Below are 72,089 nucleotides of genomic sequence, written 5' to 3' on the forward strand. Positions count from 1 at the left end.
GGAAGGATCATTCTGTTAACTAATGTCTCAATCTCTTACATATATCTCCTAGTACTCACACCAGTACTTCTGCATTAAGCCCAAAGATCTGAATTAAGCCAAAGCAGTTCAGTCCTCATGAGACAAGCCTGTGCACCACAGGCAGGGAAGAAAGGCCACTATCCAAAGCCCTCCATTAGTAGGGAATTGATGAGACATGCTTGAATGATCTCTACAGTTAATGCTTGTCTGAGAGCCTGATATAAAGTCCCATTTCATAAAGACCTAAAAATCTTTTCCTGCTTCTCTTCCCAGACATGCTTGACTTTACAAGTAGCACTCTCAAGCAGAAGTGCTTTTCCCAAAATACAGACTTGCATTTATGCAGCACCTCTCATGCATAAAGTGTAACATTCCTACTGCTTTTCCAGAGGAAAAAAAAATCTTTGACAGAAAATTATCTTTATGAACAGGTGAGCTTTATACTTCTCTTAAAGGATGACATTTTAAGGAATGGGCTAGTCAAATGTCAAGAAATGGATCCCTGGATCATGATTTCAGCAAGCTATTACAATTAACACTGTAAAACAATTTGCTTGTGTTGCCTCCAGAAATTTTACAGTATATATTACTTCTATTTTGGCAGATATTCAGTTAGGAAGAATATGTGAAGATGCTTTACTTACTGCATTGTCCCCCAAAGCTGTTTTGATGCTAATCCGTACTTTGAAAGCATTCTGTGCATCTGACACAAAGAGAAAAAAGCAAACATATATTGATAGTCAGCAAAAATAGGATTTTAAATAATTTACTTCCCTAATTATTTCATGAATGGCAGCTTCTAAATGTGTCTTAACAGATCATCTGTATAAGAGAACAGAAGTTACTAGCACGAAAAAAGCCCTACAGAGATTTACCATGACCTCTTTAAGTGAGATCAACTTCCATACTTAATTTGCAAACTCCTAAAAGAAGTGAATGCTCAGCATTTCAATCCTCAAATTGAAGACTACAGTTAAAACAAAAATCTGAGAAGCTGGCAGCTTTGTAGTCATAAAGTGATACCTACTTTACTTGGGGAACGACGGGAATCAGCTCCAAATCTTACCTGGTTTGCAGAGCTCAGCATGAGCAATAGCAACTACAGAGAGTATAAGCAGCAAAGCCCGTAACATTCCGTCAGCATGGAAAGGTTGAGGCAAAAAGAAGTCGAGTCTCCCCTGTAAAGCACTCTTAAACTTTCTGTGACCCAGGATTAAAGCATCAGGAGCACAAGTGAGCAACCAAGTAAAAGGTTTAATAATTAACCCCGTTATCTTAGCTAAAAACAGGCACTAGAAACAACTGTCTTCTCCTAGCTATTTACTATGTTTCTCTGTAACAACAACAAAAAAAAGACATAAGTTTTTAAATTTCCTTCTTTCTTTCTAGAAAAATACATAATGTCACAGGGTGCTCCAGGCCAACCTTTTTTTTCCCACAGCTGCAATGTCAGACAGACACACAAGATGTCTGTGGGATGTCACACCAGAGGAGCCAGCAACTGTGACCCACAGCAGCTGAATCGGAAAGTTGCCTGCCACCAGATCCCAAAGGAAGTTGCCACCTGTCTTTCATGGGAAACTGTCTGGCCCTACAGAGGGTCCTCGAGGATAAAGGAAGACTGGGCATCCTTTTCACTCCTCCAAAAGAAAGGCGTGATGAATGCAGAACCCCCAGACCCAAAAAACAGGGCTCTGGATTTGCCCCTCACTTGCCTTTGAACTCACAGCACTTCTGAAGGGTCACTCTGGTGGGCACAGTGCTGTGTCTCCCCATTCCCACCCTGGTCCCACTCCTGCATCATGGCTCAGGAGCTGGTCTGAGCCAAGCAAAGCAAACACCTTGTTCTACTCAAAACCACCCCGCATCTGAGGCATAGCTTTGCATGAAAATAACTGTTATACATATGGAGAAATACGTCACAGGCTTGTTACAGTAGGAACGAGAATAAGAAAAGGTGCAATAAAAGGACATGAGAAACATGTTGAATAGGGACATGTTCTTGTTTTGTAGACACAATATGCTGTGTATACATATAAACACACGCATGGAAATATTTTAATTATGCACTCCACACTATTAATCAAATGTTTACCAAGACAAATAAACAAATGTGGAGGAGAAACAATGCAGAAACTGAAATGCATTGCAGGTACTTGAACAGTCTTTGCAATCTAGGCAGCCAGACAGGATTATTTTATTCCACTCTGCTGCTGTACTCCCCCTGTAGCCATTTGATTAATGATTAGTTCCTAAATCAAAGATTGCTTCAGAATTACTTTCAGTTGGTCCTTTAGCACTTAGAAGTGTGTCTGGAGACTGCAAGCCCAAAGACCTCCACACGAATGACAAACAGTGAGAAAATTTGACTTTACTGTTGGACTGAATTTATGGAAAACAATAACCAGTATTTACTACGTTAGAATAGCTGGATTTTCAGGTAACAGAGAACGTAACTGTTTCAGTAATTTAATCTTATTTTTAGAAGCCACTGTTAAAGGACTTGATATCCCATCTTTAAAAGTCATTACACCAAGCTGATTCCCAGGTACCTCTTCGGTCTCACTAGGCAACCAGTTCTGAGTACAAAACTATTGGATATATTATCTACTTAGATGTTCAGTCTATGCCTATGAAAACAAAAAAGTGATGCATTAATTTCTAATGACACCTTAAATTAACATGTTGTATGTACACACATCAAAAGGAGAGCACTGAAAAATGTACAGATGTATGAAAGACTATCCTGTAACATTTGTAACTTAAAAAAACTTAAAAGAATGTGAATGCAATCAGTTTCATGGTAAATTCATTTGCATTGCTTCAATAACGAACATGAAAACTTTTTTCTACCTTTGGGGAAAACACTGAAGAACTTGGGAAGAGAGGAGAAATGGCAAATACTCTTTCCCTGCTGCTAGAAGGCAAATGGAACAGAGTGTCAATACAGAACATCACCTCTTTTCCCCCCTGTAAAACACCATAAATCAGTTCTTTCCCTCAGAATCACATGGAGCCGGTGTCAAAGTACATCGAAGGCACACAACGCCCAGCAGGAACAACTCAGAGGACATGACTGGATTCCCTGATCAGGGCTGCTGACTTCCAGCCCGGATGGCTGATTTTCCCCAATTTATCTTGCTGGCAAGAAGCAAGACAAATGATTTTTTCCAGCAGAGAGGGGAGGAGGCCAGGGGAAGCAGCAGTGTGATAAACACCCTAGCTCAGAGCTCACAGGGTGCACATCGTGCAGATGATATATATGTGCACAGCAACTTGGATGTGTGCCAAATGCATCCAGCTGAAGGGCCCTGTGCTTATCCAGCTGTATATGCACAGAGCACTGCACATAAGCAACTGATTGCTGCACATCTGTAAATTGTTTTTGAAAGCCAGCATGTTTTTTAAACAAGACAGGTGGACATGCAAGGTGTCAGTAAGAAAATAACTTTTCTTCAAGTGGAAATGGTATTTTTAAGTACTGTCTTAAAAAGCACTGTAACTTTTCAGGCTACAAATGGAGTATATCTGCATAATCTAAAAAGACAGACAGTTTGTATCTCTGTAATAAATGTACCTGCATGGATAACCTTCTGCCCAGCCTCTCTGCTCCCATTTTGGCCAGATATGGAGCACTGTTAAAGCATGTTTGCATTTGTTTGCCACTGATTAATCAATCAGGCATCAGTTTGCTTGAACAAATAATCTACATGCACATATGCAATGTATGCTTTCAACTCTCTACTTTGTGAGGTACTAGATTTTTAAGTAGTTCCTCTTTTATAGTACCTTTGTTTCTCCTAACTACTGTTGAGCTACAGGTCATAGCCATGAAGAATTTCATACACAATTTGCATTCCAGAAACATCACTGAACTAGTGCATTTCCCTTGTTGTGCTAAATGTATTTGTCTGCCTGGTTGAAAATAAGAGTATCTCTATAATTTTTTTCAGCACTTGTGGCCTCCAGAAGTTCATCTATTATCTGTACATATATATTTAGTAGCATATATATCTAACTACGAAACAAATCAGGAGAGGACTGAAATTTCAAGAAACATGTGACTCAGTAAAGCAAACAAACAGACCCCTTCCATCTTCTCCATGTGATTAGCAAAGTACTTTTTCTGCTCCTTTCAATGTCTTTGAAATGGAAAATCCCAGGCAAGTAAAATATTGATAGCTATCCTATAAGTTAATTAACAGCTATGGTCAAACTTAACCTCAGTTTTCAAATTTGACAAATTAACAGTTTTAAACTCTGAGGAAGTTAATCTTTAGTCTTAAATAGTTGTGTTCAACTCTTATGAGGCAGGAGTCAATGTGTGTCACTCATGGAAATGTACCTGGAGAACTGCAGACCCAGTTGTGCAGAGCACTGTGCAGTTCCCCAGGGGCAATGGAAATGACAAACACTGCATGTCTTCTGCAGGCTGCAGAAACTGATGAGATTGGGATCTAAGCAAATCTCAGTATCATCTGATAGACCAGGCTGGTTGATAAAGGTCCAGCCTGTCTCATAAAATGTGAGTTTTTCCAGAAGGTTTTAGGGGAACAGGGTGTTGAAGGACTGCCACCACTGTAATCACTGTAACAGTGCAAAAGTGACTTAAGTTGTCACAGAGTTTTTATCAGTGCTCACAGAAGCAGACAACATGTGAGAAATTGTTAACCCCTTGAGACAGTCATGCTGGCATTAGCAGCGGGGGGGGGGAAGGACGTGCTCTCCAGCATTCACATGTATCACCTTGGAAAGGGCACTTGGCAGTGGAAAGCACTGAGAACAGCCTACAGTGGGGCTGGCATTGAGAGCGAGCAAACAGAGGGGGTGGGGAAGGGTGGTGCTGCCACTTCACTATTGTGTTTATAGTACAACCTACAGCTCTGAAGTGTCAATGAAAACTGTCGCATCCCAAACCCACACTTCCTGGATGTTCCCTAGTTAACATGTATTTTCTGAGTCAGACAAATCCATACTAATGATTGACTGCCATATCCCACATGTTCTCTTATGTTCATTTTCTTCAGCTAGAAAAAAAAAAGAGATGTACAATTCCATGAGGAAAGTACCACTCTTCTCCTGAAGCATACAGCAAATATTATGTAAGGCGAGGACAACTTTTACATAATCTATATGCTTATAAAATGTATCTTTCCTTTTTCCACACAGGGCTTGGGCAAACAAGAGTGAACACTTCTTATCTGCTTATGTCAGTCCACAATGATGGAAATACACGAAATGGAAACCAGAAGAAGTACATGGAAAGGAAGTGCAAATGTGTGCCAGATGGAGTCTCTGCACTCTCGCTCAGATCTGCTCTACTACACATGTAGAGTTCGGTGCACACATCTTGAAAGACATACAGAGATTTATAATGCAATGTGGTAAGTAACTTCAAGTTGTAAGATAAAAGTTTCTCTCCTCTGGGCTATTCCATGAAGTATAATCTGTACATCCAGTACCGACCTTGTCATGATGAGGTTCACATGACACTGTACCATGCAAGCGTATTTTTGTTTAGGAAATACAGAAGAATAAGTTCCACAAACTTCTTGAAGATGTCCACCAAAATAAACAATGCTTGTAAAGGACTGTGGTCTGTAATTCCAGTGCAAGGACTAACAGCTACAGACAGGAATGCTTCATTACTTTGGATATGTGAATGGCTCTTGCCGGGAATGGTCATATGTTTTTCTTTCTTACACTGTATCAATTAAATTGTATGAAAGTCTGTGCCTGGACTTGAATATAAAGCTGCTGTATGTGTATAAATTAATAATAAACAAAATGGAAACAAATGTAATTATACTGTATTCCTATTTTGAAGAGGATGATAGCTTTTTTCAGAATCATTATGGATATTTGTAATAGTTGTTTTGTGTTTTCTTAAAAAGAGATCCTATTTTTCACTATTGAAATATATAAGCTCAGATGGTGCCTTGCCCAAGTACATTGGGAAAATGCCATGATGAAATGTAGCACACCAATCAAAGGAATGACTGAATTTCTCAATTTTGATTCATACATAGTTTAAGGGAAGGTTAATATTATGGCACTTACTCTGTTGAAAGGAGGATGAAAAGTTATAGTTGCAATTTCCTAATGAAATAAGATTATGGAAAACATCTGGCTGCTTTTGTCAAAATTTTCATGGGTGTCAATGGTTCAACAATTGTAAAATGCACAATACTGCCATCTTCTGTATCCAAGAAGCAGCAAATTGTATGTTATTTTACATGTATGTTCTGCATAAGAAACAGTAAAAGTAATAGTGGTAACTCCTTAACATTTTAAGACAGTCTGGGATCTGACACGTGGTTAAGTAATAGCAGAGAGGTCACAGGCTGAATATTCATTGGTCAGGTAGCAAATGTAACTGCTGACTATAGCAGTCACATGCTTGCTTTGAATAACTTCACCAAGCTTCAGAATAAGTAAGAGGATACTCATTATGCTGTTAATGAACAGCACAGTCAATTAGTCAGATTTTGACAAAGCCTGCTGTGGTGTGCTTCACCACCAGCAGCTCAGACTGTTTATACTACCCCCAGGATATAGGAAAGAAGATCCTACATTGTGGTTTAGGACAATAATTTAGACATTAATCAACAATGTACATTATTAATAGCTATGCAAAACATGCCCAAATAAAACCTACAAATACTCTGTCTCTGAAGGCTGCAATCTATCACTGTGTCACCGAGGAATTGATTACTGACAACTGGCATATTTCCACCCATTGTATCCACGACGGTCTGTGAGGAGTAACTCTTGTTTCCTGCCATGAAATATATTTATAATCAAGTCAGGTGTATGCCTCAGAGACAATGATGGGAGTGTATCAGCAGTGTGAGTTCAGTTGATCCATGTACCAGTCCAGTTTGCTGCCGCTGCTGCATTGGAGCTGTGACTTCCCTCACCTCTGACAGGCTGTGGGCCAGGGCAGCCATTTATCCCCCACGTTCATGGCAGCCAAGAGACACACTGGAAACTCACCTCGTGACAGGCAGTGTCACTGAACAACGTACCGGTCCAGTGTGCTAATGCTGCTGCACTGGAGCCATGACTTCCCTCAACTCTGGAATGTGTGGGAACACCCCACATTCCCCCAACTCCCAAGATGGCTCACAGAGCACAAGTTGTTGGCAGCCAGGACAATCACCCAGCACAGGCACTGCCACGTGCAGCAACACCTCGGGCGAGCTCAGGCACTGCACCACTGGCACCCAGTTACTCCACACAGCTGAGAAAATGACACATCACCAGAAAAGGCTGAATCAGGAAGCCTGTTCAACCTTGAGAAGGGACAACTGAGAGGGGATCTCATCAGTGTCTATAAATATCTGAAGGTGGGGTGCCAGGAAGATGGAGCCAGGCTCTTCTCAGTGGTGTCAACCACAATGACACGAGGCAACAGGTAGCAACTGATGCACAGGAAATTCCACCTGAATATAGGGAATAACTTCTTTACTGCGTGGGTGACCGTGCACTGAACAGATTGCCCAGAGCGGCTGTGGAATCTCCTTCATCGGAGCTACTCAAGAACCATCTGGATGCAATCCCGTGGCACGTACTCTGGGATGACCCTGACCAGGTGACCCCCAGGTGACTCCCTTCCAGCCTGACGCGTTCTGTGGTTCTGTGATCTCTGGGGCACCGAAACACTCGGTGCACTCCACCGCTTCTGGTCTTTAGGAGAGTTTGGTAAACTGGAATTTAAAGTGGTACTTTCCCACGCACTCCCTGTCTCGTGAATGCTCCCGACAGGAGGGCTAACAGGAATTCCGTCCCCTCTCCCATCCCTTGGCCCCGGCCGAGGCCCCCCGGCCCCGCCCCCCCCGCTGCTCGCGCCGCTGCCGGAAGGGATTTCTCGCCCTTCCGCCGCGGGGTCACGTGACGCCCCCTCGGCCCCGCAAGATGGCGGCGCCCATGTTGGTGGCCGAGCCCCCCCTGGGGAAGCCGAGGTGAGGCCGCGGCCAGGCCGGGCCGGGACCCCCCGGGGACAGGGGAAGAGCCCGCGGGTCCCCGCAGAGGGTCGCGGCCCCGCCCCGGCCGAGCCCGCCCGGGCGCACGGGGGGCGCGGCTGAGGCCGCCCCGCGGCCGGGGCCGGCAGTGGCGCAGCTCGGCGCGGCCGTGGCCCCGCGGGGCGGGGGGAACCGGGGCCGGGAGGCGCGGGGCGGGAGCGCGGCCGTGCAGGGGCAGCGAGCGGGGCCGTGGGGGCAGCCGGCAGGCGGGGCGGGGGGCGCTGCCGGGGCCGCTCCCTGCCGGTCCCGGGGCAGCGGGGCCGCCGTGCCCGCCCGAGCCGCGCGGGGCGGGGAGTGCCCGATGGAGCGGTGGCCGTGGCGATGAGAGGCGCGGGGAGGCTGCGGGATGTGCGTGCCCGGGCTGAGCCCCATCCGGCCCCGCCGCAGGGATGGGAGCCCCCGGCCCGGGTGTCCAGCTCTTTGCCAAGGCCGTGCTCCGATGCCATTCGGCTCGAGGGGGAGACGAAGCCCAGCCCTGGAGCTATTGGGGCGGTGCTGCTCCGTGCGCCTCAGCGGTGTGCTGTGCTGGCCCGGGAGTGAGGGGAGTTGTTCTCCCCCTTCCTGCCTTGGGCTTCAGGAGTGCCTAAGGAAGCGTGGGAACTGGGAAGGAGGTTCTTGCTTTCATCTCCAGGCACCTGCTGAGGGATGCAGTCCATTTCAGGCAGAGACACGGAGTGTCCAGGCTGACCAGGTCAGAGGGCCCATGTAGGGACAGTGCTTTTGAGAGCAGTGCTGCTCCCGGGACAGCCACCCTGGTCTCACCATGGCACCCCTGCAGGTGGTGACCATGTGAGCAGCCCTGAACAGAAGGATTGGGGATGCTGGTGAAGTTCTGAGTTATGCTTGTGGAATCTTTTAAAATTACACACTCCAAAATGGGAAGGTTTTAATGTCCCGGCAGTGTTTGGTGTGGCACAATGACAGAAGTTGGAGATCGTCCCTCCCTCCTATTTTTCCATCATGAACTGGCATGGAAGAGGGACCTTGAATGAAAATTGCCAGAAAAGCAGTTGATGTGAAAAGGTTTTAGATACTTAGAGGGGTTTTAACCACAGTGCAAACATGGTGCTGGTTATAGGCAGCCATGCAGAGCTGTCAGACAAGCAAGGGAGAGTCTGGCCAAGCTTCTGCACCAGAAGAGCAGAGCTGAGCATTGTGGGGGGTGTGGTGTGTGTTTTGTTATCTGTGCATTGAGATTGTTGCCAGTGGAGAGTATCAAGGGAGATGAGAGAAAACTTGGAATTTCATAAAAAGACTAGAATGTGCTGAAAGGTGTGCCAAAATTGGAGGGTAGAAGATCCCCAAGTTTTGCTCCCTGATCTGATCTAGTGACCAAGTTTCAGGAGCTGAGAGAGATTTCATGAAGTTGGTGATAATGTCAAACACTGCAGAGCTCCAGAAGGATGAGACCCTGTGTGGTATCTTGTTGCTGCTGTCCATGTGTACCTCTAAGAGCACAGCCACAGATCTACAGATTTCATTGTCATGTCAGATGCCGCTGCAGAGTTACTGTTTCATACGAGTGGCTGTTAATTTTGCATTTTGTGGGATTTTTTTCTGCTGAAGGAAATTAATTGCATGTATGACAGTAAAAATTAGTTGTTTGGCTGTTTTCTCATCTTCATGTTCCTCATCTTCAGCCATCAAAAGTACAGAGCTATTCTGAAGAAAGAGAAGAGGAAAAAAAAGCGGCAGGCGCTTGCCAAACTAAGGGACTCAGGTAACTGTGAAGTGCTTGATGCTGTCAGTGGAACTAGAAGTGATTGGGGTTTTTCTTTTTTTTTTTTTTTTTTTTAAGGATATAATTCTGTGTATCCTTTGCTGGCTGTAGCATCCAGTTATGTAGATGCATTGTTTTGTGTTTTTTTCTCAGAAGCTACAGAAAAAGATGAATCTGTGTCTGAGGAAGAAGAGGAGGAAGTGGAGAAAGAGGAGGAAGAAGAAGAAGAAAAAAAACTTGAGGCAGAAAGGTGAAAAATCTTGGAAATGGCATATATTCAGTAGACACTTAGGTAGTCAATTCCATTTTTATACTTTGAAAAGTTTGAATATATTCTGTAAAACAGAATATTTTTTAATATTTCAGGTTACACCATTCTTTTCTCTAATGCCTGAATAATTCCATTTGAATTTTCTCTTTTAAGGAAGATTAGATAAGCTGCAGTTATTGCTGGAGCAATAAATTTGAATTGTGTACATGACAATTGTGTCAGTTCTGGATACTCATTAAATGGAGGGTCTGAGTAGTGTCTGGTTTCCTTGGTAGACAAAAACTACATGAGCAGTGGTTGCTGAGAGAAGAAAAGGCTCAAGAAGAGTTCAAGCTAAAGAAAGAAAAAGAAGAGGCTGCAAGAAAACGGCAAGAAGAAGAAGAGGTGATGTATAAACTGACTGTTACTGTTGTGCCTGGAAATAAGGTAGACTTAGGGTAATATTCTTACTGTTTTATCATGGACCTGTTTTTCTTGATCCTTGTATGTTTGAAAGCACAAGCTCTTCTCTCTTTCATTTAGAAGAGCAAAACTGAAAAGGAAAACAGCAACTCTTTAAAAGTTTTTGTCCAGAGATTTAGTTGCTTGTGATTGGATGGAAACTTAATGATCAAGGAGTTGTTTGGGTCAAACAAGATAGTTTTGACTTGGATTATAAAGCACTATCTCCTTAAATAATTAATTTTTTTATCATAAAGAGGAAGATCAAAGAAGAATGGGAAGAGCAGCAAAGAAAAGAGAGAGAAGTGGCCCAGCAGAAGCAACAGGAGAAGAAAGAGAGAGAGGTGATTCCTGGTGGTGGGAGGATAAACATGTTACATATCCTGTTACATGATGAAATGCAACAGTTATGCATGTTGAAGAGGGATTGTGTTGTAATTAGCAAATATATAAATGTGTTGGTTACTCCATTCTGTTTGATTTCCTAAAACTGTTAATCACTGTTAAAGAGCATCTAATGGATCCATATAAAGGGTAACTTGTTTTAACACATCTGGTTGTCCAGAGTATGTAATTGCTTACATCAATTAAATATGAAGGCACACTGCCAATGCAGGTTCTGATATGTGCACTTTCTGCATCATGTGTTAAAGATGGTCCTTCCTTAATGTCTCAGTTGAACACAGTCAGTGCTGAAGAAAATGCCCAAAGAGGATATGGAATATGGAAGTACATTGCTGCTGTTCCTTAACACAGTTCTTAATCAAAAGATGTGTTACAGCTCTTCTTTACCTGACTCATCCAACAGGACGTATCTTTTTTCAGAGCTCCTTGGGTGGAATAAAAAATTATATGGAAGATACAAGTCATTGATGACGTTTCTGTTAATGATACATTCTTCTTAAGTTTTAGAAGTTCAATGACCTGGATGTAAGATGTCCTGTACAAAAATCCAGTGTGAGGACTGGCCTGTTATTCCCGGTGAAGGGTGACTGCAGCTTTCTAGGATTTGGTCATTTTTGATTCTCCACAATCACAAAAGTTTCCAGTCATTTCACTGGGAGATGGTACTGTGTCTGGTAACCACAGCAGGAGAGGAGCCATGAGCAGATAGTTCTGTCTCCCGCAGTTAATAGCTGGTTGTGCCACTGATGATGTAACACTTGCACAAGGAATGCCAAAGAACAGCAGTTGTTGTATTTCCTGTCTTACTTCCTCTAGTGTTGAGTCCATTTCTCTCCTTGCAGAATAGGGAGAGAAACGATGCTCGTGTCCTTGATTTAAGGTTGAGATATAGTTCAGAGAGAGTTGAACCATGGTAACAGCAGGATTTTGTTCCTCCTCTCTCTCCTAGTGCCTGGGTTTGCCCAAGCCCTCAGTGGGATAATTTGGTTCTCTGAACTAGATGGAAGCTGCTTTCTTTTTTGCTTCCTTGTTGGCTTGTTTGCTTTGAGTTTTTCTGAGTTACCATTTTAGTGTGTTAGTGAGTTAAATTGGCTCATAGGGGGCATTGACAGGCAGCCAGAGGGAAACTGATTACCCAGCTAGGAGTGGAGCCACCCATTCCAGCAACAGAAAGTTGTTTAATTGATTTTGCCTGTGTCTTGAAACAGCAGTTTATTCAAATTCTAGCAGTGATTTAAAAAAGAAACTGATTTTCCTCCCTAAGATGAAAAAATAGATTTTTCTGATTTCGTGACTGGTGGTAGTTTGGGGCTTTATTTGTGTTTTTTGTTTTGGTTTGTTTTTCTGTTTATGTGGTTTGGTTTTTTGTTTGTTTGTTCTGTTTTGGTTTTCTTTAATAGGATGGATAAAATCTGACATTCTTCATGATTAGTACCAGATGCTCTCTGCGTTCTCATCTTGGATTGCATTTTTTAATTTTTATTTGCTCTTTTTTAATTTAATTAATTCTCTTCCAAATTAGAACAGTGCTAGCATATTTTCTTGTTTTGATTATGTTTAAATGTCTTTTTTTTCTTTGAACTTCTTAGAATAATTTGTTAGAACCAATTTCCAGCCAGATTTGGAGAGTGATATAGTTTTGCTCAGCCTAGTTAGAAGAAGTAAGGGAAAGAATATCCTCATTGTCTTCCTGTATTTGGAAGGCTAAATACAGTTAACTTATGTTTAGGTTTCTTAAGAGTTACATCTTTTGCTTTAACTGAGACTCACTGAGCATTGTGTTTTTCTGTGTGTTACATAGAATGCTTGAGTTAAAAAGTTTAGTGCAACTAAACAATTATGGACTTACCTGTAACCAGGCTGTGTGCTAGAGCAGGAGATACATTTAAATATTCAGTAGTTCAATGACAGTTTTAAAAAAGAAAATTAAACTTCTAAGATGTCCATTGTTTACTTTAGAAAATCATCTACATAAGGGTCTTTCTGATGTATCCTTTAACAACTCTGTAGTACATGAATTGCTACAGAGCCAAAGTAAATCTCCTGTTTTTAAAGCAAACCCCATCAAACTTTCATTATGCATAATCATTGAGTATTGTAAATTAGGTTCTTAACTAAAGACAACAGATGTTTTGCGTGTCCTCAGGGTTTTCACTAGTCCTGTGTTTGCACCATTTATAGGCAGCTGTGCAGAGGATGCTGGATCAAGCTGAAAGCCAGGTATGCTCAGAGACTTTTTGAAAAAGAACTGAAAAGTAATTTAATTTCCATCCGGTGTTTGTCTTCTAGCATGCTGTCCATCTGCTCTTGAGAACCTAATGGCCTGAATAAATTTAATATATAGTGGCTTGCATGAGCTGTAAACAATTATTTACTGGATGGAACATAATTAAGCATATTTCTGGCTGGTTGGTGGCAGTGCAGCTGTGCATGCTGATGACTGTTCAGGAGATCTGAGTCAAAATGAACCTGGAAATACTGCTGTGTGCTGTTAAAAAACACTGTGCATGACGGTTTATTTATGAATTGTAATTCTAAATAAATCTGTCAGTCCTGGGTGGCAAGACAAACTTGTCTTTTTAAGCAGATGGCAGGCTCTAAATAAGAGGATTCAGTGGTAGAGAAGGGCACAGATTCTTAAGGAAAAGAAAAGGGTAGGGGAGGAAGAAGCTGACTGTTCAGATGCCTGGAAGAGCATGGATCACAAGCTGGCAGCGTGTAGCAAAGAAAACTGCAGTTTTCATTTGATTCTTAGAAATTGCCTTAAAGAATAATTTGGCTTTTTATCTCTGTCATAAAATTAAACTCGTGAGGATTCTAGCTCTGTTTAAATCACTGCATGAATCTGAAAAATAAGTTTTAACCTAGTTAATCCATTGTGTGTTGATCACCATAGTTACATTTGGTTCCAAATCATGTTTAAACAGTTCTTTAGGTAGGGATCTAACTCTATTTTGTAATATGGGTAGAAGAATGCTCTGAACTGCTACCTGTCCAGAGCTCAAGATGTATTAGCAGCCATGTCTGCAAAGGAATAGGGAGAAATGTGGTATGTTAAGAGATTGCATTATAGCATCAGTTCAGGGTTCAGTTACTGCTGAAGTAACAGTGCTGTTCTAGTGAGAGAAAATTGTGGCTGCAAGTCATGAACAGAACTGGTCTCAGGGTCAAATGCTGCTTGTAAATAAACAGTTTTCAGTTGATTTAAAAGAACTGTAAAGCCACTCAGCTTTACAGACTACTTGGTTAGAATGAAAATTCCCTTTTTAAAATGTGTGTCTTGGTTGTAGTCAGTCAAGGCTTGCAACTTGGTAAGCCCATTTGGAATTATAGAAATCTTAATGGACCAAAATGACTGGTATGGGCACTTTTACTTCCAGTGCTAACTATGAATTTAATTTTTTTAAATTCCGGCCTTTGGCATGTTGTTTTAATTTTAGCCTTTTCTAGATGCACAGAACAGCAATAATGCTAAGCTTGCTGAGCTTTGAGCTATTGCTCAAACAAGTAAATAGCCCTAGCTTTCTCTCTCCCAGTTGTGCTGGTTTTGGCTGGTTAATGTTCTTCATGGTGGCCAGTGCGTGGCTCTGGTTTGGATTTGCACTGAAAATAGGGTTGATAACATAGAGATGTTTTTGTTATTGCTGAGCAGGGCTTACACAGAGCCAAGGCCTTTTGTGCTTTCCATGCTGCCACACTGGCAAGGAAGTTAGCGATACATGGGAGGCTGGGAGGAGACACAGCCGGGACAGGTGACCCAAACTCACCAAAGGGATATTCCAGACCATATGACACCATGATCAGTATATAAACCTGGGGGAAGAGAAGGGAGGAAGGGCATGGGCTTTTGGAGTGATGGTGTTTGTCTTCCCAAGTCACTGTTACACGTGATGGTGCCCTGCTCTCCTACAGATGGCTGAACACCTGCCTGCCTTTGGGAAGCAGTGAATTAATTCCTTGTTTTGCTTTGCTTGTGTACCTGGCTTTTGCTTTCCCTATTAAACTGTCTTTATCTCAACCCATGGGTTTTCCAGCTTTTACCTTCCTTACTTTCTCCCTGATCTCACTGGTGGGGCAGTGAATGAATGGCTGTGTGGGGCTTGGTGTCTGGCTGGGGCTAAAGCATGGCACAGGTGTATAAAGCTGCCCAAGGCACTGGGCAGCTTTGAAAACAACGCTTTAAATAGATTCAGCTTGCCTTGTAGCAGCCCAGTGCTCACAATTGCACGTGAATTCAGTTGTCAGTTTTATTTTTGACATTCCCTTTCTTTATTCATTTCTAACTTCTTTGTATTTTAATGTTTTTTCCACAGCTGGAGAATGGTGTGAGTTGGCATAACCCAGAGCCCCCAGAGAATCTGGGAACAGAGAAGGATAGAGCGAATTGCCCCTTCTATATTAAAACAGGTTCCTGCCGATTTGGAGACAGGTAATCAATTGAATATTTACCAGCATAGAAGTGTTTTGGGGAGATGAAAGGGAGGCAATTTCATTAGGTCATAAGCAAACTGAAGAAAAATTGCTGTATAAAATACTTTCATATATTTGGACGTGGATTGAGAGCAGAAGCATTGCCTGGCTGGAATTGAGCTATTTTTTATGGTATATTATTGATGGTGCATTCTGGTTACATTGGTCAGACGTAGTTTTCCTTAGCTCTGACACATGCACAGATATATTCAGACAGACTATATTTGGTTTGTTATTAGTACAGGCCTGAAATGTCAGATTTCGTTTTTTTATGTTGTCTACTTTGCATACGTTGCATTGTCTAAGAGATAAAATCAAATCTCAAATGGACTAAAGCAAGTTAAGGTAAATCTGCACTGTTGTGAAAGCTTCCAGAATTCTCACTATTTAAGTGTGTGATACATTAGTTCTTGAGTCTTGTACACTGATAGGGGAGGGAAGTATAGTAAAAGGCAAGACCAGAGAAGGACAACAAGATGATGAGAGATGAGCAACAGCTCTGTAGGAGAAGTCACTGAGTCTAGACTCTTTTGAAAGAAGGGATGGAAGAGGGCTGTGGTAGATGAACAGGAAATTCATGGTAGGATGGAAAGGATTATTTGCAGTTTCATCAGATGTTTCTGAGTGTTTACCGGCTTCAAAAAAGAAAAGACTTCTCATATGAAACAAATGGCAAAACCTGTTGCCTGAGGACATAGAGAAAGCCAAAAGTGTAAACAGATTCATGGAGTACGAGTTCATGTTCATCAGTGACCAGGAACAATGATGACCCAAATGCAGCATCTGACTAGAAAATACCTGATTTTTTTTGTTGTTGTTGTGTTTAGGAGGAATAACATCTTAGCAGGGAAGGACACTGATATTTATTACATGAATCTTCAGCATAAACTAATAAGGCTATTTTACTAACTTGTATCACTGAAAGGTGTGTGGTCCAGCTATCATAGTTTTCTTTATCCTAGGAGTAATTTGTTTCAGTGTGATGTATATTGTGGATAATTATGTGATAATTCAACTGTATGGAAGCTTCAAGTCCACATCTTTTTCCTTCTATTTTGAAATATGTGTTTAATTCCATAATAAAGATTTGGCCAGCTATTTCACTGCAGACACCATTTTTGCTTTTCAAATGTCTAGGTCTTTGCAGTATTTTTGTTTCAGTGGTTTTAATAGAGGTAACCTCCATGGATTATTTATGGATTGCACAGAATTCAGCTTTGCTTTGAACTGTGAATAATGCTTGGAAAACAAATACTGAGAAACATCATATTCTGCCCTTCTTCTTTCATCCATAGTTGTTGATCTCAGATACCTCTCCATCTTCCTTCTTTCTCCTCCCATACCTGCTTCCTTCATATTCTGGTCATTTTAACCACTGGTGCTGTCTGTAAGTTGAAGGACAGGTACAGCCAGAGTAAGGACTGGAAGGATGGGTTGGAAGCAGTTGGGAAAAACTAAGAGCCAGTGTTACCAATAAATAATTGCTGAATCTTGTCAAAGCTCACTGTATCTTGAAGAAGCTAAAACTGGCTGAGTTCACTATTATCCATTTCCTCTATTTCAAACCCTAATATTTTGCAGCAATACTGGATTTTTGGGTCATTAATTTCCTTTTGTTCTGTCACGTGCTGTAGTCATTTTGTGTACAGGCAGTATTGGTTGGATTTAATATTTTGAGTTCTATTATTCAAACTGAACAGGAAAAGGAGGCAGCTTCTCAAATGTAAAAAAATAATAATCATCAAATTAATTGTCTCCTGGTTTAGTTTTGGGTTTGGAGATAGGGTGCTTTTTTTTTAAAGTCTAAAGTGTCAGCCAGAAGGTGACTGACTGACTGGGTGCAGAAAGACACTTTGTAGCCGAAGTCGAGGTTGGAATTGCCCATTTTGAGACCTGACCTCCCTGCAGTTTGTCTGTGCTGTGCCAGTGCCAGACAAAGAGGGCAGACTAGTCTGGATATTTTTCTGAGCATGTCTTGAAAAGGAGAAATGTGTTGGAGAGTGCATGACCCAGTTGCTTGGGGAAGTATGAAATGGAGATCATAGAGCACAGTGAAATAAACATGGAGGCCAACATGTGTGTTCTTAGTGGATCTAAAGGTGTCTGGGGGAGAACTGTATTTCAGCATGTGAGGGAGGTAGCTCGAATATGATGGATGGTGAGGGATACCTAATAGTTTTATGGCTGCCAAGAGGATGCAGACTAAGATAAGACTGACTTTAAAGAGGTTTTTTATTTTATGTTTTTTTTAGAAGTGGAAAAATAGCAGTCTTCTACTTACCCAACCACAGGTCTAAACATGCTGTCCTTCCCTCACTCCCTCTCTCCACCCCTATATGATGAGAACAATTTCAGGAAAAGTTGTTTAGTTTGTGGAAAGAAGAGCAGGGATTTGCTTTAAGATGAATTTGTAGAAAGAATACTGGCAATCTTTTAAGCCCTTCAGAAATTGGGAACACATTTAACCCTAGTAGCCTAAAAGAAATGACTTTAGCTCTCATTGTGACACTGATATCTATAGCTTTTGTAGATACGCTTTCTTAAGCAACGATGTATTTGTGCATGGCAGGAAGCATCAAGATTATGTGCAAACTCACTCCAAAAGATTTGTTTTACTAATTGAAATACGCTGATCTCCCACTAATGGATTTTCTTTTATAATAACTGTAACTGAAAATGGCAAGTGTTTGAAGCTTCAACAAATGCATTTTCTGCAGTACGTGCCAATCTTTCCACTTTTCTTTCTTCTCTACTGCTCTCCAGGTGTTCTCGCAAGCATAACTACCCAACATCCAGCAAGACACTCCTCGTCCGAGGGATGTTCATCACCTTTGGCATGGAGCAGTGCCGGAGGGATGACTATGACACAGATGCAAGTCTTGAGTACAGTGATGAGGAGACCTACCAGCAGTTCCTGGAATTCTATGAGGACGTGCTCCCTGAATTTCAGAATGTGGGGAAGGTTGTTCAGTTCAAGGTATGCATCTAAGTGTGGTTTACAAGCCTTAAGAAAAATTCTGTCCGGCATGCCCCAGCTAAATCCTGTGTGCATTAGGAAACTACAGTGCCCTTACAGCAAGCTGTACATCTCTCATGTCACCTGTAAACTTGCCATTGCTGTTACAGAGCGCTGTCTTCCTCTGGGTGAATCTTCTCTCCCATTCCCCTGAACTGTTAATAAAAGCTTGTGCTTTTATATTGCAAGTTCTTCACACTGCTCAACAGCCCACTTACCTCACAGTCCTTTCTTTATCCTGTGCTAAGCCCCAGAGGGTCCACTGAGATGGTTAGACAGTATAAATACATCTGAGCTACTGTATTTGTGCCTAAGGAATGAAATAGTGGGGGTATGAAATGTATTTGGAGTGTACACCCAAACAATGTCATTTTAGGACTGGCTGGATAAAATAAAATCAGATTACAAAGAACTGAAAAGCTAGTAGGTATTCCAGTAGGAAGAATTATAAAAAGGTAAGTTATGTAAATGGTGTTTAGATTTGTCATCCATCCTTAGTTTGTGCATTTGGTTTGCTGAATGTTTTGTACTGAATTTTTCCCACTTATATTGTGATTTCTTATGGGGAAAAACAGGGATCTGTAAATGGAGACCACTGAGATCAACGATGTGTGTTAACAGTCCCATGTTGCCCCAAATTATGCAGCTTGGATGGTGAAATCTCATCCTATCAGAATCTATTGCAGCATCCCTTTCTGCTTGCCATTCCTGAGAGTTTTCTTGCAGTCACCAGGAGGCACATGGTGCCTTTTCTCCTTTTGTTTCCATCTACTGACAGCTGCCTCGGGACTGAGGTGGTATTAGCATTTCAAGCAAGAGGAAAGTAGAGTGAATTTTCAATAGTTGTGTAATGAGCTTTATAAGTAAGAAACCTTCACTTGTTTGGAGGAGTATCCCCTCCATATTTTGACTCATGGGCTATCAGCAAGCTGTAGTCTGTGCTAGAAGATGGGATGTAGATTCCCTATGGAGGTGGGTTAAAATGTCTTACCAGCAAAGTCAGGTCCTTGACTTTGTATCGTCGTTCTGTGTGGCTGTGCTAAGCTGCACCTACTTGGGTCCCTATGACTGTTTGTGTGGCATTCCATGGCTTCCAAGGCAATTGTGCAATCTACAAGGTGATTCTTATGGACATTTTCATTACATTAGATATGCTTCAGAATGACATGTTGGCTGCAGGGATCTTAACTGTGAGTGAGCTGAGTCTCTGCAACTGTTTAGAATCAGATTATACACACCCCTCTTTCAGCTGATTTCTTTTTCCAGTGTAGCCCAAGGTTTTATTCTTGTTGTTCTTTCTGGGAAGCTGCTCCAGAGTCTGGGAGATCCTAATAAAACACTCCTCCTACCCAAAAATGTCTACACCAAAATCATTCTCTCTTGTTCTTGTGTTGACATTGTTTATCTCAAATAGTTTGACTCCTTCCTGTAATATTTAATTATACAACTGCTTGTTGTTGTGACTGAAGCCCTTTCCTGATCCAGTGCACAAAGAAATATTTCCTGAGGATCAGTCAGGGTTCAGGGATGAAAGGAGCTGCTAGCCTCATTTGTGCAGATATTGGAAGAGGCCTGGGGGCAACAGGGGTTGGGATCGCAGTTCTGCCCTGGGGAACTGTGTTCCACCTGCCTGGGCCTGCCCATCAGAATCTTTTGTAATTAGCAGCAAGCTTTCTGGAAGGTAATTTGTGTATTTTTTGAGAGCTTTAGTTACACTCTGAATGCTAAATCATTACAAAAAAAGGGGTTTTAGAACCTGTACAGTGAAAGCTGGTGACTTCAGCTTTTCTAACCCATCTCACGGGGATGCTGTGAAGGTAAATAGCTCTAAAGAGTCTCTTACTGTAATGAATCCCACATTTCCACATGAGGATACTACTAATTGTTTTCAGAGCAGATTTGTCTGTTGCACAGAAGGGTTGGCCCAGACAAGTGCAAGACAATGGAGTATAAACTGTCTTGTGGGCTAAGTGAAGCTGATGTCCCAAAGTTAATCAAAGCATAATGCTGGAAGCAGTCAAACATAAGCTAGAAGGGTTTTTTTCTTTTTTTTTTGGTTAAAACTAAGTGTTCAGAAGAAAATCATATCTAAGTTGATATGGATGAGCTCTCGTAAATGGATGGCCCATCTCAGAATGCAGGAGCTGCTGTACAGCATAAACCTTCCACTGCACTGACTTTGTGTTTCCATCCCCTCAGGTCAGCTGCAACTATGAGCCTCACCTGCGAGGAAATGTCTACGTCCAGTACCAGTCGTAAGTACTCACAGTCGTACTCAGTGCTAGAACTAAACTCCAGCACTAAGTAATGAATAAGAAGTGTTTATATAATCCATGTGATTCATTCTCATACTGTAATGGGAGGCCAGAATTGGTAAGTGATGTCTGAACTGATTGTGTGATGGTAATGCTGTGTGTCGTTTCACTTTTTAAAGAGAGAAGGACTGTCAGGCAGCCCTGGCCCTGTTCAGTGGACGATGGTATGCAGGCAGACAGCTTCATTGTGAATTCTGTCCTGTGACGAGGTGGAAAACTGCTATTTGTGGTGAGTCATGTAAACACTTGGAAAAGAGAACTAGTGTTACTCAAAGAGTACTAATGGAAGTGAAAAAGAAGGATTAGTCTGCAGCTTTCAGATCTGCCTAATGTTGTAGTTCATGTCCGTTTGGAAGACACATGTGCTAACTTGCTTGTGTAGATCTAGGAAAGAAAAGGAATATTATACCATGGCATGTAAGTGCCTGAATTGTTTTAGTGGATTTACCTTGGACTGGAAAAGTTTGGATTCTAGCTTTGGAAATAATAATCTTAAGATGAAACTATACGAAGTACTACTTTATCTCTCGAAAAGCAGCAGCAGTTTCTGAACTATCAACAGTTCTTAGCAGTAGCTATCACATTTAACTTATCTAGATTTACACCCTTAGATTAAGATAAATGAAATTTAATTAAATGAAAAATGAAATTTGTTCTAAGGTAAAACCAAACCTTCATAGCTGTTAAAAAGTTAATTCCAAGAAAAGTACACAGGGAAAATTAATCTTGTGTGAATTAAATTGATAGGTGGTCAGAGGCATGTTTTTCTGTTTGGAGAAGTGAAATTCAGTTTATTAAGTTTCCCCTCAGTAGGTACATAATGAAGAAAGAGATTTAATAGATGATCTGGTTCATAAAAAATCAAACCCTAATCTGTTGCAGGCTTATTTGAAAGGCAGAAGTGTCCAAGAGGGAAACACTGCAACTTTCTTCACGTATTCAAAAACCCAAACAATGAGTTTTGGGAGGCCAACAGAGACATACGTATTTCTCCTGAACGGACTAATCAGTTGTCTAAAAACTCTGAAAGGAGAAACAGATCAAGCCATCGTGATGACTATTACAGCCGGTCCAGGAGAAGGGGCAGCCCGAGCCCGGATCATTCTTACCGGAGAAATGGAGAGTCCGAGAGAAAAAAGAACCGCCGCAAAAACAAGAGGCGGCGCCGATCGGGGCGGTCGAGGAGCCGGGAGAGGAGGAGGTCTCACAGCAGGGGGAGAAAGAGGAGAGGCCGCAGTCGCAGCAGAAGTCACAGTCGAACTCGCAGCCGGAGCAGAAGCCGGAGTTCCTCTCGATCCAGGAGCAGGGGTAAAAAGAGATCAAGCAGCAGAGGAAAAAATAGTGAAACTCCCAAAACAAAGTGAGAGTTACTTTTAGAAATCGGTAATTGATCAGAAATAGATCTGACAGAGAAATCTTTACAACAGGGCACCAGATATATTTTGAGTTTCAAATAAAGTGTTCTTGCACATTAAAATGTTTCTTCCTAATAAAGGAACCTAGTTTATTGTGTGCTAAGCTTCAGAAAATGAAAAGTTTTAAGTCCTATAGAAGGTGTGAACGTCAAGTCAAGTACTTTAGCTACTCTGTCCCTCCGAACTGCTGCAACACCTGGATACACACTGAGTACAAATAGAGAAGTAAAGCCTCTTTGGTATATGCTTATTTCTGTTTTGTGTGTGTTAAGTGTTTTCTGTCCCTGTAGGGAGTTAGTACAGAACAGCCAGTGTGCAGTAAATTCACACCCCTGCACGCTGCAGACCGAGGTCTGTGTAGACAACTGCCGTTTGTATTTTTCATCTGTTTATGGGAAATCTTTCTAGACAAAGTAAATATAATCGTATTATGAGTTTGAGTAAAGGGATCTCAAAGACATCACTGTTTGATTGTACAGTACTTGCCCAGTAGGAGCTTTGTGGTCATGAGTGTTGGATTTTTCTCTCTCCCCTGACTTGAGCTGCTGGACTAATTGCCTGTAGGGATTGCAGTAGACTAAAACCGAGTGGGAAGTACACAGAGAAACAATCATTTTATTCAGTACCTTAATCCCCAAGTAAGAGTGGAAACCATGCAACTGTAATCCTTGAGTGAGGATAGAAAATACTTCACATACTTCTTGGCTGCACACCATTTGTAGGTGAAAACAACTTGCCTAACCTGTGCTGGAGGGGTGGAAGTGTCCCATCTGGGAACCAAAGATGCAAATGTGATTGTGAAGGCTCGATCAAGACAGTTGCACAGTGGCTGAAGAAACTGAAGGTTTTATACCTGAAAGAATACTTTGTTTTTGGTAGAGGAGGACTTGACTTTTTATGGTTTTTAGGTTTATTTTACAAACAGTTTTAGGCACCCTACTGCCTTGCTTTCCTACAGCCAAGGTGGAGAGTAGGGTACATAAAAATGAAGTTACAGGGACAAAACCTTTTTGAAATGACAGCTGTATTAGTAAAGTACCTGCAGTTAGATAAATCCTTATAAATATTTTTTCACTTTTAAATGAAAGATTTGTGTCATACAGCTTAACTTCAGGTATTTAACGTGGGCACCTCAGATGCTTGGAGAGAGGAGTTTGTGGGGCTGAAGGTGCAGGTCTGCAGAGATACCTCCCTCTCTTTAGTTTCTCCAAAGAACTTGTGCTCCTGCCCTTAGAATACAGATCAGACCCCAGGAGTTAGAAGCCTGAAGTAGGCGTGAAGTGCTCCCAAATAGGAATTCATTAAGATTCCAATGATGTAACATGCACTACTATAGAAAATCTGGATTATCCAAACTTTACCAATAGCATTCCTCACAGCAAGAATTTTTTTTTCCCCCAGGATAGTTAAGAGTGAGTGAACATTGCTTCTGGATATAATATATATATTTTTGCTTTTCTAAATGCATACTGCACCTAGCATGCCGATTATACATTTTTCCTTCTTTCTTCATGTGTAACTGTTGTCCAATATGGAGTAATACAACAAAAGTGCTATATATTGATGTTCAGTTCAAACCCAACTTTCACTATATATTGTCATAACTGTAGGCAGAGCTGTAGCTTAGTTAATTTGATTAAATGTTTTAGTTATGAACAGATGTAGGAGCTGTAATAGCATAACTTTTAAAATAATAACTTTGAAAGGTGTATTTCAAAGGATAGACAGCACTAATTTTAAATTCCATTTGAGAAATTTGTGACCACCAGTTTCTCATAACATACCTTTTTCTGACTAGACCTTACAGACAGATTTTTCCTGAGGTTTCTGTTTTTCTGTAGATGCTCAATTGTCTCAGTGGTCACTTGTGCAGCATGTGGCAAACTCTGGTTCAGTTCCCTGGAGCAGAACTGAACCGGCATTTCCCGCGTGCAGAGATGTCACCAGCAGGCTGGTATCTTTCTTTCCCTGGGGATGCCTTGCTTCCCACAGCTCGTGCTGCTGACCCAGCCTGCTGGCCAAGGCTCTCCAGTGGGAGAGCTGCCTTGGGACATCTGCAGATGCTGTGCATCCTGTGTCACGCGGCTGGGCTGTGGTGGAGCATTATCCCAGCAAAATCAATTATGGAGCTCAAGGAGTAGTGGAGTGAGTGGTGGGAACCTGTGACCTGTTGGGTGAAATAAGCAAACCAGGTCTCTGTGGGATTAGAAGCTAAGTACAAACTCTCACCCATGTGAGAATTCCACAGGTAATTAGGCTCCTTGTCCCTACAGTTTTATAACGGCATCTGGGAACCTGAGTGGCTGTATGTTTCTTTTTAAAAAAAAGGTTCTTGTAATTAAAAAAAGAAAAAAGGCTTGCTCAGAGATGCATGTAAAATTTAAATATACTTTGTTTCTGCTACTACCATGGCTGAAGCTTCAGCTTGTTTTTCTTGAGGTCTGGACCCAACCATGCTGGCTGTACCTGTGCAGTGTAGGACTGGTACCTGTGATTACCCTTCACTTTCACCCGCAGTCTGTTTATTACACAGAATTTGAGTGCTGTAGATCTGACATTTAGCTTGCATTTCTCAGCATGAAACCTGGGATCCAACCAGTTTTCTAACTTCAGAGTTCTTATTTTTCAGTATTGTTTCTCTGCTTCATAGCCTTAAGTAGTGTTATATGCATGGTTTTGTGTTTCTTTATTATTAGCTGAGTAAGCTATTTATTCTGGAGAGACAAAGAGACTACAAGTTTTTTAATGTTAAGCTTAATTCTTTTCTCTCCCAAAGGGGTGAAGCCCCAGAAAAACACAGAAAGGATTTAAATTTGCAATGAATAGCCTGTTCCCACTGCGTGTTATTCTGCATATTCCACAGAAAAGGACCTTATAAAGTGAACTAATATTGGCCAAGTTTTGGTTTCTTTTTTAATGACTGCTTAAAAGCAGCAGCTTTCAAAATAGTTTTTTTCACTTGTGAATTCTGCAGGGATCACAGAGGTGCTTTGGCGTGATTCTGAGAGCGGGTGTTTATGCAGAGGTTGGGGGTGGCAGTGCCAGAGCCTGCCAGACACCCTGTTTCACTCAGGATGGGTAGCAAGCTCTGCTCCTGCCCATCTGTGGGAATAGGAACAGCCCACCTGGCAGCAAGGCTGCCTTGTTTCAGCAGCACAAGGGGAATAGTGGCAGCATGGTGGGAATTCCCATAGGCACAGGCACTGTTGCTGCCCAGCAGAATTAAGGCATCAGGTAACTGGGCTTGCCCCCTCGCAGCACTGCCTTTCCTCCAGCTGCAGCTGGCCCCCTCTGTGGGATTTCATTCCCTGCCTGCCTGTCCAGAGTAGCAAACACCCATCACGGGGTGAGGAGGGGTAGCACGTGTCTGTGTTGAATGCATGGCATTTCTTATGGAAGGGGAACAAGTGTACCCAGAAAGGCCTTCCCTCTCTGGCCCCTTCCTTTGTGTATAGGGCACATTGTCCAAAATGCATCCCAAGGGACTCCTCTCCCAGCTTTATGCCCTGTGGTGGCAGCATGGCTCTCTTGGATCCAGTTTTGTGTTAGCACGTTCACTGTATCAGAAACTGCTCTCAAGTGTACCAGTGACATTCCTGTGTGCTGAATAACTTGAGGTTTTTTCTAAAGACATGCAAGAGCCTGCTCAAAGACGCTATTGCTTCCTGTCCTGGATCAGCACTTCTTTCAAAACATGAAAGATGAAAGTCTATGCTAGTTAGTAACCTAACGACCTAACTTATTTTCTTACATCATCTGAAGAGTGCAGCTCCTTTTGCTTTCACTGTAAGCTTGTTGTAATTAAAATAAACCCCAATATATCAGCTGAATTCAGTATCTATGGTTAAAACCCAAAAACGATGAAACATTGACAGTCTTTGTCAAGCCATGAGACAGACTGCAAAGCAAGCTGTACAAGCATAATCCATGGCACAAGGTAAAGACTTAAGTCAGTGAAGTTGAAGACACTCAAGCCAACAATCAACTTGCCTAAACAATCCAGAAATTCCAGTTGATTCTTTAGCTCCCCCCACCCCTTCCCCACAAGACAGAAAATTCAAGAAACAAAATTTTATTTCAAATAATTTCAGAAATGCCCAAAGATGATAAGTTTTCCCCATGCTTTGCTGACATCATCAACCAGTTCAGTTCTTTTAGAAAGGTGGAGAACAGATTCGTCTGAGAAATTTTTGGTTGAGACCACAACTGTGAACGTTGCATTGACTTCTCAGAATTCCATGAAAGGAACTGAATATTCAGTCTGTATTATCTAGAATTCTCTCTGAACATGTGGTTTCTTTTAATTTTCAAATGAAGTGGTACTACCCCATCAATTTAACATCCACTTTAATAAATTTCATGTTCAATGTGGTAAGCCTTCCAAAAACTTGCTAATTTATTGCTTTCTGTACAATTTAAATGGATGTAAATAACTAATCTTGGACACAGTATACTCAACATTTTTTAATGAAGTGCTCAAGAACAGGTTAAGCACTGTAATAAAATTTCCCTTTTTTTTAAGCCAGCACTGAGTAGCCTCTTCTTTTCTCTGCAAACACCAGCACTAATTACATATAAACACAGAGCAATGGTGTAAAAATGGACATTTATTACAACTAAACCAATGTGACAGACAGAGGTCAAACAGTTTATCACAATCACAAGAAAGCTTAATTCAGCCAAGCACATACAAGTGACAGTGTAAACTTTAAAAACATGTTTAATACATATAAAATTGCTTCTGGTTTGAAGTAAAATTACCTTAATTTAAGTCAATCTCACACACAGGGTCATTCCACTGCGATTTCACCCTCATCTATTCCTGCCCACTGTGCACTGGGGAGATGCCCTGGGACAAAAAAAGTCTCATGCAATGTGGAATCTCTAAGTGTAAATCCTAGAACGGGCGTAAGTAGACAACTTCTAATGCCCCAAGTTCACAGGCACCACCCCGGTACTGCCACAGGAGTAGCACACACAGCCCTGCCCTGGCTGGCCTTTCTGTTGCCACAAGCATTTATGCTGGGATCTGGATCAGGGGCCTTGAAAGTGGCAACACTGCACTTTTCCTGCTGGGTGCCACTTCACTGTGATCCCATCGAGCCCACAGCCCAGCTCTCCAGCTGGCCACGGAAGTGCTGCTGCCATCAGCACTGCCAGAGCCAAGCTTTGTGAAAATGTGGCACTATGCAGTGAACGAGCCACAGCTCCTAGAGTGAGATTCCTGGGGAGGGAGGGGATGATCCCACCTCCACGGGGAGCATGAAGACACACAGCAGAACTTAGCAGCTCCCAAGTGCAGCCCTACCTCCTCAAAACCACACGTCAGTGGAATTTCCTCAATCAAAGCAGGTTTAGTTTATAATTACTGAAAGTCTGCTCAAAGTGTCAAAATATTACTGGATATCAGTTTACATTTGCAATGAATATACTATACAAATCTAATACCTAAGAGCTCTCACTGCAAATTAGTTGGTTCAACTGTACATCACGCAGGAGTTTCCTAAGGGATGTGCCATGTTTAAGGTGTAAATCAAGAAAAGCAGTTAAATGACATTGACACTTAGTGTGGCCTTTTCTTTTTCCTACAGGTACCTATACACCCATTGAAGCTTAACTATAAAACACTAAAAATACAAGTAATTGGTAAACTTGGAAAGAAAATAATAAAAAGTCCCTTTTGTAAAACTCCATCTTCCCCATCTTTGAAAGTATTCGATTTTCATCATGCAAATCCCTCTATTCAGTCAGAAAGCTGACCTCCTTTCCTGTGTTCATGGTCAGAGAAAGCTAATATCAGACCTAAAACCAGTTTCCTTATTTGAGTTTTTTTCCTTCTTTCCTCCATGCATTCCCTTTTGAGTATAGTAACTTGTACAGTTTTGCTAAAGGTAGCTACACTAAAATACACCCTCACGTCTAGTGAGCGAATCACTTTGCAGTTTTCTTGCAAAAAGCAGTTATCACCTTAACAGTGTTTACCAGTTTGATATGTAGATCCTGGCAGGATTCTTTGGTATAATGACAAATTCAGTAGTTAACAGATATTTCCATTCTTTATGCAACAACTGAAATAAGCAGAATTATCATAAGTGGTGACTAAAATGTAGATGAACAAATTCTTTGGTTGCATAAACACAATTTCCACACCATGACATTTCATATTTGGAGTTGTCTGTGTAGTTTCTTTTCATTTAGATATGCTATGCTATGTCATAATAATACATTTATTTCCTGAAGTCAAGTTTCCTTATAAAAAACAGTAAACTTATCGAAGTCAAATGCAATTTTCCTATAAATGCAGTGAAGGGAGACACTGAGTCAATTTAAATCTAATTCCCTTTCATTATAAATTTAGAACTTCGGTTTCTTGTTCCCTTTTTAAAAAGAAGTATTTTTTCTTGTAGGCCTGAAAGAAGCAGCTTAGCAAAACAGTAATACTGACAAACAGCATCTTACACCATTAGCTAAACATTACAATGATGGCAGTGAACATTTACAGTATGAAACACTGAGATGGCATCAGCTGAAGATTTATGTCAATCCGATTTCTTCAAGTACACTACGAGGGGTCTCTGCTTCCTACGGAGGGAAAATTTGAGACAGTAGTAAATGAACCCTGTGTTTCTATTGAGGAGCACTGAACATGGGTTAGTATGGAAGATGCTGAATTAAAACAGAAAAGCTGAAAGACACGAAAACATACAAGGACTGCTATTTGCAAACATGGTATTAGCTGCACTTTTCACAGAGCTGTTAATTAGATTGTCATGGTTCACAGGAATAGCTGGTAGATTTTATTGCCCTTAAGCGCAATAAAAATAAAACAATTCAGATGTATCAGCAGGGAACAAATCACAACCAAGTAAAAGAGAAAGGAATTGGGGAGGGATGGGGAAGCATCTTGCAATGGAGTCAGTGATTTTTGTAGTGAATTGTTTCACAGGTCTCAAAAATCTGTTAGGGAACAATGAATAAATGTATGAATGAAACTACTGATGCAACTAAGATACAGTATCCCTTAAGCTCTTTATAAAGAGTCTGGGTTTTTTACAGTGATCCCATGCTTAATTCATAAAACCAGGTCAAGGTACCTTGGTATGCCTGGTGTCAAATAAATTCAGCCCTTTTAGAAGCAGAGGAATTTCTAAGACAGGAATTTTATTATTCCACACCAGGCATAATGTTTTAGGTTAATTCTAATATTAAAAAGCTTTTTTTAGATTCAGAGTAAGTTGTTTAATACCAAATTCCAAAGGGTTATCATCAGTTTTATATTCATTATTTCCATAGTATCTCAACAGAAATTGTTGACACTAGGAACATTAGGCTGACCTTTTCCATAATTATTAACAATGTCATAGTAAATACAAGGGGATACTGTGTCCGTATGGAAACAAACAGTTTCAAGAACAAGAGTATGAATAACTTACTTTAGCATCCTAAAACAAGACATGTCATGCAGCAGAAAAAAAGGCAGATAACAGTTAAGGCAGCCAACAAATTATTTTTCAACTCTTTGTAAATATTTATTAGAAAAAAGTTGTCAGTAAAATACATAATGAAACACTTCAAATCTTGCAAATAACATCCAAACATTGTCTCTCTCTCAACCTTGACTATGTAGCACAAAATGATCAAGTTTAGTATCCTTATTCATGTATAAGGTGATTCAGCAGAGAAGGAACAAGCTCTGATACTTTAAAGGCAACTTCATTTAACAGTCAGTCAGAGCTTGGAACAGGCCTCCTCTGAACACTTTTAGATGGCTTCCAAAATCCAGCAGCAAGTAAGAAATTGCAAGAAAAAGGCAAGTTAAATCTGGAAACAAGATACTTGGTGTATTAAAGATGTAGTGATGGCTTGGTTTTTTTTCCCCTCACTGATGCAATACTTAAATATTCTTAGAACTGCAGTGACCTTGATAAAGCCAGACAGGATAGCAGGATTAAAGATTTACATGTGTATTTTAACACAAATCCCCCAAAAGGAGACACTGACTGAAGAAATGGCTATGTAGCATTTTTAATATAACTTGTTCTATTATATTCCCAGATTACTTTGTTGCATTCGTTTTAGAAGACACACATCTCCTCTATCCACCAACCTAAGGGTTTTACTCAAGAAATCCTACATTGCTAACTAACTATGGCAACAGAACTTAGGGTATTCTAACAGAACATACCTTCTCAAGCATTTTAGGGTCTTGAAAATATTTGTAATAGATCCACTTTTCAGTTTTAAATTGATTAGACAGCAGTGGACACTTGAGTTACTGAGGGGTGAAACGGTATTTACAAAATTGCCTCAAAACAAACTTCTCAATAGCTATGAAGAAATACAGAGCATTGCTGCTGCTGTCTTTAGAGCAGTTTAGTATTGTTGTCTCCACTGCCAATTCAAAGTCATAGGTGATTTTCAGCAGGTATATACTTAAATGACTAAATTTCTTCAAGTAAATCAAGGTCATTGGCTAACAACTGAAAGCAACCTATTTCAAGGACATTGGCTACTTGTCCGCAGATATCTCACCCATAAAATACAGTAATATTTTAATTTTTTTAATACTACAGCAGTAACCTTGAAGCAGTCATGCCTTCTTATAGGCTCATCAACAATATAATCCCAAGGAACACCTAAAGGGTAATGTGTTTTGCTAGAGGAATAATTTCATCAATTATGACTTTTAAGAAACAAACAGAATGAATTATATTATGTTTTGTTCACATTATTTGTTTTAGTAAGTGTCAAACATCTCATCCAATTCTTATGGAAAATGTTCTGCAGTATTATACACTACCTGCAGCTCAAAATCACCCAAGGCAAACAATGCAAATTTGAAATATCAGAACACAGATGAGGAAAAAAGTCATTCACATGAGACAAAAGTGCATGCAATACTTTATTTCAAACATGCCAGAAAAGCCAATTCATTACCTAGTCATTTAGAAGCAAGCAGCTGTATACAGATAACAAGAAAAACAGCATCTCATTACAGCTCAATGCACAGCATTTTAAGCCAACAGGCATGAAATAATGCAGGCTAAAGCAGCATTAACCAGACATCCAAACACATTGTTAATGGCTTACAGAAAAAAAGGCAAACTTGGAAATGGAAAACCACTCCTATGATCTTGTTTTCTAAGATTCCAGAATGCTGCAAATCCAATTCAAATCTTTTGTCTAATACCCTAAATCTCCCATTTTTATGTCAGTTTAACATTTGGAAGGTAGTGCATTACCACATATAGAACTACTGTTTGTGGTTAATATCAGTAACCACTTCCTTGTTAATTACACTAAAACAATTTTCAAAACCAGCATTGGTTTTAGGTTACAAACAGAGGATGCAATACATGCCCTCTCACTCTGCCCACTTTTCAACTGAATGCACTTACGTGCAGTGGCAGTTCTCGGATACACAAGGCAGCCTGCACTTAAATCTGGAAATGCCAATTTAAAAAGATATATTTCAAGTATACTGTTAATGGACTTAGATCTTTCCAACCCTAACCATTAATGGTTGGACTCAGTGATCTTAGAGGTCTTTTCCAACTTTGATGATTCTATGATTCTATTATTCATTTGTAAAGCAATGATCTTACTCTCACCTTCAGTGGCAGCAACCGTTCAACTACTCACAAGAGTGTTTTGAACATTTAAATACAAATGTTCTAGCTCCAAATTTATCTAAGTCATTCTCTTTGACCTAATCAATTCTGCCTTTCTCCTCTTTGTAAAGTCAGTCACACTATTGTGCCAGTCTTCAGAAAAGAGTATTGGTATTTGCATCTTTGTGATAACGGTCTGTGTAGAACTGTGTATAACACCATGTAATACTTGTGTGTATACACATTTCACATGATACTACTCCTTCACTGGTTTCTCTGTTAAGTATGAACCTCACGAACAGGTTTTAAGTGTATGTTTAAATACCACCACAACCTATTTGAAAGATAAACACAGGTTGAGTAATGTTACAGTAAGGTGTTACAGTATATAGATGTTTAGCTCAGAAAATGCTACAGAACTTTTAAGCATAAGACTTCAAGCTTACACACAATAAAAAAGTTAAACCATATGCCAACAAGCACAAGTTTTGTTGAAATGAGACATGAAGAGACAACACTGTAAAACAGAGGGGGAAGAGGAAAGTACAACAATAGAGAATGGTTGTGGCATTCTATTAGATTCAAGATGACTGGATTCAGCAAGCTGATGATAATGTTCTGTCATGAGTAAGTCACAGGTCTATCTCCTCTGAAACTCTGCATGCATGATGAATGAAGCCATTTAGTACACTGGCACATTAAAGTATTCATGTCGTGGCTACAAAAGAAACGTACATATTCTTATACATAATAAAACGGTGAACAGATATGCAAGAAAACAAAAGTATTATCTCATTATTGTATCTCTGACATTAAAAGGACATTTGATACAGAAATACAATATTGCATTTTTGGCTACTCTGAATTTCCTGGGGGGAGAACCATCATTTTACCCCCCTCTAATTTGCATGCTGGGTCCAACAACACACAGAACAATTTCACATCATAGTTACTGTATAACATAAGCTCAGAGTTTCTTCTCAGCCAAAAAATGTTTGAAGCAGAAAGACTGCTCAAGAGATGGCTCACTCTCTCTATTATTTGTACAATTCTTGTCTCTATGGAGACATCAGCTGTTGGCCTCTGTCAGAGACAGGCACTGGGCTAAGTGACATCTGACATCACCCACCACAGCTGCTCCAATAAACACACCTTTAGAGGCACCAGGCCTCTCAAACATGGCTGTGAGCAGCACCACGCCAGGGCAGTACAGCTGTGGCACTACTGGTGACAAAAATTACATTTTATAGAAACAGTGTCTGTTTTAAAAACAGGAGGTGTCTGATACACCTCTCACAGCAGGCAAAGTTTTCTTTGCTTTTGAATTATGCTGCTGAATTCAATACACTCTTGTATGATTAGCATACAATGTTAGTACACAATTTGGTGAAAGATGAGCTAGAAATAAGCAACACTCAGTTTTCTGTATTAAAAATCAGTGCCCTGAAGACAGATGAGGACATTTTTAATGCAGTAATAGCAATTTAGGAGTATCAGCCCCACATATGCCTATTACACATCTTCTGAGAAGAAAACAAAACACACAAAACTCAACTCTCTCATATTAGTTACCATCTTTCATGTGCCCATTATAATCTTCAATCTATTTCAGTATTCCACTCCTCAGAATTACAGAAGTCTTACAACAGAACTGAGAAAGATCCCATGACTTCTAAACCTGTCTCCTCTGTTTATTCACATGTCAGTTTATTCACATGTTCAAGCTTGTGTATTTTTAAATTCTAATCTCAAATTACAAAAAAGAGCACAACAAAAATATCCTAGGAGTTTTACAGTATTTATACTGCTTTTCAGTATCAGTAATCCAAAGATTATCCCACAGTAGTTAGAATTATTCTGACCAAACTAACTACAAATCCAGTAGTTCAAAAAATAACAGCACCTATATAACTCATATAACTCAGTGACAGTTGCAAATAAGTTCTAGTCTGCTGTGATTTTCGGCAGAATTCAAAAGAATCTGGTATATAATACAGAATTACAAACGTGAATTTTAACTCTTAAAACCTCTCATACTGCACAAGTCAGAATTGTCAGCCCACATTAAAAACAAAATGCTGAGGCATATTCCTAACTGGAAAAGGAATTGCATGACAGTAGTGTACTCCCCAAGGAGTAGAAGTTTTGACTAAAACCAAGAAAGTACTAACTTTAGAACTCCTGGAGCCTCCACAGACAACAGACTCCCAGAGAGATTCTTACAGAAAACTTTGCTTTACAGAAAACACTGCTTTACTTACATTGCTGGCATGATATAGATCCATGAAGACAACTGAAAAACAGGCATATTGTAACACTCTAAAATGCCCAATTTTTACCTGGAAATATATGTACACATGTGATTCCCCTCCTCCTTGTAAATAACACTTATGTCTTCCAGTGTTTCGCCCTTGGAAACCTGGAGCCATCAGTGTCTTCACTGAAATGCCTATCAAATCTCAGAACATATTTAATTTTACATTAGTTCTCTGGACAGAAAGGAGAGCAGTTCATTTTCTAGCAGTCTTATGAGGCTGATTATAATCCGCTGCTGTTGTGTTCAAAGATTATCCCAGGCTGCACACATTCTTTAGCACACTCTTTGGCCCAGAAACAGTGATCATGTCCCCTTTGACATAACTGGTATCAACTAATAAGGACATGGAAGTGTTCATTTCATGTTTATCTACTTGTTACCTTTTCAGTACTTTCCAAAATTCTACTCTCCCACACAGTCCTGGGGTATTCCCCCCACCCTGTTTGTATTTTCAGTGGTTTATAACTTGAGGAATTCACTGTCTTTGCCATGAAAAACATGGTACAGAAAATTATATGATTGACTCAAGTCACTATGAAATTAGTGCCTCATCTTGACAGAAACTTCTTATCTACTGATAAAGCAAGATAGATTGTCAGAAAACAACAGGACAAAAGTAGTTATTTGGCTCCTGGCAGCTTTTTAGTTTACAGGACATGTAAACACCACCCGCAACTAGACTAGATAAACAAACTTTGTAGAGGTGAAGCTAAAGGATTAAAGTAACAGAGACATGAAGGATAACACAGCAATAATGAAAAGGAAAACACTGCAGTTTCAGGAAGACCTCTGTACCCCACCAAGGACGTTTTGGACCATTCCACACAGAGGGCCTGGCACTATGGGCAGCCTGACAAACAACTGAAAGGAAAATTAAGTTTAGACAAATTGTTTGCTATCAGAGAACTAGTTTCAAGTTTCAACTGACTTTTTCCCTTTTTTTGGTGTTCCCTGCTACACTGTCTCCGGAGCGGTTAGCCTGCTGGTCTGAAGACCAGAACAGACAAAGTGGGTAAGGGACAAATGTCAAATTCCACAACCAGTACCTATGCTACCTTGCCTTCCTTTGGTGGGACTGTGCAGACCTCAGGGATATGCTTCACAGGCTCAGATGTCTAAGATAACAATCTAGATCTAATGAGTTTATAAATTAGTTGAAGAGGCAATGGTGTCCTTACAGCACAATACACAATGGCAAACTAACATGAAATATTACCTCTGAAAAATCATTACTTATTTAAAAATGTGAATGTAAACTGTTTATCTGACTTTAACGCATAGGTCTTAAATCCCAGTTCTGCCAAAGCAGTAACAGCTCTACAATACAGGCTGCACATTGCAATTCCTCAATGTTTTAAAGTTACTAGAATTCATCTTTTTCAAACTGACATCTGTGTTTACAACTCATTTTAAAAAGCTAATAATACTCTCTGAAATTGCCAGCCTGAGTCATTAGAGATTTTTAAATTAGAAAAATGGTAGAGTTGATTTGAGTAAACAGAACTATTCAGTCAGTCCAACTCAACTGGTATTTTCTCAGCCAACTTTGTCATGACCCAATCTAATTAAAAATCATAACCAAAATCAAATTAGAAGGGGCTTCATTTAATCCAGTCCTCCAAACAGCATACTTATAACTTTCCTGAGAAATATTCAATCTGTTAAAAGCATGCAGTGATGCCTTTTTACTGTGCCCCAGGCAATCTACTTAAATGCTATATTATCATCACTACTGCAAAATTTGCCTAACATCTATTTTGAAATTATTTTCTTGCTGCAATTTAAGGTATTTTAAGTCTGTAGTGGACAAGAAAACACTTATTTCCTCAGGCAAGAGAGAGATAAATTATTTATGCCTACACCAAACTGTCTTAATTTTATAGTGTTTTGCAGTGCTGCCATTTTACTGACAACATCTCATGGCAGTGAGACTTCATGAATACTTGGTATAACTTCTTTTTCAGGAAATATTTAGGTTATTGTTCTAACTTATTTCCCATTAAACCCAGGACAAAGCCTATGAAGGCAAGCCATGTTAAACTGCAGGAAAAAATTGTAACTGCTACCTTTCGATAAAGACCTGCCTTCCCCCCTCACCCAAGCATTTAAAAAAACCCTAGCAAGAACAAGAAGATGCAGGACCATGGAGCATACGGAAGTTTTCAAAGAATTCTACAGGAACAGGCTCTGGGAAAGTGGGGGGATGAGGGCTTCTATTTAGAAACATGAAGTTCTTACAGCAGGAAAAGATTAACATTTAACAAGCCCTTCTTTAGCAATGCTTCAGAAGCACTTACTTTTACACTCTACTTCTGAATCTTTTTTAGGAAATATTTCTAATGAAAGGCTGCTTTAGGAAATTGATGCTGTTTACTTGCCCTTTCAAGAATTTCAAAACAGTGGAGTATCTGTTTCCCAATCTGTGGTTAGCCAGCTATTTAATAACTCCAATTAGATAGAAGGGTTTGGGTTGGAAGGGATCTTTTAGATCTAGTTCCAAACCTCTTGCCATGGGCAGGGACACCTTCCACTATACCAGGTTGTTTAGTACCTCATCCAGCCTGACCTTGAATACGTCCAGGGATGGAACATTGGGAAAATTCTATTTTACTTTTAAAGGAGAACAAAGTTTTTTCTCAGAGAACCTAGAAACACCCATAAGGTTTTGAATATCTTCAAAGACAAGTATTAACTATGGTGCTCTTCAAAAACAAAAAACAATCCTATATCAATAACAAGTCCAAAATAAGATCTTGTCTGCAGCTTCCTATACAGACAAAAAAAATAAAAACATCTTCAAAACTGGTGTAAATTTGTCAATACAATTCTCAACTAGAGTCTTAAACAGCAACAGTTATCATGCAAGTGTTATTCAGCAGAACATCCTAGCATATGCACACCCTTTGGCTCTAAAACATCACCTCAACACACCAGAGCAGATACGACATAAGATCAGCAGTGGCCTTCCTGCCTCCCTGCCAAAAGCAGAAGTAAAAATATCAGTGGAAACTTCATGTACTGTAACTGGATAATAGTGGGTTGGTTCTTCCTGTTTCTGAGCTGCTATTCTGATCTGCTGGATCAGGGGTGATAATCGCTCTGGGAGGCTGTGCTCCGTACGTGCCAATCAGCTGCTACGCAGTGAGCTATGAAGAATCAACAGCCTAACCCTTCAGGACAAGGATGGTTCCCAGAATCCACCAGAGGTTCCTCTCTGCCACCATAAAAACACAAATGCTTTAAGCACATACTGTGGCTGAATACTTTGTATTGTGAAATTAGAGCCACAATCATTAAAGATCACAGAGTTCTCTAGCAGATAATCCCACAGTGTCTGTATGTTTGGCAAACTGCCAAACCACGCACAGAAGGATTCAGTAATGTTTGCTTCCAGCACTGCAGATACTGGTTTGCACTACTTAGTCTCTGTTACTTAAGAAAGCATTTCTTAAACTGCAGGGCTGTACCTTTGAAGGGATGACCACATATACTGCTGCAACAAGCCACGTCACATCCAATATCATTCGGCTTCCATGGCAATGGCATTTAAGCATTTCCCTTCCTTCCTGGTCCTGCAGCACTTTGCCTTCTTATAATTGTTTGGACAGATGTTTGCAGCACGAGTTGTAAACATGGAAAAGAAAAGCTGCTGACTGTATGTTTTTAGACATGAGCAATTTAAATTGGATCAGTTTAAATGGATCTGAAATCCAGTTCTAGAATGGTCATATAAATAGTTCTTCCAGCACAAAGGAAAGAGGGAAAGGAGAACCGAAAACTCCTTAAGTCAACACTGCTGCTAAAGCTCCTTGCTACACTCCTATGACTCAGGCCAAAAGCAGGGGTGCAGCATCAGACAGGTAAATTAGAATTTACCTATGCTGGCTGACTTGGGGGTTCACAGCAGACATTGAGTCAGGACAAGAGATGTGTGGAACAGTGGCTTTTTAAAACACTTAGATACTGGAATTTTTAAAAATAAGATGTAATTTAAGTTACACTACTAGCTTTAGCAAAAGTCCTGGACTGCAAAAGCAGCTGCCTTTTACTTCCCTTTTCAATGCCACTGCTTTCTTCCTCCCGGCACTTCCCTCATGCTGCCCTACATGTGTTCAATTTTAGCAAACAAACTGGGAGCCACATAACCACAAGCAAGTGGATCAATACAACACAAAGGTGGCAGTAGGAACAGATCTGGTCTTCTCAACAAGAGTTACTGCCAGCATGGTTTTGGGTGATGAGGAAACTGCACCCTGACTTCACTACCTGTGAGTTGTTCTCAATAAAACCCAAAGTTCTACACAGCAGAACTTAAATGTTCAATATAAAGATTTCACCTAGTCTAGATGTGTACCACATAGGTTTTTCAATTTTATACAAGGCTTACCTTAAACTTTCCCAAATTCTGTATGCAGCTGACTACTTCTGAATACGTGGATTATTACAACTGCCACACAGCACATGTAGAACTTGACACCCTCATTTACAAGCAAATTTCTCTGAAACAGCCCTCAAAAACTCCACATTCTAGTCATTCATAAACACTGCTTGTTTATGCCTCAGAGAGTAACAAGGATTAAGTAATTTGAAGATGTATAACCTATCAGTTAAATACCAGGTTAATCCAAGCACCAAAGCTATGAGTCAAACTCCTCCCCTTGTCCGAAGACAACCTCTTTTACCTCAAGAGATCTTTCTTTAAGACAGATGATCTTCATTCCTCTATACAAGCTGCAGTTCCTTATGGCAGGCAAACTATCCCCCATCTCTTGTTATGTGTAACATTTATCTGTCCTCTTCACTAACCCCAGCAGACACCATTTCTCCATATTCTGAGGAGTCATAACAACCTTGTAAATTAGCTCTGAACAGAGCAACTACTCCTTCACTCCTTCCAGAGAACAGTACAGGCCAAGAAGTAACATCTCATGGGCATCAGATAATGCCACTGTGTTTAGCTTAGTGGGGACAAAAGCACAATTCTTCAACACTGAGCCCATATAAAGAATTCATCTGGGACACAGTCTAGGCAAATAAACTGGAGTCACACAGAATTCTCTAAGCCTGAGCTTGTATGTGCTAGAATTGGTCTTTGTAGCCATCTAAGACAACAACAATAGAAAGATTAAGACTCATAAGTAAAAGCTCTGTTCTTAGCACAGGCTCCAAACAACACAGATAACTTTTTAAGTTTTTAATCACAAGAAAAGTTTTACAGTTGCAGTATTAATACTAACCTCACCATGAGAATCACATTGTTTGTACATGAATTTATCGTGAAGAGGAGAGAAAAAGGAATAAACATGGGGGGAAATGTGGAAAGTATCCAGCTTGAGCATTTAGTTTTTTCCTAGTTGTTTTAGGATATCTGCAAGCTCATATAAGAAATTCTGTTTTCAACAAATGACTTGTTGGCTGCTCTAGTTCTACAGGTCCAATCAAAAGCAGATTATTGGCTACTCCCCACTTCCAAACACAGATCAATGGCTGTATCACATACTAGGAAACTCTTAAATGGTAAAAACACCCATATACCAACAGTGAATTTGATTTTGAACATGTAACATATATTTTTGTGTACTATAATTATTTTCTTTTAACTAGAAACTAAATGCTGACATTTATAAAGCGGTGTATGAAATTAGATCTATTACCGCAGTTCCGCATTACAAAAGCTATTTTGTTTACTCAACTACTTGTTTATCATTATATCAAATAAGCAGCAGACTAATTAAGTTTTCACCAGCAAATCATTTTCATGTGTTTTGAACTTGCCTTATGCAAAATAAAATCTTACCTTTATTAGTAGGACTGCCACAATGTATTCCACTTACGCTTTGGATAAAAATATGTTGCAATGCACTATGTATGCAAATAAGCTTTGTTCTGTCATGCAGCATCCGGCACTTGATATACAGTCAATTGCAGCAGCACCCAGTCTTTTTAGGGCCCATTTTCTTTGCATAGCAGATGTAAACAGCTCATTTTCCAATAAATACATGTTTACATGGGCTGATTGTAAGTAAACAAAGCCAAACATCTGTTTAGGTATTAGTTTTGGTATCCATTTCTCTAACTTGCATTATCCCACTTAATTATTAACACCAAAGAAAGCCAGTAGAAGTCAGACACTTCAAGTTGATGCGGTTAGTACATGAAAGGAAAATAAAAGGAAACACTCAAAGCACTCTTCAAAGACCATCATGCAAGTGTTGCAGAAAGTTAAGCCCATCACCCATTTTCTGTTTACCCTTGCAAGGACTTAATTACACGTGCAGCAGTTTTTGCATAGCACCCATTTAATCCATGCCACCAAAATGGTAAACTTGGTAGTTACCAATCATTTAGATGGGGGTCAAAAAGGCTAATGCCTTAGAATGCTCTTAATCATAAGATATCCTCAGACAAACCTCCCCAGTCTTCATTCTGGCTCTACAAACACAAAATCAAGCAGCAATGAAAATATAATACCAACTACTAAATAAAAAAAAAGAAAACAAACAAACAAACAAAACCCCAACATCCACCAATCATGTACAGCTTATTTCCATTTACAATAAGACTTAGAAATATTCTAAACTATATACAAAAATTCAGTTATTACACTCAAATCTGTTTCACTTATTGTTATTCTTTAAGTTAATACAATTTTAAGTCTTCCTAAAGGTCCACTGCTAAGAAAGCAAACAGAAATGCATCAGTAGAAAACATCTGTTCAAAGACTCCAAGGAGATGCATTAAAAAACCTCTTAAGTTTATTTTTCATTTCTCAACCAGATAAAGGATACCAGTACCTTAAAAGAATAAGTTGTAGAGAGTTGTTTAGAAAGCTTCACTTGTGCTTGAAAGAATATTAATTCAAAGACTTTTTTGTAAAGGGAACTTAAGATCAGTTGTTCACTATTATAACAGATTGAGAGCATAATAGAATAGGATGCTACAAAATTTACATATATTTAATTCAGTGATTAACTGTCACACAGTATTATTACTAACATTGATATTAAATAATACTTGTTCCATGAAGAAAAATAAGTATCATTCAACATATCTACCTACTGTCCTTGAAGTAATTTAAACAATTTAATTCAAGAGCTACAAAATCATGTTTATTAAGTCACATTGCTGAGCAGTCACCTTCATGTAGTAATGCTTAGAGCAAAAAGCTGGACATTTTCATTTTCTTCAATCCATCTGTTAATCAAACAGTTTTCTCAAAGAACTGGGAACAATAGGTCTTCTCAGACTTTTTTTGCTTTTTAATATCAAATTTTCAGTGTAAAATTTAATATATATACTTTCATTGTATCTTGATATCCATCACCAGAACTATTTCTGTTGCTAGACAACTTGGCAACAAAAAACATAGCTTCTCCCTTAAAAATAACAAATAAAAGCCCCAAAACACATCCCAGCAACGTGCCCGACATCTGTAGAACACACAGATAAGACCACAAAGAAATGAGAATCTAAAACCAAACACAACAGAATGCCTCCGAGGGGCATTCTTATTCTTTTCACCTAATATTCTCTAGCACTCTACAACCATCCTCACAGGTAGTGAAAATTCTAGGAAAGGGTAGTAGCACTGCAACATGACACATCATCTCAGACACCAGGGTAAAAATGGAATTTTCTCCTCACAATCTCAAGATCCAAACATTAGCATTGCTCTTTTCAGCATTCTGCCACATCCAATGAACTTGTTCTATTAAAATGCAGATTAATGTGCACATTTAGAAAGCACCTAATTTTGAAGATAAGATACTCCTTACTGTCAAGCAGCCTTCTGCAATTGTTCATTGAATTTGCTGTGTTTATTGACGAGAAGCACGTGACTAAACTCCTGAAAACAGCTATGGCATATGGAGCAGTGCTAAAATTTTCATCGTATCACCCTGACACAGTGCTTCTACTGCCAACAACAGAAGAATATCTCTGGAGAGGAATCTATCAGTTCAGTGTACAGATAATAAATATGACCTAAACAGAATTCTAATCTACGAAGAGTTTGGTGTGCTGTTAATATACCATCAACAGCTCTACAGGAATTGGTCATATCAATGAATGATCAAATTCCCAGGTAGGTTTGTGAATTGATCACAACAGAGAGGGTACTGAACAGTTATGAGACAGCAAGGATCTCCCTTACACTAATTTGTCTTATAATTGAAACTTTCTAATGTTTCAATTTGCAAAGCTCAATGAATGCATATTTAACACTTATATGAAAGACTCCTTCCTCAACTTGTTGAGTCTTAAGAACTTCTAGTTTTTATTTATTTTGATTTCTTTAATGTAATAAGATTAATCACATCTTACATGCATACACACAAACAAAACAGCCCAAAAAAGGGAGAACATTACGGAGACAGATTTAGTAAAATGATATTTTTAAAGGTCTGAAGAAAAGCTGCTCAGGTGAAAAGTGGACTGCTTTCTATCATATTCAATTCATAAAGATAAGGACAGATTAAGATTTGACAACATGTTTTTGGAAAGACAACTGGATTTCTAAAGCATTTAGAAATCACAGCCTGCAAATCTATGGTAAGTCCTAAACATCATGACACATCCAGAAAAGCAAGAAACTTGACAAGGAACATTAAGACACTGAACTGCATTTTTCCAAAAAGAATCAAACAACTCACATACAAACCAGAAAAATATTCAAGTTACCAGGAATAAAAAACCACAAAAAGCAGATTGAGAATGGGAAGAGGTTGAAGCATGATACAGTAACTTCCTGGATACTCAATGCTACATTTTCAAGAAGACACTTAAACCTGGAAAAATTAACTTCTCCTTCCCAAATTACTATTTTGGAAAAAGAGATACAGGTTCTACTATTCATTTTCTGGAATAATTCCTTTTTCTTTAAACATAAGAGAATGATTTGGTAAGTATTTGCAGGAAAGCCTACTTCGACACACAAGAAGGACAGTTCAAAAAGATCTATTAAAAATACAGAAATGTATCTGATATCAAGGTTTACAGAGCTATTTACTACTATTAAATCTACAGCTGGTTGTTAGAGAGGGTTGTTCCTTGGAGCTGGATGCAGCACTCCAGGTGAGGTCTCATAAGAGCAGAGCAGAGGGGCAGAACCACACTCTTGACCTGCTGCCCACACTACTTTGGATGTAGTCCAGGACACGTTTGGCGTTCTGTTCCATGAGCGCACATTGCTGGCTCATGTCCAGCCTCTCATCCACCAGCACCCTCAAGTCCTTCTCAGCTGCTCTTTATCTGTTCACTCCCAGCCAGTATCAATACTGGGGGTTGCCCCAAACCAGGTATACAGCACCTTGCACTTGGTCTTATTGAATTTCATGAGTTTCCCATGGGTCCACTTCTCAAGCTTGTCCAGGTCCCCCTGGATGGTATCCCATCTTTCAGGTGTCTACCACAACACTCAGCTTGGTGTCACCTACAAACTTATGAAGGGTGCACTCAATCCCTCTCTCTGTGTCATTAACAAAGACATTAAACAGCACTAGTCCCATTACAGACCTCTGGGGAACCCCACTTGTCACTGATATTCACTGGGACACCAAGCCATTGACCGCTACCCTCTGGCTGTAACTGTCCAACCACTTCTTTATCTGCTGAACAGTCCACCCATCAAATAATGAACTAACAACATATCCCTTTCTCGTTCATAGTGCCTCTCAAAGGTCCCTATACGTATCTTCTAAAATATTACTGTAGATCATTGTCTGTGCTTAAAATCAAGCACATACAATCTAAAGAACTGACCAACCAAGCTGACTGCCTGAAGCTGAGGCAGAAGTTATACGAGAAGAGCAGAGAGAAATCATGGCAGGCAGCTCTCCATTATAATAAAGATTCCACTATTCATTCCTGTTTCACACTGAGCAAGACACAGGTATAGCCAAGGCAAATAATGCCACTGCCAACTTAAGAAGGCAGTCTATTTCAATAATATTTAAGAGATAACATTAAGTGAAAACTGAATTAATTGCATTAATTATGGTAAGTTTCTCAGGCAACTACTATGAAACAGCTGCTCACAAAGGATGTTTCCTAAAGCAGACAAAACCCCTTATACTCCCACCTACTGAAGGCTTAAGTATCAGATTTTTTTTGTTACTGATAATACTAACATTATCGTATCTCAGGGACAACCTAATACCTACTATTACACATACCTTCAAACATAGTTTCCAACCAGCACATTTCATCTCCAAGAAAATTTTCATGGCATAAGCTGAAAACTCAATGAATTTTCATTTCCAAAGATGCTCATTCTAAAACCAAAAGCTTAAATCTACACAGCAACCCTAAGCATCTAGCACAAGTCAGCCAACATGAACACCTTAAGCACCCTTCTGGACACAGGATGAGGCAAGGGCTTGAAACAGCAAAGAAAGTAAAGTTAATTGATAGCCTATCTCTTATTCTTCATTTGGAAGGACTAGTAAATACTGCCTGAGGCCAAAATGCAAGAGCATAAGAAAAAAAACATTCACATAGCTTTTAGATTTTTATTGCCAAAATAGTGATGGAAACAAGTGTGATTTGTTGACAGAACCATTGGCCTTTTTATTATGATGCTTCTAAAAATATATATATTTTTAAGTATTCAGATGCTCTGCAATCAACTACTAAAAAAATACATAAACACCCTACAAAAGAATAGCAGTGGACAAAAACAGGGATAATTTCCAAAACACTTTTATAAAATTTACATAGGATAATCAACAAGAAGAATTTTCACTCAAAGCCAATGTTTAGGAACTTTTTCCTATTTCAAATGAAGATGAGTGATTCTGTATAGATTTACTTTAAAATATATATATGACTGCTTGTTTTAGATATTAGAATTATTAACTCCTTGATTTTAGTGCTTTAGCACAGTAAATGACTACAAACTTCCAAGCACCACACTGAATTATTCAAACCATCAAATAAAACCACAGCAACTAGACTTTTGAGAGAAATAAATCAAATCTCCTCTTTTGCATAGAAGATCTATTGTTGGTAGTTTCATGCCTTAAAAAATTTAGATATCATAAAATTATGCACAGGGTTACCTTTTAGCTGTTCCATACACCACACGTGTGTATAGACATATAAAAACATATGTAAGGCGTGCAACAACATACTGCATCTGCCAATTTTCTTCTCTCAGTATAATTGAGTTGTTCAGACAGGCAAAAACCACCCTTAAAGCAGTGAAGGTGGGAATGGTTTAAAAAGTTACTGTGTTTCAGTCACACAAACTCTACCAGTTAGCAAGTGGACCACACAGCATCAAGAACTTAATGACAAAGTGAAGTAGGTGCTCAGGCACAGAAGTACATCCCGGAAAACCACCACAGAAAATACAAGTAGCCAAGGCTATTAAGAACTAATTCACTACTCAGCAATTTGGGCCTCCACATATTTCCTTTCAACATCACACAAGTAGCCACTTAATGTATTTGTAATGATTTTCCTTTGTCTAAGTATTCTGCACAGCTCTTCATCTGTAAGGTACTTCATACTTTAATGTATGTGGCATTACTAATTAATAATGTTGTGCATTCAACACTGATTAATATATATATTTGGCAATATGAGTATTCAAGGCCAAATAAAAGTCACTTTGCCCATAATTAAAATCTGACATGGTCAAAACCAAACTCATGACAACCCTGCTAGAAATATGTTTTGCATTTAGAATCACAGCATGTTTCATTCTGGTAGTTTTGAAGTATTCTGGGAAGCAGACACTAACTGAAAGTACCAGAAAGTCTCCAGATGTGACCAGCTGTTATTTTAACAACTCTCTTCATCAAACTCAGCATGCACATAGCAGCAGTTGATACAAAACCAAACTTCTGCAGAAAGAGTCCAAATGTATTGGAAGTTCAATATAAATATGACCCCATACTTTTACAGGGTTTATAAACAAAAAACCAGACTTATGGAGTAGTTTTAGAATTGATCAACAGTCAATATAACTAAGAATAAAAAAATATAGAAGTCTGACATAGGACTACTATGGTGCTGTGATAAACTGTTACATTCCAATTAGTAAGAAATTATTTAATAAATCTTGAAAACAGGAAATCTCCCAGAGATGGGGAAGCCAGGGTAAAACTATCAGGGCAAGGGAAAAGTGGTATTTCCTTTTGAACAAAATTTTTAACTTGAAGTAATATCAATATTAAATTATATTCTCTGTAAAAAGTGAATGTTAGTTGCTTGGATAGAAAATCAGTAATGAATTCCTAGAAGTAGAATGCATTTTTGCTTTAGAAGAGTGCTACAAAAATGGTGAAAATAAAATTCAAGACCAGTAAGAATGAGAAAGAATACAGTAATTCTATAATTAACTGCATTTGCAGGAAATAGACTGGAATATACAGCTAATCTGTTATATCTGCTTTCATATAAGGAACAAAAGATTTTAAGAGAATAAACAGATTATTTTTCTCCCCTCTTTGTGAAGTGCAACAGGACTTCTGGTTAAGATAATTCTTCTAAAAGTAAAGAAGAGCTTAACAAAAATTGAATTAGAACACAAAAAGTAAGTGCATGTATTTCCTTTCTAGAAAAACAGGGTGGCAAATCTGTGTGCAATGGTTGACCTTGTCCCTGACACTAAGCAGCTGTTGACAAACAAGAACTTTAATGTGCAGCAGATCTGCCTGCACTCTGAAAGGATTACAAACACAACTACAAGGGTAAAGAATGTTTCCCCATCCTATTAATACTACGCTCAACAAAGATTAACAAGTGAAACACAGAATGCTTATAAAAGAATTAAGCAATTAACTCATAGAACAAAATAGCAAATTGAAGGTTCACATTGGGGGAAAAAATAGAGCAGCTTAGATCAATATCAAATCTGAGCAGTGAACCTCAGTACATTTAAAAAAATTAAGGTTCATCATGCCTGTTAAACCATATGTTCCACTGATTTGCACACAAGGCTGATGATTTCCCCAGTACACCAGTACTTTGTGACTTCCATTTAGATATTCAAGAACCTTAACACTGACCACAATTCAGTAAGAAAAAAACAACAAAACGAACACAAAGTAACAAGCATAGGATGGAGAAACAACACTAAGTTTTTCTATACCAATGAACTCCTTCACGTCACAAGTTCTTAAAAGAATGGTAGAGATGCAACCTTTCTTCTACAGTAGTAATAAAAAACAAAAGCATTCAAAGTGAAAAAACAATGTTCTTATACTTTATTCCAAATGTTTCTATGGCACTACTATTACTGCTTTGTCAACACAGAAGTTCTCCAGAGTAAGCAAACTATAGCAGAAAAGCAGGTCTAAGAACTAATAAGAACTATACCTGAATGAGTCTCAAAGAAGAGAGTCTACCTTCTGGATTTCAGCAATGAAACAGTAAAGAAGTGAACATGCATCAGGTATGAACAGAAAAACTAATGATTAATTAATAAAAGGAAGAAATGAAAGACACATGAACAACACTTAGTTAAACCAACATGAACTACAATTATCTAAGTATAAACATAAAATAGCCACTTGCAGTTACTAGCAGAACACAAAGTCACAGTGGGTTAAAACATACACGTGCCAAACAAAACAAAAAGAGCAGGATAACATCATCCTATTGCACAATTAGGACAACTAACTGGAAACTACATGCTAAGCATGCTAAAAAGTACCTTCTACAAGCTTAGAGAAACAGGAGCTTTTTTAGGTCACAGCCTACCATGCTGACATTTTGGCCAGAGAAGCTGAATTTGCTTACCTCCTGTAAAAGATCTGCTTGTTCGATGGCTTTAAGAACATTTTTCTTGGAAGTCTCCTGAACTTCCCCTCCTAAAAGGAACTCATCCAGAATGAAATAGGCTTTTTCAAAATTGAAGATGATATCAAGTTCACATACCTAAAATGAACATCAAGTATTATTGCAAAGCGGGAGGATACTCTCACTTGAGGTACATCCTCTCACAAAACTTAACCTGTTCACAGCTTCACCAAACTTCACCAAATCATTACCTAAGGCTATAGCCTTGTACAAAATGGGGCAATAATAAAAATCAGTCCTTGGAGGGGAAAAAAAAAAATAAAATTTTTTGCTTGAGTTAGAAACAGTTACAGCAACCTCTGAAAAACACTTCCATCATTGTTAAAAAGGGTTCAATTCACAACCATCTGTATTATGTGCCTCTTTAAGAGGCAAGAGAATATCCCTATAAAAGTTGTCTTCTTGACTGTAGTATCTAAAGGCAGGTCATGCAATCTTACAGAAAAATGTGAAGACAATAATCTCAAATTTTTTACTCATCCTGTGCATTCCCTAGTCAGAAGGACTAGGAAGGCAGAAGAACAAGCAGCAGTTTTTCTACAAGTGTCAATGTATAGTACAACAGTTTTTCTGTGTTTGCTGTTTGAGTAAGCAGATGTCTGTCTTGTCTTTCCTTACCGTTCCTGCTACTTCACAACCAACTGCCTCCTTTGGAAGCAGATGTAAGAAGTGCTCACACACTAGAGCAGTGCCAGAAGGAAAGCTGCCTAAACAGAAAGCTAAGAATAAGATTTTATCTGACCTCAAGTGAAACTACTATGAAATGAAATAAATACAGGCAATTCATCATCATCATGGCTGGGCTTCATGAACGAAGATTTGGGAAGGCTCTAACCACATTTGTTACAGATATACAGGCAATTACCACCAGATTAATAACAGCTCTTCTCCCAAATCCATAATTTAATTCCATATTTTAACAGTTATATAGGCAACCATGAGTTTGGCCAAGCAAGTCACATAAAATGTGTTTGTTAGATGCATCTTTTCAACAGCTAGTTGGTTATGTTTTTATAAAAGTCCTGTGGGTATAAAACAAAATGACAAAATATAAAGAAACTAACTCACACTGCCAAAATACTTGTCAAGAAGTTCTACATAGCGATGAATTATTTCCAGAGTTATTAGTTCATTGTCCTGATCTTCAATAGCACAGCAGAAATAGAGACTTGCATATCTGTAAAACAAAACAATCCTGATGTGAGCATAGGAGCATGAGCAAAATGAATGTGCTTGAGGAGTATCGCATTCTCAGCTGCCTTTCATACTCAAGTTTAGCATATTGTTCCTCTAAATCAACAGCAAAGCAAGTCACAGAATCACAGAATATGCAGAGTTGGAAGGGACCCACAAGGCTCATCAAGTCCAACTCCTGGCCCTGCACAGGACCATCCCCAAGAGTCACACCACATGCCTGAGAACATCATCCAAACGCTTCTTGAACTCTGTCAGGGTTGGTGCTGCGATCACTTCCTGGGAAGCCTGTTCCACTGCCCAACCATCCTCCGGGTGAAGAACCTCTTTCTAATATCCAACCTAAACCTCCTACCAAAGAGCAGCTGAAAGACCAGAAGACACACATGTACAAAAGGGATCTGCCTCCTTGAGTCCAGAATGACTTCAGTCTTCATCAGCCTTTAGGTGATGGAAATAAATTAGCCAAAGAAGTGGCTGGAAAAGGAAATGTATTTGATTTTCTGGTCTCCTGGCAGAGTTCTGAGGCATGATATTTTCTCTACTGTCTGTAACATCCAAGCACCAGTATACTAATCAACAGACTCAATCTTAAATCTTTATCACACAAGCTACACACAGAAATATTAAAAACTACAGAAAATGCCTTGAGAAAGACAAATTGAATTAGCAATTAGAATTTGGTCTTTAAAGAGAATTTAACAAATTCAAAAAACTCCAAAACCAACTCTTATGTCATACACCCCAATTACTATTAAGCCAACAACTAAATCACTACCAACTGTCCTGGCATCAGATTAATGAGAGGCCAGCAAATAGTTTCCAACAATCCACTTCCATCTTGGAATTCTTCAGATATGATAGGGTTCCACTTTAATAAAAAGACCAACCAATTCCACTGTGCCTACCATACATTTGTTCAAGTCATGTTTAAAAAAGCTGATAAAAAAACCAAAACAGGAATGAAAGCTGAAAACCCCATTCAGTCTTTTCTAAAGTACCCAAACCATATGCTGCTCAGTCACACATGGCACAAACCAGACTTCAAGTACCACCTGTTGTAACTGCTAATTTACATGAATCAGAAACAGCTTTTGTTTGCCTCTTTAGAGGGGACAATTGGACACATTAAGCAGTCTGAGAAGTCAGCCCTACCGAAAAAGAAGTCATTCAGATGTGAATGCCAAATTTAAGGTGCGTATCTGTTTCCCATACAGTGAAATCCAGGCAGCTTTTAAACATTACATATATTTTATCAGGTGGAACTTTGTAAACCCCTAAAGAAATAGTCAAGAGTTTTTGGCTAGAAGTTCTGCAAAAAAATGCTGTATTTTGAGCTATGTTCAAATTTGTCTCTTAGACACTCATCCAGTACCATTTACCACCAAAAAGTGTTCCCCCCTCCCCCCCCCCCCACTGCTCTCAGTCAAATTGCCATGGCTTCATTATGAAGGATTAATCAGAATAACTTTTATACAAAAGCTTTAAACCATAATAAAATGTTACTGTCTGTGATTTTTTCCATCCTACCACAAAACATGATGGGAGAAGAGACGAAGACGCTTCCACTGAAGGACAACATTTTCATTACCTCACTCCTTCATCTCTTCACCATGGGGACTTGTGAGCTCATCAGAAGTCCTATCTGAGCACAGTTCTTTTCATTTTACACTTTTTGTTTGTGCCCCACTTAATTTCAAGGACATTTACAAGTCACTGCAGTAGTTTGCAAGATTCAATCTGTACAAGAAATCGAAACTATTTTAAAGAGTACTGGGAAGCGATACTATACAGAAAAAACATGCTTTCAAACCTACTGAGGAATTCATTAGTCAAACTCCATGTTATCATACTTCACTGTAGAAAAAAAGAGCTTCGACACATTATTTGACATTTACACTAATCACCAGCACTCAGGCCAAATCCATCTAAACAAAGCTTTCATCACCTTCAGATGAGCAGCACTGATTATGATGATGTGCAGTTAAACTGCTTCCTTACAGTGCTTAAACACAAGTTGAACCACATACCAGCAGACCTTATCAAATCAAATCTGACTAAAATATTTTAAGTTAATCCACATGGGACAGACCTTTTGTGCTTTCTATTACTTAAGAGTTAGTCTGGATGCACAGAACTATTTTATGGGGAAAAAAAAATCAAAACAAAAGAAAGGGGCTGGGGAGGGAGACTAACATAAAATACTTTCCCAGAAAGTAGCCTGCTCTCAGTGTCCTCATTTAAAAGAGAATGCAACATACTTTGGAAAGCCTGTATTTGGCAGCTAGTGAGCAGACTACACATTCAAGCTCTGCCAACTGCAGTTCTAGAGAAATAATACTAAGAAACAAAAACTAGTCAGAGGGTATCAACACAAAATGGAGGCCTGGGTATCTATTATTATATGCAGATAATATTTTTCCATGTATTTTTTAAGTACCAACCTTGACTAACGGATCACTACTCAACAAAAGAAAACAAATGCAGATTTAATAAGCCTAAATAGAAAACAGCAGAAGAATATGAACAAGTCAGCCATCATTGCAAAGGGCATGAGCATACCACAAAGGAATGCTTCAGACCCAAATTCTCAGAGGCAATAGTTTATTGTAATTTTTTTCCCCTGCAGGCCAGGGCTTCAGAAAAATGTGTCCACTTACAGTCTAGAGCAGACACCAAAAGTTTTGCCAAGTGCAGAAGTTTACATGGAGAGTACCCACACAAACACAAGTAAATTACTGTACTCAGTCTGTAAAAGATTTCTGCTCTGCAGAAGCAGATTCTCCATTATGAGCCTGACAGAGACCTGTCTTTCATATGCATCCAATGAAAAGGCAAATTCTGATAGTAAAGCACACACCTACAAGCAAATACAGTGCAGTCTGGAAGAAAGATTCTGCCTTTTTTTATTCCTATTGCAATTAGTCTTTTTTCCTCACTAAATATTATTAACAGAATCTTCAAGCTCAGCTCAGCTGCTTACCCTCATTTAGGAAAATATTTTATGATAAATATCCTTCATTTGTCAGAAAGGGAATGAAAACCAGAGAGACCAAAAGCAGTTTGGACAGAATCTCAGAAATTTTGACCTAAAATGTAATATGGAATTACAGAACAAAAAGGTAACACAGTAGGTATAAGTACTTATACAAATTCCTGCCTTCAGACAGACGGCCTTAAGATTTTTTTTTTGTGATAGGAAACAAATCCAGGCATCTCCCTCTCAAAAGGTCAGTATTGGGAAGCCTCACAACAGGCAGGCAATGCTTCAGTAGAGTTCTCCACTTCTCTGCTCACAGCCAAGTTCAGTAACTCTGCTGCAAGATCCCGTCTCTGTGGGGCAGAGAAAATCCTGCCAGCTCAGTGGCATTCTCCTACCAGGTGAGACAACATCTGCTTAAAGTCATCCCTGGAAGTTTGTCACCAGGTAAACTTGCAAACAAACCATAAGTCTGTCAGCATCAGTCACTTTGCATGTAGATCCTAACTGCAGAAGTTTAAAGCTTAGAGAGTTTGGCACAATCAGAACCAAACTGTAAATGACAACCAAGGGGCAGATAGGTCCTTAAGGGAGCCCAAGGGTCTGTGGTTTGGTGATTGCTGCCCAAATGAAAACTAGGACCACTAATATGTTGTGCCTCACAAAAGATTTTTTTTCTCGTCCCAAAAAATTTACACATTTCTTTAATAAAACAAGAACTTCTGAGACTCCAGGACAGAGTCTACCAAAGCTAAGCATTTCCTTTACAGTTTCTTATTTCAGCAAGGCTATACCCCCCAGTAGTTTTAAAAATGAACAAGAACATGATACTGATAGTTCTCTAAAAAAAAGCTGCTGTTTCTTGATGCTGAGGTCCTTCTAGTGCCACATGAACAAGAATCGTGTACTACGAAGGCCTAATCTAATTAAAATTACCAAACCCAAGTATCTAATTCACTATAAATGCTGCATTCAGCCAGTTTTACAAAGCTATCTAATCAACATCATAATAGCAATTTTAACAGATACATCTGGCAGCTAAGTTGTACATAAAGTAGAACAGGGATCATGCCAACTGCTGGGCACATCCCGCTGGTCACATGGCTGTACCTTCCATTCATAATAATTAGTGAAAAGGCACACTACCTGCACAAGGGGCTCTTCCATTGCAACTTTCAGTGGAGAGAGGGTAAAAAGAAAGTTCTAAAACTCAATCTGCTGTAAGTTTTTAACATAAACTATGATATTGGTTATGTCATGCTAAAGTAAAAGTTAATTTTCACAACATCAAGGGCAGTAATGACAGTTTAATAATTTCATATTGCAAACACAGTTCCAAACTGACACATAAAAACAAAGCCACAACCCTTAATCAAATAACCAATCAACAATAACTAAATCCCATGAACGCAATTAACCAAATGCTAACAAAGTAAAATTTATATAAAATCAGTTATTCTCTGATTTCTGATTTTGCCTGCATTATACTACACAATGAAAATAACTCATACTGCCAGATGCCAAAATAGTGAACAGATGAGCTCTTCAAATAAAAAAAAATTACATTCTAAGTTCCTTTTTTTTAGTAAAATTAGAAATTTTAACATTTAACACATTTTTTCTGCCACAGGGGGAAAGTTTCTAATTTGTTGTGTGCAGATGATTCCCCCCTCTATTTTCATAAAGTGCAGTTGTTTTGGGCTTCCCACATTTATTTTATTTTCTTTTTCCCAGCAAGTCACTTAAAATCTCTCTGATTCCTCAAGTTAGAAGCTCACATCCTTTTTTAATCCTCTGTTGCCTATCTGCCTGAAAAACACTCTTCCAATCCAGCTACAGAATATGTATAACCCAATTTATGAAGCATGACAAAAGCAGGGTACCTTTCTGTCTTGTTTTGTAGTGCTAAAGGAAAAAAATTAAGAAGGCAATGACTGAGCCTATGTTGCAAGTGTTATCAATGCTCATGTATGAAACCAAGCAAAATAAAAGTTACGCCGCACATGTTCAGATGGATTTTAAGTTCTGCTTTCTTGAAGATTCATTCAGAAAAAATCCTATAAAAATGAAACACTACAGAGCTAAGGAGGCTAATCAAAATAGTTTAGCTGTCTTAATAAATGTTAAGCATCATAAGGAAGCTAAAGCTACAGACTTGCCAATTTTGCACTTGAGTTCATTCTGTTCTTGCAAAAAGGTACAATGATGAGACACTTGAGTATACTTCCAATAATGCCAACCATTCTTTGAGCAGCAATATCTAGGTCAATTCTCCTACATGTGGACAATAAATACACTCTAAAAACAAAAACAGCACAAATTGCTGCAATTCAAGACTCATAACAGTAATATGCACATGCAACATGTACAATAGCACTGTGCACATACTTTTATAGATTATACTGAAAAACATTTGCACCAGCAGGTTCAGATCCTTCCCAGCAATAGAGCAGATCTCAGTAGAGACGCTCAAGAGGCTCTTGTCTGTAAGCAATTGGGAGCACCTTTTGCAATTTCTCAAAGCACACAAAGTTCCAGCAGGTGTGTTTCTCTTTAAGCCACCCACCTTTTCAGCTACAAAAAAATGACCCTTTTCAAAGAAATCACACTAGCTGGTACTCATCATCTTTAGTTATGGCGTGGTGATTGGAAGAAGTCCCACAAAGGTAAAAGCTGTCAGTGTTAATCAGACACAGGAATCTAAACTATCACTTCTTATAGCTAGTCCTTCTGGTGACGGTTTAGAAAAAAAAACTCCAAAACTAAAAGTAAGGCAAGATTTGAGATGTTCATTAGCTTGGTACAAGCTCATCTTTAGCAATTTCATAGGCTCCCTGTGCCAGATTGGTCTGCAGACAGTGAAATAAGCTACTGCAGTCAGCTGTGCACACCAGCAGTCCAGCAGACAGACTGCAGTCTACGTCCGGTCAAAAATGCTCTAAATGCATCTCCCAGCAAATTTCTTCATTCTCCTTGACCACAGGATCCACAACACACTGTTGAGATGCAAGAACACCACAATCTTCAGTAACTCAAACCGTCATACCCACCAGCTCCTTAGACACAAAAGGGCATGGCAAGTAGTTGTTAACAGCAATAAAAAGGGGGGGAAAGCAGTTGTGTGGAATCATCCCCAGAACAGCTACTGCTGTTCCAGACTGGGCAAGGAAGGGAACAGACGGCCCTACTCATGCCTCATTTTTCTGATCTAGTCTCATGGAAGCCCAGCTGGAAAAGCACTTCCAGGCATTATCACTTAAGGAAACATACCAAGTGTTTGAGGAAGCTGGTCTACACGCATGTACAAGAAGTTCTGTGAGGAAATTGAGAGGCAGAAGAAAACCCTGTCCATGCTTTCTTCCAGCACAGCCTCATGCATTGCTCCTCTTTCCTCCTCGTGTTAAAAAACCCACATACAAGTAATATTCAGAGCAGCAATATTCACACGTGTGACATTACACACACCAATGTCTGTATGAAAACAGGACTTAAAACATCTAAACATATTTGATTCTACTCATTCCAACTCAGAATAGCCTGTGATTCTGTGATTTATTACAGTGGAAAAGTTACAAACTCTTAATTTTGGCTCCAGTTCTCTCTGTCCTACCTACAGAGAATACAACAACGTTTATTGTAGGGCACAAATTACCTACCATTTCAAAGAGAAAACAAGAACACATAAACCTTATCAAGTTTATACCTAACTAGAGAATGAAGATAACTCAAGACCTTGTAGCAGCAGCTTTACCTGGAAGAGATGTATCCCATCACATCAGGAGGTGGATTACTGCTTTGTGGAGAAAATTATGTTCACACTACCACATTCTGAAACATTCTAAAGACCAGCACAAAGATAAAAAATGCATGCCAAATACTCCTAGAAAGGTTAGAGAACAACTGAAAAATTAAACTACTGCAAAGAAACTGATAGAGTTTGTTTTAGTACTTGCACTAAAACGCAGCTAGCCATGATTCCTTCAGTTAGAAGAAATCCCTTTTTGTGTTCATAGCCAAAAAAAAATAAAATTCAAATAAACCAAACTAAGTACTCTGAAAAATTTCCTTATTTCTAAGAGCCTTAAAAAGCAAGTTATATTTTCATCTGATTTATGAAGTCATTGGCTGACATGCACATTTAGAAAATTCTCCTTTATCACCTATTACATCTGAAATGCCTACCAATATGAAGCATGTATGGACTGTGTGAACCTAAGCAGAGTACCAAGAACCGCCACTCCTTATGAAAGTAGAAGGAAAGCTCATTTCTTTTCTTCAGTACATTTCTAAATGCATGAGTGATTTTCCATACATGAATGATTCCTACTTGGTTATCAAATTAGATTCAAGGCAAAAGTCACTCTTCTCTGTAACCAGCAGAGGGAAGGGAAAAAAACCAACACCAAAACAAAACAAAACACAAACAACCTTCATTATTTCCCTGCTACTGTTTGTGATGTATGGCAATTACGAGGTTAGTGAGACAGAACAACCTTTTGTAGACAATCTTCAGGTCTCTCCATTCGAGGAAACTGCACATTTTCGGTTTGCGGGCTAATACCGTTTGAACAAGTTCCCTTGTGATTTTCTTCTTTTCTTTGTCAGATAATGGGACATACCACTTCTGGAGTCTCAGTTTCCCCTGGCGACTAAAAAGCAACATAAACTGCATCTGTTGAATTACAAGGAGGAAAAAAAAAAAGCATTAATCTCAGTCTCTGAGTTTTAAAAAGATATCTGTGAGAAAAACCAAACAGGAAGGAGGACAGACATCCAAAAACCCTAACTGTATTTCTATAGCACTGGCAGATGTTATACAAGATCTGGAAGTACCAATAATACAAAGGATTCCGCTGAGCAAGGTCAGTCAAGCCAAAGGCAGTAGAAAGCGCACACAAGTTTCAAAAGCAGATGTCAGAACCATCGGGTGGCGAGTGAATACACCCAGATTTCAGACAAGCCACGTCCAGCACCGGCACGGTTGCATTTCCGAAAACGACAGAAAAAACCCAGCACAGCAGTCTCTTCAAATACCCAAACTCATTTTCAATTCACCGGATCAGAGCCTTACAGCAGCAGCAATCTGCACCTAAGATCTTTCCGAAAAGCCTCGGAATACTTTAAAAGGTATTAAACATCCCAGCGGAGAGTCCTACGGCACAGAAAAGCCAAGTCTTTTCCCAGGTTACACAAAAGGAGGAGAGATTAAGTGCTTTCCCTGCGGTCCTATGTTCCAGGTCTCGCTTCCTCCAAAGGAGTGATGTTGCAATTATATTTTAAGAGGAACTCGCAGGGCTGTGTTTTTTTCAGCAGCTGTAACATTAAAGGAAATGGGCTTTTTTGGGCTTTTTTTTGTCTTTTTTTTTTTTTCTTTGCGTTTTTACTCAAAGTTGTATCGCGCTGGGGAAGTTTCCCAGGCAATGTGACAGATATGAAATAGGGCGAGAAAGCTCAGCCTGGTCCCGGGTGACAAGTGCGACCAAGCGCCAGCCGCGACGAGCGGCGGCCGCGCCCGCAGCGGGTCCGCGGGTCCGCGGCGGGGGCAGAGCCGCGCAGCCCCCTCAGCCCCACAACATCCCTCCCGCCCCACCCGCCGGCCACAGCACCGCCCCGGCTCTCCACACGCGGAGAGAGAGACGAGCCCAGCTCCGCGCGGCGTGTGCTCACCGTGCCCGGGGGATAGCGGAGCTGAGGAGGAAGAGGAGGATGAGGCAGCGCTACCCAGAGCGGCTCCGGCTCCGCGGGTGCTGCCGCGGCGGCCGCCGAGCGGGACTGAGGGAGGGGACGGCGGAGGACGGGAGGTGCCGCCGGCGCGAGCGCGCGCGCGCCCCAACGGCCGCCGCTCCCCCCGCCCGCGCGGGCAGGGCGAGGCGGGGCCGCGCTCGCGGGGAGGCGGGGCCGGGAGATGAAGGAGGCGTGGCCCGGGCGCCTCCGAACAAAACTTTATGAGCGGCCACCGTGGGGGGGGACGGGGGCGGGGCTGCACCCAGAGAGCTGGGCCATCACCCAATCAGAGCAGTGACGGGGGGCGGAGAGGAATGGCTACTGACCAATGGGAGGGAGGGAAACGCGGCGGCGGGCGGGGCCGGGACCGGAGGCGGGGCCAGGGACCCTAATCCGTGTGGCCCGAATTGGGATAGGCCGGCGGCCCGCGCGGCAACAGCCAACCAGGAGGCGCGGCGCACATAGCGGTCCCCGGGCAGCCAATGGGCGGGCGCGGCGCGGGGCCGGGGAAATGACATCAGTCAATCAGGCGCCCGGAGACCGAGACCCCGCCCGTGGCCCCTCCGGCCCCCAGCGGGGCGGGGGGAAGGGAGGGAGGGGCGGCCGGGCCGCGCATGCGCCTCGCGGTGTTTGCTTCCAGCACGTGCGCGCCCGGGGGGGCGGGGGCTCAGGGAGCGCGCGTAGGGTGGGGGCGCTGCCCGTGAGGGGACGGTCCCTGAGGGGCGACTGAGCCTGTGAGGGACCGGCCCCGGCAGGGGAAGGTGTTTCCCCTAAAGTCACCTTGATTACCAGCTGTAATTAGATCGGCAGGAGCAGCCGCCGACATAGACTTAGCGGTGTTGCGTTTCCCTAATGCTTTATGAAATTATCATTCATGTGTATCTGCAGAGGTTTTCTGTGCCAAAACAGCCCCGATTTGGGGGTTTGATTGGCTGGTTGGCCGGTTTCGGGTTCTTGTGGGTTGCTTTGGTGTTAAAATTCTAATGAAGATGGGGCTGAAAATACATAAGTGTTTCCATCGGTGTTAGGTGGAAGAAAGAGCGGTGTCCCTCCAAGCCGAAGTTGAAACACCTTATAATAAAAAAACCTTATAATAAAAAAAACTTGTAATAAAAAAAAAAATCAAAAAAAAAATCAACCAAAGACCACAGGCAGAAAAAAAAACTAAAAAAAAAAAAAAAAAAAAAAAAAAAAAAAAAAAGAAAAAAGAACACAAAAAAACCCCAAACCTAAATCTCTCAGCGTCATCTGTGTTCACCCCCAGAGTAAATGATCGGCAGCACTGACCCGACCGCGCTGATCCGATAATAGTGTGACAGGGATCGCCAGATCCCGGGAAAGGGTCGTGCTCCCGCCGCCGCTCCCTCAGGAGCAGCTCCCAGAGCCTCGGGATGTGTCACGCTTTTATTACTTTCTATTATTGACACTTAAAGAAAAAGCCCATTCTTTTGGCTGCGAAACGGCTGTGGCAGCAGAAACCGGCGCTGGAAATGCTTTTGTGTAAAAAATGTGCATGGTCTGAAAGGAAAGCCAATTTTCTGGCGTTTCAAGGAATGCTGTAGTCAATTGTACTTGAGGAAAAGTGCAAATATATTCCTGATTTTATAGTAGAGATTATAAATGTAAGAGAAAAGTGACATGAGCACAAGGAGTGAAACCAAGCCGAATGGATAAGGCAATTGGAGTATTAGAGGTCTCGTAGAAAGTGAGAACTGCTGTTGTAGGGGCTTGTTCCTGTCACATTTAGTGTTTGTTGAGCAGCCCTCCCGTTCTCATCTGAACCTGCCTTCCATCAAGCACAGGAACAGATGTGTGTGGATCTGATACCTCACAGTGTCTCCCCCTTACACCAGGGTGTTACTTTGTCCTCTGTAGTTGCCATGCATTGCAGTTCTGCTTGTTTCCTGTGAGGTCTAAAATATCCTGCTTTTCAGAAAGATTTCATAAATTATCTCTTTCCTAAGCTGCCCACTATTCTTGAATTCAGCATATCCCATGATTCTCCATGCATGCACACTTCAGGGGCTTTGAGATCTTCTAACTCATGATTTAAGCCAGCAGCAAACTTTTATTTCTCTTCATTTGAGTGACTTACAGTTTATTAGCATTGTTATGGTAATGGGAGCTCCAAAATTAATTTCTGAACGAGTCACATCAGACCTGTGCTATGATTTGTCACTTCCCATCTCAGTGAAATATTTCTGCATATGGGTCAAACCACACATTCTGCAAACACAGTTGATTGGAATCAGGTGAACTACCCAGATGGTTCAAGAAATGTCTGTGTTTTGGTGGCATAAAGTCTCAAAGCTCTAGTGATTCTTTTTTTTTTTTTTTTTTGATCTTGTATCTTTGTTCATTTTGGTCAGATTTTACTGCTCATTTTCAGTGTATGGTTTCATGCAGTGATACAAGGGTAATTGTTCCACTTTTTTCCTCCCTCCTCTCTTTTACTTGGCTGGATTTCTTCAGACTGTTAACTTGGAGTTTCTTCATTAAAATCGCCTGGGCAGAATCACTCTGCTATATGCAGTTTCAGGTGGTATGATAAGGCATGTGAGACCAGTGGTATGTCAGGTGTGCTGGAAAATGTGTCTAGCGAGATCCAACTGAAAGGAATCTTTCTGTCTTCCTCAGCCTGTCCTGCCTTCTTATCCCTGCTTCAGACAGAGGGGGCAATGTTCTGAAGCCTGCCCGGATCACCACCCCCACACTTCTTTAAGTCATTTCTCTCAAAATGACCTGGCTTATTTTAAGCAGTTTAAGGTGTGATTCCATGTCGGTTTCAGATGATCTGAATCCCGAGTTCTCCCACCCACTCCTCCCATTTCCAGCTCCATCTTCCCATCTCTTTTCCTGTGCAGGCACTTAGCTGCAGCTCACGTTGCCAACAAGGCTGGTTTCAGCTGTACAGGTGACTGAGGGAGTCAACTTCAGGACTGAGCTGTGTTGTGAGGCAGTGACAGAGGTAATGCTGTCTCTTCTGTTTGTCCTGTTTCTTTCAGAAACTTCAGAAGACTTACCGTTTGCTTTTTTTTTTTCAGTGTTGCAATTTGTACCAATTATACTGACTCCATCGTTTGTTCCTGTAAGAAATTATCCTGTCGCTTACCCATTGAAATAGCAATACACTGAACTAGCTGTATTTATCAAATTGATAAAGAGATATATGATGCTTAAAACAATAATATAATAGCCTTTGAGTATTCCACAAACCCATGACAGTGCAGATGTCAATGCAGTCTAATTTTAGACATGACACAGTGAGTCTTTTGTTTGTTAGCTTTTGTTCGTTGCCTTTTATCCAGCTTGATGATAACCCCTGGTTTATTTTGGATGGGGTTTTTTTTTCAGCTGCTATAGTTGTAGAATCCTTGGTATTCCATTTTAGATGTAAGGCAAGTCTTTAGGGGATATATTCATTGACCATAAGACATTTGGGGTCCTCAGCCAAGACTTTGCTTTTTAAATTATTTCCAACATGACTTCAGACTCAGAAGAGAACTGCCTGGAGCCGGGGAGAGAGGTAGGAAGGAAGCTTATATCAAATAAGCTTATATTATTAAATTTTTGGGGATTTGATGGTATGGTTTATGACAAATTTTGAGGTATAGTCTGTTTGTTTTTAATTAATCAGACTACAGTTGGTTTGTCTGGAAAACTGGGTCTTTAACAAAAATTAAGAAGGCCAACATCCTGGCATTTGGCACTTCATGCATGTTATTGCCAAATCTGAAGCTCATGAAAGAATTTTATTGTGTTTTCAGTGTTAGCCAAAATGATTGGTAAACCAAAAGGCCTTTATAACATGAACTAGTCATTAATTCCAATGGAAAATTTGCTTACTAAATTTTAACAGCTTTTTTTGTTTCTTCACGCAGTATTTAGTAAAGAAAGGGTTTGCTCCTGCCTCCCTTTCAGCCATCTCAGCGACTTAAAGAGGAGGGCAACATACTTTAAGGGTGCATGCTGTGTCTTTGCAGTCCACCACTGACGTAGGTGGATGTGTGAGTAAGACTCATTTTGTTGTTAATTTATCTTCTTGATGTTCAATATCAGACTCCATTTGCATTGACTGAATAACTGTGGAGTCGTTATGAAGGCTATACGAACTACGTTGCTACTCTTGGAAGTGATTACTGCTGAATTTTTGCCTCTTAAGCCTCCAAACAGGATATTGCATTATTATATGCAATTCTCTTCCCTGATGTACTGTCTGAGTATTGGCCAAACCATCAGTGTACCACTGTGATTCATGCAGAACACTAATCTCTATGGAGCCGAAGTAAGTATACATAAGACTGTAAACGATTTTCATTGCTATGCCCCCCCTTTTTTTTAACATGGAGCTCTCACTCTTGATGAAATACTATTAGGTGCAATGTAGCAGCCAGATTGCTAGATGCTACTAAATCATCAGATCATGGCTGGTGTCCTTACTCGCCTGTCTTTTCTGTGTAGGGATTACAGGTTTGCCTGTTGGAGGCTTGTGGACGTTGGAATTCTTTTAAACATGATTGGTTTCCAACAGACACGTGTGGCTCTCAGACACATGGATATCAGTCCATATGTGTGATAGGTAGAACTACAGAACGAGCGTCACGGATGTTCATCCTTGAAGCTGAATTTTCAGAGCTGGAGGAATAGTTCGAAGCTGAAGTTGGTCTTCCAACCTGGTTATGAGAATTACAGAGTATAAACCATGCCTTACATGCGTCATTTGCTTTGGAAAATAAAAACCTGTTTTGAAAGTATCCGAATATGCAGAAATGAGGAGTGTGGTACATGCCAGTCTGTGAGGGCTTTCTCTTAGTTGCCGTGTTTATTAGCCTGAGCCTGGTGCAAGGCACAGCAGCCATTTGAATAAGACACGCACAAGCCAGCTGGTAGCATTGGGTGTGTTGGGCTAGTGAGCAGCAGATTTCTTTCTTACTTAAGTCATGTTCTTATCTTTTGCTTGTCCATGTTTATATTGGAGTAGAGCTCAGAGGCCCCAGAACTGAAGAAAATAACTGCACTGCAGACATTTATGAAGTTGTTATGGCTCCTAACGCTTCTTCCTGCTCCACTGCTACAAACTCTGCTATAGTGCAGCAAAGAACTGAATGGCTTCCAAAAGAAGTGTGTGAGGAAACGTGAGGAAGTGGCTGGAAGGAATGGAGAGAGGAAAAGAGAGGAGGCTGGGATTTCTGAGAATGCATCAGTACTTTAAGGAGTTGTTGAATACAGCATCTCACATATATCTTGCTCATCCTGCTGCCACTGCCATTTCTGAAGTGGCTGATGCTGCAGGTTAAGCTGTATGTGCTTGCTGGATCCATCCCCTCAGATGAAGGAGTATTTGGTCAGGCTTGTGTGGAGCTACTCAATTTTGCCCAGGATGAAGAAATCTTTTTAATATGCCAGAGCATGGTATAGGACTCTGGATAGGCCACCTGTGAAGACAGAACACATTCAGAGGAAGACAGTGCGTAGATTTTCCGGTGCACAGTCTGATCATCCTAAATCCACTGAAGTCCTCATTTAGGCACATATTGCTCTTCTGTCGTTGCTCTTAGACATGCCCAGCTGATGATCCTGTAAGGCCTCTTGATCTGTCTGTGTGGAGACTGATCTAACATATCAGGATGCACTGGCTTTTGCACCAAAGACAGAATCCATTTTCCAACTTCAGACTTTTCCAGATTGACACATTGCATTGTGTAGCCAGGAAAGAAGATACAGACTTCCACAACAAGTGTCTTAATTTTCAGCACATAGAAACTTTTCATGAAAACTTGGAAACTGCTCTGAATCTGAGATGGCAACCTGAAACCAGAATGTTTCATGTTATAATCAAACCATAAATCTCCCAAACTTCCACGTTGATTCTGCAGTATAACACTAAGCTTTCATTTCAAATCCTTCTGGAAGACTAGTATAACTTCCTGTGTTGTTTTAGAGAAAATATATTGCATGATCTGACTAGTTTTTACCACTATTATAAAGGGGTGACACAATCTGTAAGGCTTTCCTTTATTGTAACTTTCTTTTTCAGCTGAATTGTTTTAAGAGGAAGAAACCGGGATGGCCAAGGCCTGTAAACCATTTATTGCCCAGTTTTAAAGGCTCAGGAAGAATTTAAATGATGCATAGGTTTTGTGCTGGCTGTGTCCACTTGTAACAATTTTATCCCTGTGAATTCTCGTTCAAGCTGTCTAGACCCCCTCTGTTGCCATGGCTTTGTGAAGCCTATCTTTGCAGTGCAACCTTTGGCCTTCCTTAAAGCTGCTGAACAGCAATCACAGCAAACATTTTTGCCAGGGGGACATGTGTATCAGTTACCTGGGACGTCTATGTTTTGAATCCCTAGGTTTTGAAGGATTTTGAAGAACTAAAGTGCATAGAAAATGAGTGTGATAGAGCTCAGCATGAGGTCTTAGGGAAGCAGAATGTGATTTTATAAACAAAATCTCTGCAAAATACTGTTTCTCTTTATGCTTTCACACCCACATACTTGGAAACATCAAAATGTGTGTGTTCAAATGGCCTGGTCAACATCACATGTGTGATCACACAGAGGATAAGGATATTGTCTGTTGTGTCCTCATTGTGCCTCTGGGCTTCTTGATTGGCAAGTAAGCTGATTTTGGAATTGCTTTTTATACTTTCTAGGAGGGGATAGTGTAAAGAATACTTTGTCTCACTGTTTTGTTTCACTCTTCAGAAATCCATGAATGTCATGAATGTTTGCCTTTGTGTATTTTGTTGCCCTGCATTTGTTCTTTGTCTTGTTTGATACCTTATCTTTAGGTCACTTTGTTCTTTCTCTTTGTTCAGATACCTTTTTAACGCATGTTCTACTGCTTCATCGGGCACTTTCACATACACACACAGACATACTTCCACTCAGACTCTGTTAATGCCAGTCTTAATATTTGTTTCAAATCGCTGCAAAAGAACCAAGTAGCTCCTCGTTTTTCCCAAAACACTTTTTTCTTCAAGAGCAAGCCTCACTTTTTATTTCATCTGTACAGGAAGATATCAAATACACTTAGAAACCTATCCCAGTAAGAAGACCCCATTTACTCTCTGACTTTAGGATTCTGCCCTAATCTAGAGGGTCATTAGTGGAACAGAGCCAAAAGGACATTCAATTATTTGCTCAAGTCTGAAAGGCCAGTGTTTCACAACTGCAGAGTGTGGTATTAACAAGGATGAATCCTTTGGCAATGAATCCTTTCTACTGCAAAATACTTACCATGTGGAACCAAAGACCCTTATTACAAATTCATGAATGATTTTAATGCATCCTGGCAGCTTTCATAAGCATTGCAGTCATCTGGAAGCAAGTAAAAAAAAAAAAAAAAATCATTGGTTTGTACAAAATAATATAGCTATGCTCATATTTGATCTAGCTCTCTAGTGGGAAAGGAATATGTGAATTTTTTTTAAAAATTAAGAGACATTTCTACTACATTACGTCTCACCAGTGGATTTAGAAATCATGTTCACATAAGAGATAATAATTCAATGTAGATCATCGATAAAAGAAAAAAGATGTCTAAAATGAGCACAGTCCTTGGTGTGTTGGAGGAGTTGTAAAATCATGTTGTAAAGCTAAACTACCCATTGTCAGAAAGTAACACTCTAATATAGGAAAATCTGGCTATCAAGAAGTCTTTTCATTTCTTCATTGTATTTTAAAAAATTTTCCGCAAATTGTGAGTTTCCCTTTGAGCACTCCTAGCTTGGAGGCACTGTTTGTTGCAAAGACAAAGCTGTCAAGAAAGGAAAGCAGATCTGAGAGTGAGCGGCTTTTATTTCCTTGGGGCACTATGATGCAAAATGATAGCAACAGTCAACAAGTAACATTTTATGTGGTAGAGGCTTGAAGAAGTATCCAATGGCTGATTTCCACTACAGTTTTCATAATATTGTTTTTCCCAGTAAGCAACTGTTATGGAAACAAAAGAGATATTGTGCAATCACAAGTCAGAGAGGAAGCTTTGAAAAGGATGCATTGAAATGAGGAGTGTTCTAGAGCTGCTGTGTATGACACAGTGAAATAAGGTCAAAACTAAAGATTCAGACTTCCAAAATTCCACCTCTTATTCCTATAGAGTCAAACACAGCTGTGGTTTGCATAAGGCTCCTAAATGCTTTGAAATCTCTACCTTCTGTAAGGAGAACAGGTTTGTTCCACTTGCTCAGATTTGCCTAATAAATTCACATAAAGAAAGCTTACAATTAATCCCTCTAACCGGTCTGCCATGAAGAATTTACAGTTTAACAGTTTGCTTTGCCACTGATAAATAGTATCAATAATCATCATCATCAGAATTAGGCATCCTCCCTCTCCGTTCAGTCATGTGTAATTTGCATTCAGGGATACCAAAGAACAGTGTAGTGAAATCACCCCCAGGCAGCTAAACAGTCTGAAGAAATTAAGCTTGTGCATAAACTACATGTCAATTAAGAAAAAATCCTCAAAAAAGAGACCCATGCCTGAAACAGAGCAACAAACCAGGAAATATTTAGGTTGGTTTATATTTATTTACAAATGTTGGTAGCAGATGGTTACCAACATTTCATCAGTGTGGCTGTTTAAGCAACTTAAAAGCTGTAACAAACAGCCCAATTTATGTACCAGCTCGCCTGCTTTAGCCCACTCTTACTCGCGTTACCCAGAACTACTTCCATTACAATTCATCACACAGCTAAGCAGCTAAAAAAGGAAATAGATGCAAGTGCAAAACCAGAAAAGCAGCATGGTTGTCCAAAGCTAGAGATCAGTGGTTTCTCCATCATGGATGCCTGCTTTGAGTGATGTGCACAAACAATCGTTTTCAGAAGATTTCTCACTCCCCTAAGTACAGAGCGTACCTTGGTTATTAAGGCTTGTAGAAACTACAGATGTAGATGCTACCTTAGGTGCTGGTTAGGCATAATTTATCTCGGTACTTTCTTTTTAAGAGAATGTATTTAGCAGATGAATTATAGTCTGATCTTTTCCCACATTACCCTCCTTTTCATACAACAGCCAAGGTGGCTAGAATGAGGTGATAGCTGACAGATGAAGGTGGCTAGTCAAATGTACGTCTATAATACATATTGGTTTAAAAATACTGTCTAAAGAAAGTAAATACAAGTGGGAATCTAAGCTGAATTTCCCCCAAAGAAGGCCTCACACCTAAGAATATTCCATCTGGAATTGTCATACAGGATATGCAGTTTTTGTGCATCCTCCATTGAACAGACTTGGGCTCCTCTTTCTCAGATACCTAATTCACTCACAAATTCATGAATAAAGGTTATGTTTTCATAGGCAGCTGGACAGAACTGCTTGTGATACCAAAGTATAGACAGAAGCAAACATCAATTTTATCACCATAAAAAGGATGGACAATATAATGAGCAAACAGTGATTTACAAATGGAAACAGGAATGCTTGCTTTATAAATATTGTGAACCTGACTTTCCCATTCCTGTTCTAGCAAGAGGTGAGGATCAGAGTAGTCACTGGTTAAGAAGAATGTCACTGCAGATGGCCCAGAGAAGAGTGTACCACCATCATTTCATTGTCTGACTTGGCCTCAGGGCCTGGCTGGTGTCAAAAACCTCTACTCAGCAAGAGCTCAAAGTGTGAGTGTGCACATCAGTGTCTGAGAAAGTGTAACTGACTGTATATTTGCAAATTAGAAAGCTGCTGACTCCACTCACTTGTTCCTTCCTGGGAAAATTCTGTCAACAGTGACAATATGCAACATCGTAGGAACCAGATGGAGTCTGAACTGGAAATGGGTGTAGTTTATGCAGATTTAATTGAGTACACTAAAATTACTAAGATGCTGAGAAATTTTTTTCCCCTTTCCTATCTTTAATTTGTACGTAGTAAATGCTCGAAACAACTTTTACAAGAAAAATCTCCTCAGTTGGGAGTGATTTGCTTTTTAAAAAAGTCTTACCATGTGACATGGCATGTTCCGCAGGAAGTTTTATTTATGACAGGATGTGAATGTTTAGATCCAATGCTTGCAGGGTATATGCCCACTATACACTTCTGAGGTCCTCCCTCAGAGTGGAGCAGCTTTGAGCTTACACATTAGGCCTCCGTGGGAACATTTCCATGTCACAGCTTGACTGATGCTCCCATCGACTCATTGTTCCTGAACCCATTCATGTGTATTGGAGCATGGAGCAGTAACTCTCTGTGTGGCAGGACCTGCCATTGTGCCACCCCCAGGAGCCCTGGTTTGCCCAGGGGTGGCAGGGGAGACAAGGACACAGGGCTACTGGTGCTCTGGTTTTCCAGTGCCCTCACTGCAGCTCCACTCAGTCCAAGAAACAGAGAGGTGCTAAGTTAGTTTTGGGCCTTAAAGCAGTGCCAGACTGAGGAGTGGATGATGGATGTGTGCAGGCTGAAAACTGGCTGAGAGCCCTGAGTAACTCTCCAGTGTAGACATCAACACACTGAGGGAGACTTTGGCAGCATCTCCACTTACCTTGCACCAAGTGCTGAATCATCCTGCTTAGCTGGAATGAGCAGCACCTGGCCAGGGAAGGGGCACCAGGAATGCTGCTTTGCTAAGGGGCTGTGCCTGACTGGGGCTCAGGGAGAGTTTTGGGGTTTGGGACACTCTTGGTTCCTGGATGCAGGCACAGCTGCCCTCCCACCCACACAGGGCAGATGCCTCTAGAGCCAGACAGAGCCAGATGTGCAGGGTTCACCTCTGAGAAAACAGCAGATTCTTCAGACACCAGGCACACAGATTTATGTGGTTGCCCTTTTCTCCCTGTGCTGCAGAGTGGAGCCAATGCCTCACGATCTTTCTGGAAGCAGAAGCTGTGGATCTTGCTGGTGGTGGATGCAACCAGTGCCGTTAGACTTGTCTTAGAAGTTGCTAGGAATGACATATTTAGGTTACAGCAGAACACATTTTCATTAGGTGGTGCTGCTTCTGGAGAGAGAGGAGTGCTGAGTACTAATCATTATTATTGCTTTAACAGATTGTATCTGTGCACATCTGCCACCTGCCACTCTAAGTACTGTGCTGTAAAGAGACCCCCAGTTTTAAATCCTAGTAGGTGACCTTATTATCAGTTCCATGTTTACCAAGCCCACAGAAACCTGGACCCAAACTGTGGAATTTAAAAATACATTAAAGGATTCCTTTGCCTTGTGGTTTGGCTTCTGGGTCTTTATCATCCATATATGTAATTTTTCATTTTTCTCTCTACAGCAGGCTAAGATTTTAGTTGCAGGAAGAAGGGAAGGAAGGGAGGAAGAGGGTAGGAAAGGACACAAGAAATGAAGGAGAAGAGGGAAGAAGGGGAAGAAGAAGAGGGAGAAGGGAAAGGAGAAACAGAAGAATAGCAAGCAAGAAGAAGAGAAAAAAGAAAAAAAATTCTACAGAACAACACCAGGAACTCTACCTTTAAGAAAAGTAACAGGTACGCTAAGTTTCACATAAAACCAGATGCGATAGTTCTGTCAAGATATGGCTTGCTAAACAAGAGTGAAAGGCAAAGTAAGTGAATGTATTTTATCTAGCAATAGCTTGTCAGCTCAAAATTATCCATGCCAGCATGGACATTAACAGGGTTGTAAAGCTACCCCATTCCCTGCTCATAAATTCCCTGGCTTGAATTAGTGAACTTGAGATTTCTTGTCCTCTTGGTACTCGTGATCCTTGGGACTCTAACCCACAGCAGTCTAGGTATTGGGTTACCTTGGTACTGAATTTTATTTTATTTTATTTATTTTCTGAAGTGAGAGATCTAGGATTTCAGGCTTTTCAGGCTTTTTCTTTTTCAGTGTAAAACACTTGAGTGCTACCTTTACTTTCTAGGCTATTTAATATGCAGGTGCAGAAGTACAGAGTAATTTGGGATCTCTGGTTTCTCTAGCTGTCTGAGGGTCACAGATGTGATATCAGAAAAGGAGTTAAGACAGTGGGGGAGCCAGGAATAACTGTCTGGGTGATGCTATGAAAGCACGAAATTATTTTGGGCAAAAGACAGTGCTCTGAGCTTTGTCTGGAGGACCAATCTCCCTAAGACTTGTCCAGGCAGTTACCTGGGTCAGCATGAGACATGGCATAGATTGTGTTGAAAGTGTAGCTTTGGACCCTAATGCTGTGTAAGTCCCCACATTCACTGGTTTAATAGAGATATCCGAGTATACACCACTGGCAAGTTTGGCCATGTCTTTCATTTGTAATCCAAGGACTTTGTCACAAATCTGGAGAAAGTTACTCCAAAATGTGATCCTCAACACGGGGAACAGTGTCATTTTAACGCAAACTGTGGATTGACCGTGGTCAAAGGTTTGTGGTATGCATTGCTTCAGTTTTAAATGTGTGTCAGAAGAATTGATTTTGTAGTTGAAAGGCTGATAATGCTGTTATCCTTGTTCAATTTTTTAGCACCATCTGTTCTTCCCCAGTAGAAATTCCTGACAAATCATAGGAGCAAAAGCTGACTATTTCTCCATGCAGCAGGTGAACCATTAGAATTACCAAAATCTGGTTGGGCAAAGAAATACATTTATAAAATGATTGGTTTAAGTCTTTGTTGTCTGAGAAAATGACTTTTTAATGTACTGACAGCTGTCTCCCTCTGGCATGTTTTCAGTTTAACAGTTTATGCTGGAGCCACATCATTTGTTTCATAACTGTCTGTAGCGTAACAAACAGCACTTTTGAATCTCCCATCAGCCCACATATCACATAAATGTTATCTGTCCCAATTGGGATACTTTTCCAATCACTACATTTTCTTAGTTGTGCCTGAAAAATACTTAAATAATATGATCACACGATAATCCTCTTTTAAGTCACATAGAATTGACTGAAACATTTGGATGTTTTTATTAGGTCATTTTAACTTAGAGTCAAGGAAGCTACCCAGCACATTAATGCTGGGCAAATAAATAAATAAATTTATTTGCTAAAATAGATCTATAAATCTTATTTAAATCCTACCTAGACAAGAAATACTCTTATTTTCTGGTCCCCAGACTTCCAAAACCCAGCATGCTGGGCACTGTGCAAATAGAATCTGGATGCTTACAGGCTAAATCAGGGTTTCATTTAAATGTCTTCATAGTTTGCTTTCAGATATGAGAGCACTGGGCTTCATGGTCTAATTCTTCCATCTGTATCCAGTGGTGTCCAGCTGGACCCAGGCTGGTTTTGTGAGTACAGAAGTCTGCACACAGTTAGCTGTCCATGCTCCTGTCCTTTAAGCATCATACAGGACATCCTCACCACCACTTTGGTGCAACACCTGCACCTTGGATTGAAAACTGCAGTCTGAACACTGAAATCAAGTCACAGCAGAGGCAGCTGGAAACAAAACAGAGGGAGGTTCTCTTCATTTCCATCTAAAGTGATCTTTTGACATAATTTGATCTCCTTAATGGTATGTCGTGGACATGGCATAGCAGTGTCAACATTGGATTACTATTTCTGTTATTGGCAGTGTGGTGCTCCCTCTCCCTCTTTTGTAGGGAAAAGAGAAGATTATAGGTTAACTGATCTGTAGCGGAGCCTGTGTCCCGTGATGCCATCAGTACTCATTTCATAAGGGTTCCTTACACTGTTTTGAAGAGATGTTACTGATTTTACTAATTGATTAGATGCACTCATTGTGGAACCAGAGCAATGCTCAAGCATCTTCTCAAGGTATAAATATGTTCTTTGCTTGTAACAATAGCATTTGTATCATCTCCTAAATCCCATTCTTCAAATAAATTTTGCAGCCAAGTTGGGAAGGATCTACTGTAAGTAGAAAATTTTCTTGCTAACCACACAGCAAATGTTACCAGTCCCTGATGTCTTTCTGAGACACGTCTGTGTCCGTGATCTGTCCCTAGGCTGTGTACATTGAGAACCGAAACACTGATTTGTGTCACAATAATGTGCTTATGGACCATGGAAAAACAGAACAAATATTAAAACCTTTGCAAGTCTTATACCACAAATGAATAGATGCATAAAGAGGGAAAAATACAAGCTCTGTGTAGAAAAAAAGTGTCTGGATAAAACATCTGTAAGGGAAAATATTCATGGAGGATGGCTTTTGAGGTGAAAAAAAGAATTCCCATTAAATAAGTATTTGTTGGCAGGCTGCTGGAAGTTGCAGCCTTGGGAAGGAGAGGTGGTCTTCTAACCCATGGTTTCCAAGATTCTCACTATAATCTGTGACAATACTAGTGTGACACACAAATGAAACATGGGGCTACAAAGGCAGTACACAATGTACTGTCTGTGCATTGCGTGGCTTCCTTCCCTTTCCCTTCCCTGTGACGACTGCCAAATCTGAATTAGCTCTGATTCAAGGTAAAGGCTGGACATCATGACTGCATTGGACCCTG

General features: G+C 40.2%; 3 protein-coding genes across 6 annotated transcripts in view; 1 reads left to right on the forward strand and 2 right to left on the reverse strand.

Annotated features, from left to right (window-relative positions):
* CLTRN (collectrin, amino acid transport regulator) overlaps window positions 1–1,244 on the reverse strand; it is a 21,187-nt gene extending 19,943 nt beyond the window's left edge. The window contains exons 1-2 of the mRNA XM_064646676.1: window positions 1,088–1,244; window positions 666–724 (exon numbers count right to left, since the gene is read on the reverse strand). Coding sequence (XP_064502746.1) covers window positions 666–724; window positions 1,088–1,154 — 126 coding nt within the window. The 5' untranslated portion in view covers window positions 1,155–1,244. The remainder of the gene's footprint in view (window positions 1–665; window positions 725–1,087) is intronic.
* Window positions 1,245–7,866: 6,622 nt separating this feature from the next.
* On the forward strand, window positions 7,867–26,617 carry ZRSR2 (zinc finger CCCH-type, RNA binding motif and serine/arginine rich 2). The gene is made up of 11 exons (XM_064646675.1): window positions 7,867–7,985; window positions 9,686–9,765; window positions 9,919–10,015; window positions 10,312–10,420; window positions 10,735–10,821; window positions 13,064–13,102; window positions 15,196–15,311; window positions 18,116–18,329; window positions 20,568–20,623; window positions 20,803–20,912; window positions 21,566–26,617. The coding sequence occupies exons 1-11, from the start codon at window positions 7,939–7,941 to the stop codon at window positions 22,045–22,047; spliced, it is 1,437 nt and encodes a 478-aa protein (XP_064502745.1). The 5' UTR covers window positions 7,867–7,938; the 3' UTR covers window positions 22,048–26,617.
* A 68-nt stretch (window positions 26,618–26,685) lies between these two features.
* On the reverse strand, window positions 26,686–57,852 carry AP1S2 (adaptor related protein complex 1 subunit sigma 2). Of its 4 annotated transcripts, XR_010428548.1 has the most exons (7): window positions 57,674–57,852; window positions 56,500–56,678; window positions 48,901–49,009; window positions 47,773–47,910; window positions 40,364–40,458; window positions 29,532–32,427; window positions 26,686–28,680 (listed from the first exon to the last, which is right to left on the reverse strand). XR_010428548.1 is itself a non-coding variant. In XM_064646677.1 (5 exons), exons 2-5 carry the CDS (start codon window positions 56,676–56,678, stop codon window positions 28,633–28,635), a joined length of 474 nt encoding a protein of 157 aa, XP_064502747.1. In that variant the 5' UTR covers window positions 57,674–57,851; the 3' UTR covers window positions 26,686–28,632. The 4 variants fall into 4 exon arrangements, 1 of the variants encoding a protein (XP_064502747.1); XR_010428549.1 differs by lacking the exon at window positions 40,364–40,458; XR_010428547.1 differs by lacking the exon at window positions 29,532–32,427 and having other exon boundaries at window positions 57,674–57,851.
* Window positions 57,853–72,089: the final 14,237 nt, after the last annotated feature.

This window comes from Pseudopipra pipra, chromosome 2, assembly GCF_036250125.1.
Source record: "Pseudopipra pipra isolate bDixPip1 chromosome 2, bDixPip1.hap1, whole genome shotgun sequence".
NCBI classification, from domain to species: Eukaryota; Metazoa; Chordata; class Aves; order Passeriformes; family Pipridae; genus Pseudopipra; species Pseudopipra pipra.

Excerpts from the sequence above, each read along its gene's own strand:
- ZRSR2 (XM_064646675.1), top strand. The coding sequence starts at position 7,939 with ATGGCGGCGCCCATGTTGGTGGCCGAGCCCCCCCTGGGGAAGCCGAG. Across the intron at positions 10,016-10,311 it reads AAAAAACTTGAGGCAGAAAG|ACAAAAACTACATGAGCAGT; the intron begins GTGAAAAATCTT and ends TTTCCTTGGTAG. Across the intron at positions 20,624-20,802 it reads GTCTACGTCCAGTACCAGTC|AGAGAAGGACTGTCAGGCAG; the intron begins GTAAGTACTCAC and ends CACTTTTTAAAG.
- AP1S2 (XM_064646677.1), bottom strand. The coding sequence starts at position 56,678 with ATGCAGTTTATGTTGCTTTTTAGTCGCCAGGGGAAACTGAGACTCCAG. Across the intron at positions 49,010-56,499 it reads CTGAAGATTGTCTACAAAAG|ATATGCAAGTCTCTATTTCT; the intron begins GTTGTTCTGTCT and ends TTTGTTTTACAG. Across the intron at positions 28,681-47,772 it reads AAGCAGATCTTTTACAGGAG|GAAGCAGAGACCCCTCGTAG; the intron begins GTAAGCAAATTC and ends TTCCCTCCGTAG.